General features: G+C 38.8%; 3 long non-coding RNA genes across 3 annotated transcripts; all 3 read right to left on the reverse strand.

Annotated features, from left to right (window-relative positions):
* Positions 1–1136: 1136 nt before the first annotated feature.
* On the reverse strand, positions 1137–10478 carry LOC123386338. The gene is made up of 5 exons (XR_006600120.1): positions 9646–10478; positions 5107–5172; positions 4736–4964; positions 2582–2716; positions 1137–1332 (listed from the first exon to the last, which is right to left on the reverse strand). It is a non-coding gene; the product is annotated as an uncharacterized LOC123386338 (long non-coding RNA).
* Positions 10479–17042: 6564 nt separating this feature from the next.
* LOC109501173 lies at positions 17043–29345 on the reverse strand. The gene is made up of 4 exons (XR_002743353.2): positions 29191–29345; positions 25643–25773; positions 23986–24092; positions 17043–17635 (listed from the first exon to the last, which is right to left on the reverse strand). It is a non-coding gene; the product is annotated as an uncharacterized LOC109501173 (long non-coding RNA).
* Positions 29346–33105: 3760 nt separating this feature from the next.
* LOC123386025 lies at positions 33106–58622 on the reverse strand. Its single transcript, XR_006599432.1, has 4 exons — positions 58415–58622; positions 41392–41617; positions 36793–36862; positions 33106–34057 (listed from the first exon to the last, which is right to left on the reverse strand). It is a non-coding gene; the product is annotated as an uncharacterized LOC123386025 (long non-coding RNA).
* Positions 58623–72089: the final 13467 nt, after the last annotated feature.

The raw sequence follows: 72089 nt of genomic DNA on the forward strand, positions 1-72089 counted from the left end.
CCACAGTGAAAGATAAAAGGCAAATAAAAGGTTTCTGTCAGGGGCTACATTTTGTGGGGACATAACTACATAGACATAGAAATGACTCAAACTCTTGGTAGAAATGAGTATGCAAATGGAGAAGAAAGAATATAGGGGCCACTTGGAATGTGGAATGAGGTAGGGGATAGTTATTGAATTAGCGGGGCGGAGACCCTGAAGATAATAAGAACAGCTAACAGTTAATAAGCTCTTAGTGTGTCAGCATTATTCTAAGCAATAATTCATGGATTAACTTTCCACTGCTTTTATGGATTAAACAATATTATAATCCCCACTTTATTCATGATGAGCTTGAAGCATCAAAGACTGAACAGTGTATCCCAAATCACAAAGGCAGGAAGTTTTCAAGTTAACATTTCAAATCCAGGTGGCCTGCCTCCAGCCCACGCCCTTGACCTCTGTGGTCTCCTCCCTCTGTAGAAGATGAGCTTTTGCCAGCTTCAGCATTCTGCCAAGAGCCAGTCCTAATAGGATTCCGTCTGATACATCCAAGGTTTCTACCCCTAATACAATATGAAGGCAAGTTCAACCTAACGATTGTTCCTTTACAGTTGTTCCTAATTATTCTATTTGTGTTTACTTGGAATGCCTGGGGGATTCAATAAAGGTATTCCAATACATGTGCACAATCCTGAAGAAATCAATAGATGGAATAAAAATGAAGTGAGATTTAAGCAAGCTTTCTGTATTGAAATCATATCATTCACTGGAGACTGTATCCTTCTGCTTCTTGAAAAGCAAGCAGCCCCATTCTTCTGTGTGTTTCAGAAAGCAGAAGTCCTGGGCTAGAAAGCTGTTCTAATCAACTAGTAGCTGCGAGCTATATTACTGAACTTTGTGTTACAAGCGATGGTGGATGCTGATATACCATAGTTTTCATCTCACGATCCCAATCTGCTTAGGGTATAATGGTTTCTCTCAACCTTTACCATTGTAAGCACCACTAAGAGATTGAATCATCACAGGGAGGCCAAATGGAATGCATGCAATGTGTTGTATCATGGGATGATTGCTTTTGTTGCATAACGTTAACAATCATTCCAAATGAAAAACGCTTGGGGTGTCTCTAAGGAGCCTATTTATATTGGAGCATCTATGTGGGCTGGGGTCACCGCAGGACAAACAGAGCAAGCGACTGCATGCGATCTATGAAATATTATTTAAGGCCTTTTCCCCCCGACTGCAAGAAACTCTCTTGCAACACTTACATATTTATTCTGTCAACAGGAATTCATTGAGCACGTGTTATGGGCCAGACACTTGACGTCGAGATGTAGAGTCGTCCTTGAGCTACAACATAATTATGATAAGGTGTGGTGAGAGACGTAAAGGGAGATGCAGTTTGTCCCAGGAACTCAGCATGGGATACAGCATCTTTACCTTCTCAATGCAACCGTTTTCGTCTTCCTCCTATTCTCCCAATTCAATCCACGGTTGGCCACATTGGAATTCTGGAGGTGCCACTGAAAGGCCACTGCTATTCACAATACCATGGTTTCTACAGAGATTTCTTCTAAGTTCAATCACACCCCCCATCTTCTCTGCCTGGTGAACTCTTACTTAACTTTTAAGGTTTATTTAGCTCAAACGCAATCTCCTTTTTGAAATCTTCCCTGATTTCTCCACCTTTTCCCCCTTCTCCCAACCCTTAGTCAATCTTTCCTTCTTTAAACTCCAGAATATTTTTCCCCTCTCTTATGGCATTTATTATTTTATATGACATTAGCAACTTAAAGACATTTTGGTTTTTTTACTCTTATTGGTTTGGTAAACTCTTTAGGGCAGAGATAATATACATATTTTTTTTCCCTCTCTAGCCCTTATTGGAAATTGCATAATGTTCAAATGCTTTCTGATTAACCCAGTGAATTAATGAAAAATAAATATCATTTGCTAAGGAGCTATTGTGAAATTTGCATATTTTACATCATTTAATTTTCAGAATAATCCTGCAAGATAAATATTACCATCACCATTTTACAAATGAGGAAATGAAACCTTTGATGGGTTAAATGAGTTGCTCAAAGCCATACAGCTCAAAAATGGTGAACTTGTCTGGTTTTAATGGTCATCTTCTATTTTACAATCCTGCAAAAAATCAATGGGAATGGCTTTGTAGTTGCAGGAAGGGTATCTTCCTTTCACATCCTTGCTACTCAAAATGTGATTGACAGATCAGAAACATTGGTACTGCATGGAAGCTTATAAGAAATGCAGAATCTTGGGCTCCCCCTTATGCCTGTGAAATCACAATTAGCGTTATTAACATTATCCCCAGATTCGTCTTTTTTTGAGAGAGAGAGAGGGAGTGAGAGAGTGCACATGAGTGGGGGCAGGGCAGAGAGAGAGAGAAACTTAAGCAGGCTTTATGCCCAGTGTTGAGCCAGACACAGGGCTTGATGCAGAGCTCAGTCTCACAAACTGTGAGATCATGATCTGAGTGGAAATCAAAAGTCAGACACTCAACCAACGGACCCACCCAGGTGCCCCATCTCCAGATTATTCTTATGGATAGTGAAGAATGAGAAGCACCAACTACCTTCACAGTTTTCCTGGGGTTTATCATGGTTCATGGCTTTTTGAAAACTCATCTCAGACATACAGAAAGATGATGCTCATTGTAACATGCAACCCGTAAGTAGATGAAAGTCTGCAGGTACCAGTTGGGCGTATCCTAGAAGAAAAACAAAACCATATCTAATTTTTTTTACCATTCTTTCCTTATTTCCCTACCTTCCTAATCATTCTTTGAGGGAAGAGATCTGGTTAAAAGTTTATCTTATTAGGCAAATGTGAAAACTGGGTGCTTCTCATTCAGATTATTTAATTGTGAGGAATAAGGTACCACTCAAGTTAGAGAGAAGGTCAGTTTAAGAATACACCTAGAATAGGGGGCCTGGGTGGCTCAGTCGGCTAAGCATCTGACTTCGGCTCAGGTCATGATCTCACAGTTCGTGAGTTTGAGCCCCACATCGGGCTCTGTGCTGACAGCTCAGAGCCTGGAGCCTGCTTCTGATTCTGTGTTTCCCTCTCTCTCTGCCCCTCCCCCACTCTCTCTCTCTCTCAAAAATAAACATTAAAAATTAAAAAAAAAAACAAACACATCTAGAATAGTTTCAGTAGTGGGCTCTCATAGTGGGTTCAATAATAGGATTAGTCCTCAGGGAGGTGCTTCTGAACTCAAGGTCCTTTAAGGATCTCTGCAGGAGGAGTTTGGGGGGTCTTCTCCTAGGATGTACCATTAATGAAGTTTGGCTACCCCATCCTTCAGTCCTTATCACTGTCAATACCATTGTTTGCCCCCCTCTGTCATTCCCTCTTCTTGCTGGAAAAAGATCTCTTTAACTTATTCCCATTTAAATTCTAAACATTGAGAATATGATTGGCTAATCTCATGAACCCAAGGGAGCCACATGTTTCCAGATCACAGGGTATATATTAGTATATGGAAAAAGTTCCTTGGTCAATTGCCCAGCTCCAGCTCCATTATCCACAGCTTGGGGTATAGAATGATTTCTTTTAGAAATAAACTTTGAACTTCTGCAGAGACTTGGGCAGTCCAGTTTCCTTTAGGAAGTGGTATGAATAGACTGCTCTACAAAAAAGGTCCAAGGCAAAAAGGAAAGAAATAAGTTAACTTTTTCCAGTGCAGTGTTTAAAGAGCTAGCTAGCTAGCCGATTATATACTCAGTAGATGTGACTAATTGCTAAGTTCTGCATTCTTCTGCAAGTCATGGTACTGTGGTAAGATAAAACAAGTAGTCCATTATCCCATTGAGCTAACTTTTAAAGGAGATATTAACTGAGCATCTACTACTAGTTAGACATTCTGTAATGTGGGGATTACAGAGATGCACAGAATACAGCTGATGCCTTCAGGGTGGTTATAATTTAGTGGTCACAGCTATATAAAGACATGTGTTCAGAATTTACATCGTAAGTGCAAAGGCCACAGGCCCAAGATGTAGCTTTTGTTTATGTGCGTGTATTCTCCTGTAGTTCAAATTCTCTCAGAATTTCTTTGTGGGGAAATTAACATTGATTTGCTGCTGAAGTAATGGTCTTCACTTATCCACGCAACATGAAAAGAAGCAGGAATGAGTATACCTACCTTGTGGCCGAATGACTTTAAAAAAAAAAAATTGGAAGATTAAGAGTTGAATGACATTTTGTTTGGTAGTATTATAGGGTCATCATAAAAGCAAGGTCTAAGGCATTGCTTATCCTTGGGTAAGGAGGGGACATAATAAATTAAGAACTGAAAGCACTGTGTTCCATCAGATCCCTGGAAGTATCCATTCTAAGCATGGTTTGAAGCATGCTTTTATTTTATTTTATTTTTTTTAATTTTTTTTTTCAACGTTTTATTTATTTTTGGGACAGAGAGAGACACAGCATGAACGGGGGAGGGGCAGAGAGAGAGGGAGACACAGAATGGGAAACAGGCTCCAGGCTCTGAGCCATCAGCCCAGAGCCCGACGCGGGGCTCGAACTCACGGACCACGAGATCGTGACCTGGCTGAAGTCGGACGCTTAACCGACTGCACCACCCAGGCGCCCCTGCTTTTATTTATAATGCATATTGGGCCACCTTATTCTGATAGATACAATCAGAAGACAACTTTATAACTCAGTGACCTGAGAGATACCAGATAGAAGATCACTGGTGTGTATCATGGAACTCAATTCTTACCTTGCCCAAGGCACCAGTTTCCAAAGGCTTATCACATGTCGAAGGTGGTGGTCCTCCATTTCTGTAGAGTGACCGAGATGAGCTGTTCTACTCAGTCAAAATCCACTTTCTAGCATAGCTAGAACTTGGTGAAGGTTGAATCATAGTGAATATAAAGATTATCATAGTGATTATACCCTTATCAGATTATTATGCTGCAGACATTTTCAGGGAAGGTATCAAAAGCACTCTAAAAAAAGAGTAAGCAGGAGAACTGGTTAATAGGTAGGAGGGAATGTCTAGAAAGATCTTTTCTAAGATTATTCTAGGTGTCCTCTAGCTTGGAGGAGAACTAAGCATGCACTAAATATATAGCAAAGAGTTATTCTTACTTTTGCTTTCTCTTTCATCCAGCTGATTAGGAACAATTACCAGCACAGAATATTCTCCACAGAACTCTGGAGAAGAACATAAGAAAAGCACTAGAGTCAGCTCTTGACTTCTTTTTCTGAACATTGGAATTGTTACTCTTTTTTTTTTCCTTCTTCTATCTGGTGGGTGGCTTTGTAAGGAAGAATTTTGGTCCTGATGGCACCTCAGCAGTGATGAGAAATTCATGTACTCGGTAGCTAGTTTTTAGTTTGTTCTTCCTTTCAGAGAAATCTTATGCAATATTTCTGCTCCTGTACCAACAGTAGCTGGTATATCTGTAGAAAATTTGCCCAACATGCTTACCACTTTCAGGGGAAAATACAAATGGCGATTCATCTTGGCAGATGGACTCAGATAAGTAAAATTTCTTTGGGAATTAGACTTAGTAGAACTAATTTAGATCCCATGGAGGAAATGTTAGCAAAGGCCCCTGTTACAGAGTAAATATTTTGTTTGCCTTGTTTTCATCAGGTAGTTTCCTTGGTCCACACTTGTTTTAGTAGGTTTCCCTTTTAAAAAAATGTTTATTCATTTATTTAGAGAGAGAGAGAGCAGGGGAGAGGGGAGAGGGAGAGCAAGAGAGAATCTTAGGCTGAGCGTGGAGCCTGACACAGGCTCACTATTCGAGAGACAAGCGTTGGAAGCTCAACCAACTAAGCCACGTAGGTTTCCCTGTCAAAGGAATATTCCTTCTTAAACCTATCTCATTTATGTCACTCTAAATATTACATGTCACAAGATATTAAAACAAACAATAAACTTCCAAAATGGTCACCAAACTAGTAGCAGATTTTAGAAGTGCCAAGGGGCTAGAGTGGGAGACTTCTATAGCCATCCATAATCTCCTCCAGGCCATCCATTGTTACCTCCGTAATCATGCAATCTTACACCCTAAGTAAAAACACTAGGATTGCAATTCCTCTGCCTTCTCTCCTAATCAGATTGCCAGCTATAATCCCCTCCAAAGCAGAAATTTTGGAAGTGCCATTGTTGCTATTCCATCAACAACATTAGCTCGGACTTTATTAATAGTTAATTATCATAAATACGTTTCTGGTAGTCTGCTATCCTTAGCTCTATTGCTCAGGAAAAAGAAAAAAAATAAATAAAAGGTCTCTGACAAGTCCTTATGGTTTGGAGACTTGGTCAAAGAGGTTTGTTTCTCTCTATCTCTCTCTTTTTATTTTTTGGGGGGGAGCATGTTATAGCTTTTTCCAGACATGAGAAAAAGCAATCATCAGTAGCTAGAAGAGTCTCCAGACTCAGGGATATTGTTATAATCGGGTCAGTTGAGCCTGCTTTCAGCTCATTCCACATCACAAAGCTGTCATAAGACCAGTGCTTTCTTTGGAGCAGGTACATTCAAATGCCACCAGGTTGCAAGCCTGGGGCTGCGAAAGGTAAACTAGTGTCAGTGAGCACATCATGTTGCAAAAGCATCATAATAATTGTATAGACAGCAAAGGATTGCATTTCGCTACCGGGAGCATCAAATACATAAGGCAAATGCAAACAAGCTATTGTCACCTACCAGGATTGGGAACCTGAGTGTAAAACTCCTAAGCTGTTCATTACCAGCTTAAATGAGCCCGTTAGGCTTACATTAGACTTAAGAGAAAAGAGAAAATAGTGCTAGTGAATTGCCAGGGATGCGAAATTTCCTAATGCAAGAGAAGAATCACCACAAATCCAAACGCTGAGTCTTATTGTATTATCTATCTCATATTCAATTTGGAAAATTCATAAGCCCAACATGGGTATAGCTTTTATGAAGTTGTTAAAAGAGATGATAGAAGAAATATCTTAGCATCATTTCCATATTTGTCTTTTTTTTTCCTCCCCTGTTAGGAGCACTGCTGAGACAAAATGGGATTTGGGAGAAACTTGTTTGTTTCTGGTGTATCTGGTATGGATCAAAAAGAATCAAACAGAAAAGCAACCTATGGTAAAATTTTGAAACCCAATTTTTATCAGAAGATGATTTTGATTTTATTATGTTTGATGCTAGTGAGGGATAAGACAGACATGAAAGGTTTTGAGTATAGATTTTAGAACTGAGTGATGAGCAAAACTGACAATTCATATTCTTATCAAATCCTTTTGAGTCTTACAAAATAGAAGTTTCCTTGAATTTTCTGACATCTTCACATCTCGCCCTGCTCGAAACTTGGAGACTCATAAAAGACAAACAACATAAAACTTGAAAAACACTGGCAAGAAGAAATTTTCAGCTGCAGACCGGTTTAAAGAAAAAGTCTTATTTGGTCGAGGCTGAAGGAGCTCTTCAATATAAGGTAGTTGGCTCCACAAGGGTATTTGACCTAAAATCTAACTATCATAAATAAGGAACTGAAGCAGAACGTAAATTACAATGCTGACACAGAGCTTTTCTTTGCTAGTTTCAGGTCAAAATACAAACTCAAATCAGGAGAAAGTATCTTTGTCGTCTGAGAGTTGTTGTTCTTTTGGGTATCAAGGTAATCTCAAAAAACTTTCCGGTGATCACTCTTCATTTATTTAAGACATGATACAGCGAAGGAATACCAAATAGTCTCTACATGCTCTGCACATGGCTCATGGTAGTACCGTGAGCTCTCTGGCTTGCTTCAAAAAACAAAAAAACAAAACAAAACAAAAAACAAGAAAAAACCCACAAAAAACAAAACCCTTTCAGTTCAAGGATGCCTTCTTCTTCATCATGTTATCACGTGGCCGTCATTACCACTATTATGACTACCACAATTATCTGAATACTTAATAAGTGGGCATCTAATGAGCAACGTTAGGCAGTGGAAGCATGAAAAACTTCTACCTCATTAGCCAGGGTAAGTTATCAGAGTTAATCAAGAAGTGATGGCTGCAGTTTGTTCCCATTCCTATTGCATCAGCTCCGTGGGCATCATATGAGTCAGGAAGACAACCTCCTGTTCAGAGAGAGCTCTAAGGATATTATGGCTTCCCGGAACCGGGCAGGTGTCCTGTCTCATGAAACTCTATGCTCCTTCTCTACAACATTCCATCTCTTCCAGAAAACAGTTAAACAGTGTATTAGTTGGGATCATGAGCCAACAGTGGAGGGGTTGCAGGTAACCAACAGGGCTGTTTTTTATACTGTATCGTCTGGTAGGGGACGGTAGCTCTAACCATATTCTTAATGCTAAGGACAGACTTAAAGAGCCTTCACGACACTAATGTCAGGTTTCTGACCTACCTTTTCGACACACCACACTATTTAGAGCACTATTTGAAACGCTACAGGAGAAAGTGTATGAAAAAAGAAGGCTGATGGAGTACCGGCTTTAATTTTAATTTCTTCGGAATTAGCACTCTAAAATCCCAAGTGTACACATTAGTCTACAAAGAGAAATAATTATTAAACTGCTCCAGTCACCACTGTGTATGGCCACACCGTTTGCTAGAAGCAAGGGTAGGTGACAGTGCAGAGAGGCAAGAACATTTTGTCCTGCATTAAGCCGTGCTTCCCTCAGCGGCTATGTGTCAGACGCCTGGTACCCTGGTTCTTTGGGCGGGGTGAGCCAATTAGCACATTCCCTAGTCTGGAACGGTAGTTGCTGTGTATGTGATCTGCATACTGATTCAGCTGAGATCTGACCTTCTGGGCGGAGAAAAACAAGAATCCCAGGTGAGAGAGAACATTGGCCTAGATTTTCCTATCCTCTCTCCTCTATTCTTTATTTGCAGGCATACTGGCCGAGTAGTTTTTTCTGACTAACTCAGAGACCAGAAACAGTTCTACTTCACTTGAAATTTAGATCAATGTATAGGATTAAAACTATGAAAAATCACGGCTTTTACTTCCTTTGGCTGATGTCAAAAATGGAAAGCAGGTAGCTCAATGTAATACTGACACTCTTGGCCCACATGGGGGCAGTACTAGGTAATCAAAAGCCTCTAGGAGCTGCCAGGGCAAGCAGGCTGGTAGGAGACGAACTCTGCATGCATAAAGCAGAATCAGGTTAGATTTTCATAAGCACAAGATTCCTTAAAGCCCGTCATTATAGTGTTCTAAATGTTCTTGCTGAAGGAATCAGGAAGGGAAGACGTCTACCGAATTTCCAACTGATGGTGCAATCACTGGCCAGGAGATGTTGGGGAAATTCTTGGATGGATTACTCCATTTAACACTAGAATGTCCTTTTAACAGACATAACATAAAATAGATAAACAAGCCAATTTTTTTTATCATATTATCAAATGATATTCTAGGTTTGTTTGAAATGGGGGAAGCATATCATAGGTGTAGATTTTCAGTTTCTTATTGTCTCATATGATGAGTGGCATTTTGATAAATTTTCAAATAAAGCATTCCTAGGGAAACTGGATAAGGAGGTGTGCATTCCATAGCCAGTGGAAGTTTACCAGGATATTTAGTACCTGGTGGTCATTCGTGGCTTGATGATTTTGAACAGGTCTCCTTCAGGTGGGTCTTTAAGTTATAAATGCTACACAAACAGACATTGGTGTAATGATACACTCACCTGATCTGAAGAGCTTTCAATGTTGAGGGAAGAAATCTTTTCTACCAAGACCTTCAAAATCAATTATTTTGGTTTCTTCTAAGACCCACCTTAGAGATTCCAGCCAAGAGCCATAAAGGTATGTTCAGTTGTATTCCCACAACCTACAGCGTTGAAAGACACAAAGTTACAAAGCCATCGTTTCTTTACTCAGAGGTGAGACTACTTCAAATACATAGTGTCTAGATAGTACTGTCCCATTCCAACCTTCAAAAAACAAACTTGGAATTAGCTGATGAGCTCTTACCTAGGTCACGGGAAAGCAGTGGCAAATCGCTCTTTATGACAGCGTGGAGCACAGAGCTGTGACATAAGCTAGACAGCTTCTCAGAGAGGAGTCAAAAGACTTTCATGGTGATAGTGTATACGCACTGGACAGAACAGAAGAATATCTACCCCTGATATCATTAACATGGGCTTTCATTCCCTCTTTCCTCCTTGTACTTCCTTCTTTTCTTTCTTTGTCTCTGATCTTCTGGAAAAACACTGAACAGTGAATTCTCTCCATCTTCGTCCTTAACTTTATCCCTCTCTCTGCTTATACACATACCAGAGCATCCGATCACACCCACGGAAACTGTTTTTCCCTTAGGGGATCATTTGGTACTCAAATGGCTACGGTTCCAGTGCCGGAGCAACAAGGTTATTAGAGAAAATTCAGTTTTGCCTTTATATTCGTTTTCAAATCTCATTAGTACAAAGGTTATTTCTCCCATTAAATGGCTACTTAGTATAAGGTATATTTAAAAAGCACATCTTTTTGCTTACTTTAAAATGGTAGCTTGGGGGCGCCTGGGTGGCTCAGTCGGTTAGGCGACCGACTTCAGCTCAGGTCACGATCTCGCGGTCCGGGAGTTCGAGCCCCGCGTCGGGCTCTGGGCTGATGGCTCAGAGCCTGGAGCCTGCTTCCGATTCTATGTCTCCCTCTCTCTCTGCCCCTCCCCCGTTCATGCTCTGTCTCTCTCTGTCCCAAAAATAAATAAACGTTAAAAAACATTAAAAAAAATAAAAATAAAAATAAAATGGTAGCTTGGGCTGGCATGATGGAAGCCGGCTCCCTGTCCCATGAATGTTTTGAACACGGAAGAAAGAATCTGCTTTGCCTCTGTCTGGGGTTTGGTAAAAAAAAAAAAAAAAAATTTCTCAGACTGATTTTTCTATTCCAGCTTAGAAAATGACTAAAACGGCTATGGATTTGAACCTTGCCACGATGTTACCTTAGTGTCACCTGGCAAGTTGTGATAAGCAACTGTTATGCAAAAATGGCTGGGCCTACCCCAATGCTTCTGGAAATCGGTATACAAGCCCAGTTAACACTTAAGCAATAGTATGCGATCACTTTGTCTGGGTGACTATACTATTTTAACGAGCACACAGGGAAGAGAATTGCGCAGAAGATCTAATGCTAAACAACAGATTAATCTTTTTAATAACTTGGGACTTTTGCTTGCTGGAATTTAATTTTCCCTTCTTCTAAAATACTAAGTAGAACGTGTAACATGGTAACGTGGTTTACCATTGCTTTGGGGGCGAAGAAGATGGGATTGAGCTTAACTTATCCCTTTCCCCCTGTCAGGCCCCTTAGGGCACCCACGTTACAGCACGTTCTCCTTTGTGCTTTCTGTTCTGCCAGCACCAGACCCCCACTCCTTCCAACCCCACTTGCTTCCTCTTGCTTGTTCTAACTCGATCATTAGCAAGAGAGAGAGGAATGAATAAGAAGAGAAAGACGAAAAGTAATTAATTCAGTGAAGTGCAGCTGCAAATGAATTTTTGAAATAAATTATTAATTTTCTCCTTAATATTTCTGTATTGACACCGCTCCGTATCTGGGGATTGGGAGTGAGAGCCGCTTCGCTCCACAGCAGCAACGCCCCGGGTGCAGGCCGCGGCGCCTTGCTGCAATGAGAACGCCTCGTGCTAACCTGCTGTTTCTCTCCTGCATCAGCAACATGCCTTCAGCCAACAGCGTTTCCAACAGGCGTGGGTTTTTAAGTTTCCGGCGGGTAGGGCGGGCAGGGCGGGCAGGAAGGATGGGAGCAGTTGCAATAAAAGAGGTCGAACGCCTTAGTTTCTGTATCTTCTGGGGTCAGCTCCCTGAGATACTGAAAGCAAGACAAAAGCCAAATGTCCACGATGAAAAGGAAAAAAAAAAAAAAAAAAAAGGAGAAAACACAAAAACACAAATCTAAAATCTTTTTGCTCCTGGAGGAGGGAGGAAAACAAGGCTGGGTGTGTTAAGTCGGGAGGACCAGGAGTCACCAGCATGGAAAGAGCTCTGAGTCTGTGTGCGTGGGGACCAAGATGGGCAGACATGAGGAACGGTGGGAGGGCGGCGGCACCCGGGCTGCCGGATGACCTCCGCCGGACTCACATCTTCTGGCAACTCGAAACCCGGGTCACAGAACGCACCTTCTATCGCCCCCTTCGCTCAAATCAGATGTTATCAGGAAATCTGCTCTTCTTGACCAGTGCGGCACGTGGTCGGAAGGTAAATAAGCATTCTAAGGAAGACACTATTTTTAGTAACAGAAAGCCACAGTGCCACCTCTGTGCGTTCAAAGATGTTGGCTCCAAATGGCAGAGGAATGATTGTTTCCACTTAAAGTGATTGATATGTCTACACACACTTGAGAGATAGAATTGCATTACCTATTCTTTCTGCGGGGACTGACTGACTACCGTTTCAAAGAAAAGAGTGAGCACATTCCTATAACAGAGGACCATTTTCTTCCATGAAATGGAGGGGGAAGAAAAGGCCGATACATACAGGGAGAAGTTGTGCTAAATAAACAGAACAAAGATCTGGAAAGAGTGAAGAAACTACCACCGCAGAAGAATGTTCAATCCGCACAGTAATTAGGCTTTTACTTTTCTGTTCAATGACAGTAAAATATTTCTATTGGTTCACTCACAGCAGTATTTATTTTCAAATTACCTGTAATGATTAAGCAGAGGGGAAAAAAAGGATTACAAAAGGCAACCTAACAGAATTCAATTTATTCCATAATAATACTTAAGAATTAATGCTTGCGCTTTATGCAGCACTTGAAGACTTGGAACCTCAAGTTACCCAATATCTTACAGATGATTTTAGAAGTGAAAATGAAGAAACCCAATCTCTAATTTGGGGTCACACATAAGGGAAAACAATTTAATGAGCTCTTACAACTGTAATGTTCTTTTATAAAATAAGAAATCCTTCTGCAACCTAAAAATCTGTTTCCTCTCAAATATTTTTCTCTAATGCTGTTTGGTTACCTCCTAAAGCCATTATTTCCAGCAGAGTCACAGAAATCCTCAGCTGTGTAGGCGGTCCCAGTAAATTTAGCAGCCAAGCCACATTTTGACATGTTAAGAATAGGCGTCCATAAATCTTCTCCAGCTTCTCCTGAGAAGATTAAATCTTTCTTTTCAAGAATTTGCTAAATTTCAGGAAATGCTGTAATGTAACAAATGGCCTGTAGACAAGGCTGAAGAAAGAGTAGAAGATAATGGAATCCCTTTGGTCAAGAACTGAAGCAGAAGCTGAGGAAAACTTCTGAAAGTTCTACTCGAGCTACTAGGGAAGAGCGAGGGGCTGGGGCAAATGAAATCGATCTGTGTGCAATAGCACAGGAGCAGTGGCACAATGAAACCTCCAAGGAGGCCGCTCAGTCGTAGAAAGGTTTCTGTTTCAGGACCCATCTCTTGAGAATAGAGATGGCCCATTGTAACCTTTCAATTATAGAGACCTTTAGGTAGTCCAAGTTTCACTGTTCTTTCTCACACAGAATCAGGGAGGGGGATGCAAAACCATTTCCTTTGTCTCCCAAGTCCACTTCCGAAGTATTTGGACAGACAGACAATTCTGGTTTCAAAAGTTAATCTTCATCTCTCTTAATAGCTCGTGATCCCCTGCCCTGTATCTTACTTTTCCTTTTTTTTTTTTTTAATTTTTATTTTTTTTATTTTTCAACGTTTATTTATTTTGGGGACAGAGAGAGACAGAGCATGAACGGGCGAGGGGCAGAGAGAGAGGGAGACACAGAATCGGAAGCAGGCTCCAGCCTCTGAGCCATCAGCCCAGAGCCCGACGCGGGGCTCGAACTCACAGACCGCGAGATCGTGACCTGGCTGAAGTCGGACGCTTAACCGACTGCGCCACCCAGGCGCCCCTCTTACTTTTCCTAAAATAGGTAGAATTGCCTTTGTAACGCACAGAAACTTAACCTCTATTCTATCTGATTGGACAGGTAGAGAAGATAAAGTCTGGTAAAGAGTGGGGATGTCCCAGCAGGTACATACTGGCCCTATCTACCATGTGAAATCATCTCTGCCAGACAGATCCATGCATTAAACACATATATCTAGACATAGCTCCCTATCCACTGAAAGATCCCCAAACCACAGGGTTATCCCTCTCCTGTACCTTTGAGAGTTTCTATGTTCTGACTACCTTAAAAGGTAGTCTTGCTATTTTAGATCATTCTATTACCAGGATGTCTATTTAACTGCAATCTATTGGTGCTACTCTTTGCTAAAAGTCCCCCAAAGTGTGGTTATATCGTGACCCTCAATATCTGCAGTTTCAAGATTAATTTTTCAGGATATCACTTTGGACAATAAATGCTTTTTCGCCTCTCCAGGAACTTCCAACACCATATGCCAAGCCTGACTCATAAAAAAAAAGGACTTGTAACCTGAAGAATTAGTCTTTGAGAAAATATATTTTCACCTAAGGAAAAATATATATCTCAGTTCTACTAGTCCTTCAGCTCCTTATTTATTTGTACATCCCTGGAGCACCTAATACGTGTTTAATACATATGCATTGAATAAATAACTGAATACCGAGTTAGTCAATGAGTAAATATTTACTTGTATCTGGCTACCAACTAAATCTCATCCAGAAATGCTTAGAGAAAAAAAGTCTAGACATTATCTCACTGAACCCTGCCATTTATTATAATCTTGGGTAGAGAGGCATGGAAAAGGAAAACGACTTATCCAAGTTCCAGATCCAATTAGTGGCAGGGCAGAATATCGAAGTGAGATGTTCTGACTTTAAATCCAGGACCTTTGCCATTATAATACCCAGGCAATTCACGGTAAGTTCTTAAAGCGTGGCGTTGTCCAGATATATGTGTTTTTAAATAGAAAACACTTGTAGAGCGAAAAGTAGGTGAGATCAAAGCGAAGCTGTTAGAGCACAAAAGAGGCAACCCTTGAGCCTGAGGTTTGGGCCAGAGACTACCTAACTACCATCTTAGCCTTGTAAATGGTCAGGATGAGATGATCTGTTTGTACAGAAGGAGAGAGGTCTTCAACACCCTCCATCCTGCCCATAAGCTTCACCATTCAGGCCCAGACTGATTTGGGGGAGAACTTCCTAGGGGTGGCTAGGAAAACATCAACCACTTATTTATGGACAAGTTTGACCAAGCCGTAGAACTTTAGAGCAACTTTCAGAGGAGGAGAATGACCTTCTTACAGCACTCGCCTCAGATTTTTTACCTCACTCAGAGATGACCAGCTACTGGTTTCTAAGTTGTAAGAACGAATGCATGGAGACCAGAGAGCCAACCCCGCGGCAGCCTTTGAAGTGCTCTGGCTCACCCTCACAGTAGGGCAGTATCTCATGTTCCGTACCTGCCCCACCTCCCCTCAATTAAAACGTCTTCTCTGGGCCCATTACAGGTAAGCAGCTGAAGACTCTTTAATTTAGGTTATATGCAGCTGACTCACAATTCTCTATTTCAGGACTGGACCTCATTCTTATGCTGTAGCCCCATATGTAATATATACTAAGAGACATCTCAAGCTCAATCAGTCTAAAATGGAATACTTTTTATAACCTGCTCCAAGCCAGAAATCTGGGCTTCACCCTAGACACCTCCTTCGAGGTCATCAACCATAGCCAGTTTGTTACTAAGTCTCACTGATTTATTCCATCTCTATAGTATTTCTCCAATTTTGTCATCATCTCCCTACCTTGTCTTGATCGCCTGCTGTTTGTTCTGGTGCAACGTCTTTCTAGCCAGCATCCCTATGTCCAGTCTAGCCTCTCTCCGACCCACCTTCCACGCTGCAGTAAAACCTTTCTAAGGTGTAAGTCTGATCCAGGCACTGTCTGGCCTCCATGATGCTCTACCATTTTGGCAGGGCCGTTTGGCCCTTCCATGCCCTTCCATCCAGGCAGGATCTTTCATCATCCCACTCTTTGCAGGGCCTTCCATAAGTGACCTTCTGGAACCATCGTGGACCATTCCCTCTGGAACAAACTACATCATGTCCCACTCCTCGGGACTTACCTACTCCACACTGTTTCATGTCTGTCTTTCTATATATAGACTTCCCATTGCCTGGAATGACCACCTAAACTCTGCCTTTGTCTCCCCTTGCCTTAAGTAACACTTTCTCTGTTTTTCCTGATTCCTCTAGCAGTTTTCTCCTCTACTACACCTGGCTATTTCTTAGTTGCATTGCTTATTATGCTACACTGCAATTCTTGCTATTGGTTTCATTTCTTTCTTTTTTCCCAAAGACTAGCACAATGCTTCCTATTTGAATAATCATTTACATAATAATGGGTGGTTTAAGATTAACTTGTTACCATCTCAAACAATATGCATTAAGCTGCAAGGACTTCCTGAAATAAGGCTCTCCTCTGAAAGCTTGGAGTTGTCACCATGGTAAGGCAAAGAGGAAGTATTTTGAGCCTGGCAGTAGTTTGGGCACTACACAAGTTCTTATAGATCAGAGATTGTCCAAGAAACCCATTTCTCATATCCCCCTTACCTAGAAACCCTATACCAGAGGCCAGGATTCATGACCAATACATGCATTTGGTCAACGATGGCCAAGTCCCTGCCGTGGGTCTGCTGCTTTGCTTTGAAGCTGGTGGTACTGTGTCCCTTCCCTGCAAGGCCACGCATGGTGTGGAGCAGCGGGCCCACTCATCAGCTCCATTCCATGCATGGTTTAACTGCAAGGTATGTTGCCTGAGATTAACCAGGATCAGACATTGAACAAATGGAATGTCACCTACGGGCTGGCAAACCTGCAGAGGAGTCAGGCCATCAGCTAAACTTGAGTTCAGAATCCTCAAAAAGTGGACAGATTTGGTTTCAGGAATTGGTTTCAATGGCAGGCCTTTTGCATTTGACTATGAAGGGGTTTCCTCAGGGTATGGGTACTGGGATGAGTAAGACAAAATGCTCTTCTGAAAAGAGATCTGGTGCAAACCAGCTCTAGCTCTGGAAATTTTCTCTGCCCAATTATTGACCTGTTCCCCTCTTCCTTTTAAACTACCCAGGATGGATTAGTTGAATTTTTTTTTTTCACTTTGAATGAATTTGCATGAGCAGTGTGGAGAAATGATTTTCATCAATTATTTAAGAGAGGAAAAAAATGTTTCTGTCCTCTGACCCTTTTTGGAATTAATCATGCTGTGCTGGTGTGAGATCACCAAGTCTACTAACACCAACAGGCAACATGAGATTCAGCCATCTGATCCGTGATGAGGAAGGGTTATTTTGAATCCTAAACCAACCTTTTTATCTTCACCAAACTCCAGGAGGTTAGAAATCATATCTGTTTAACTGCTTTATTTATAGTAACCACAACGCTATGGGCAAATGAAACATTAAAAATTCATTTTGGAGATTATATCTTGTTTTCATCTTAGAGAACAAGAGCAAAAAAATATATATATCTTTTTCTAAAATACCTAACTTACTACTGGCTTAATAAGATCCACTATTTTTACACCAGCTCTAAATTAAGAAAAATGACAAGTCAAATTACAATTGCGTACGCTGCCCATGAAGTGTGCTGTAATGCCTCCAGAAAGCCTGTGATCTTACCTGCCAATATGGAGAAAATGATATGAGTATGAATCTCAAGTCTGAATAGTCTAGTTGTTGCTTGGATATTCTTTGTTCTTATATTCACCTTGGAAAACGGGAGCCTGATAAAAAAAAAAAAAAGACATTCCTCAAAGAATTTTCATCAGGCCTGCAATTTAGAAAATATTTTCAAGGCGATTGTCAGTACCACTGTTGATACGAGAAACGATTCTAAACCCATTCTCGGCCCATGCAGCGAAAGTGTGTCACCACCATTTGAGCCTGATCTGGAAGGATCATTTTAAATCGGATCCATTCTTTGTCATTGAAACAGTTGTACGAAGCTCTCTTTCTTTCTCCTCATCTGCTAAATGAGATCATCTTCACCCACTTAAGACATCTTGATGAAGTGTTATGGCTTTTAAGGAAATTTAAATATAGGAAATATATTTTTAAGAACACTCTGAGAATGATTTTATGTTTTCTACCTAAAGATGTAAAATGATATTTAATTTTAGATTTGCATTTCCTCCAAAGAGTATTCATTTCCCAAAATAATATTTGCTGCCTAGAGGGGTGAGGTTATGGATGATTTAGCCCCTTTGCATTCTAAACTCTGTGATACTTTGTTGTTTTTAGAATTAAAAATGAAAAGCAGCAGAGTATCTATTCAACACATATGTATTGGACATCTTTTCTAAGGTAGGCTCTGAAATAGTTATAATGAATAATGAGTGAGAGAGAACAGACCAGTGAGAATGACACGTATAGAATGTGGAAAGTACAAGAAGTATATAGACAGAGGGATATGCTGTGCTAAAGGAAGAAAAGACTAAGCAGTATTATTGCAAACCTCGAATGAATCATTTGTTCATGCAGCTCTGCCTTCAACACCATGGTGATTAAAAGAGTTAATTTTTCTCACAAGAAGAAACCATTTATTCCCAGCAAGAGTTAACCCGACTTCCCAGACCGACCTAACTCCTAGGACTGAATGTCAAGGAACCGTTCTCAACAGTGGACATTTCCTCCTCGAATAAACACAGCTGTTTAGTGTATCTAGCCTTTTGGTTCATGCTCATCTTTGTCTAACCCCCTTACAGGACAGGCACTGCAGCGCTGGGGCCAGAATATAACTTTCAGCTCTATCTGTGTTCTCATCTACCTTTCTGTTACTAAGCTTCAAAGAGAGGTCTAATTTAAGACCTACGGTGTGTTCAAACCTGTAGTTCCAGATAAGGATTCTCCCTCTTACATAATGCATTTTAAAATGAGAGCAAAAAGCCCACATCAGTGTTGGATTTCTACTGTTTAGTGTGGAATATTCTTGAAGACTTAAAATTGAAGAAGGAGCCCAGGGTTTGTGAGCTACGGTAATTAGTGCTGGTGGCAGTAAGGCTTGTAGCAGAGTTGATGAAAAGAAACCATAATTTCTGTTCAACTCCTGAGGGTCTCCTTTCTGAAGGGAGACTTGCTATGTTTCTTTTTAAAGCTTGGATCAAATAACTTAAGCAGACGCTGTGACAATACCATTTGCAGGAAAGGAACCTATGGTATGACTCACTCACCCACTAAAATGACGCCCTATACACCTACTTGTTCCTTGCCTTTACTTTCTGAGTCCTCTGAGTCAAAGCATTTGAAGATCAGTCCGCACGTCAAATCCCCGTGAAAACCTACTTGCAGACCGACATCGTTCCTATTCATCCTTGTCCATTTCCCCTTGTTCGGCATAGGCAGAGTTATTAACAATTTACTTATTAACAAGGTCTACATGCCTACATGCAACAACTCATTTTTCCCTCCAAGTTAACATAGGTAATGTGATATGCTTCATTGCTCCATCATCCCACTCCCTAGAGGCTGAAAGAAGTTTTCTGTACTCTCTGAGTCTTAGAAATCCTCCAGTTCATCCCAACTTTTCTGAGAGCATCTGCCACTGAAGAGGCAAACGTGCAGACTGAGATCAGCAAACGGTTTGTTGCAGCTTTTACGCTAAGATCCCAAATCACCTGATTTCATTTGCCTTTGAGAGTATTGGGAGAATTGTAAATTGAATGGAGGTGCATTACTTTTAAAGAATTAAATTGGGTACTCATATCATATCCAAATACCCCTGCAAATAATAAATATACTGCCTGCCACGTAGTAGGTTTGCTGAATGAATACTTGAACAAATTGCAGAACTAATGTCTGGGATTATCTGGCTGTACATTATTTCATTCAGAGAGGTTTTATTGAACATTGTGGCAGGCATAGATGCAGTGTGCTGTGCACCATGACCTTGAATCCATCATCCTGCCTCCAGACTGAAGAGTAGTTTGGTCATTTTAGATAGATGGAAATTTATATTGCAGACATACTTCATCTTGCAAAGTATGTCTGATTCTTAAAAAAGTATAAAAATGTCCCTTTATTTTGTGATTCTAGATGCATTTATAAATCAGAGAGAAACTAACTCCTTAAACTTATCCGAGAAAGTAGTTAAATCAACAATCCCATTTACATGAGGAGACGGAAGACCAAACATGTATTTTATCTAAGGCAAAGGGAGCAGTTACAGAATAACCCCCCACCCCTTTTTTGGGGGGTAGTTACAACATAACTACTTTTGCTCTCTCATCTCAATGTTAGACTATCCCTGTGAATCCTTTCCTCTTATTCATACTCTTCTAATTAATCAAACAACTCCGTACATTTGTCATGTATTACTTAGGAATATTATTGTAACTATAGGTTTTCAACGATTCCATTGGCCTGAAATGGGAATATACCTGCTTTTCCATAAATCTCTGGGAATTCTCTCCCGGAAAAAGTTCTAGATTTTAACCATTATTATTAGGAGTTTTTTTCCCCTTACACATTACTTGATTCTGAACACATTTCACTGTGTCTTTCAGCAGAGGTGAAAACTAATAGGAAACCATAATTTATTGAATGAAAACAGTTCATTTATCTGAGGACAATTAACTAACCCCTTTTTAGTATTCTATTTTTTCCAGTTAATTTATCTCAATTACCTTGCTTCTTTATGAGATAACTTGTTGATACATTTTTTGACCCTGAGTGAAGGCTTATTAAACAGGATTAATATATTAGCATTATTTCTCTTTACCAAATATTTCCACGATATTTTTTCCCATGAATATTAACAGAGAATGACAGAATAGGACATTCACTGCCTGGTATGTATCAGGAACATATCAGTTATGTCATCATATTTAACCCTCGCACTATCACTGTGAAAATTGCTTCTGGAAGCTTTAAAAATTGAAACATGCGAACAGTAGGGACCAGCAAGGTTCAATAGCTTGTCCAATGTCATGTCCTTAAAGAGAGGTAGGGACAAGGTACAAGTCCAAGTTTGACAATAACAAAGCCTATTATGTTTTCAACACAATGCTCTGACTCACAAGCAAATGAGCCAGATAAGAGCCTCTCTGGAGATGAGATTTGGAGTCTGGAAAGGTTAAAAGATACTTAGCAAAGGGCCACTTTCAAGCCCTGGAGAGCCAAGTGCCATTCCTGTGTTCTGGACTTGAGGTCTGCCTTGAGTATGTCCTTACAGTCCAACCCTCTATAGGGAATGATGCTTTCCCATCTGTGCATGGGAGCTTAGCACTCAGGAAAGATTCCAGATTGACATCTGGCAATTTAAAGTTCCCCTAGAGTTATATAGGATGAGAATCTGGCTTATATTTTCTTTTCCCTACATAGCAGCTCATAATGATTCGTCTGTCACTGGCTGTTAAAGTGGTTGGCAGGCCTGGTGTGTGCAGGAAGTCAGGGTGACAGAGCCAGGATGTCTCAGTGGTTAAGGATACGAGGAGAGGGACAGAGCACAGTCTCTGATTCCAGCTCCTGCTCTGGGCAGTCACTTAACTTCTCTCTGCCCAGCCCTCCCATCTGTAAAATGGAAACAGAGAATACTGATGAACTTCTCAGAGAAGCTATGAGGCAGAACCCATGCACGATTGACACGTCGTGTTTGGGATATAGAAAGGGTAATGGAAAAGTTGAAAGCCATTTCAGTGTGGGATCATTTGGTAAAAATGTGATTAAAATTTTTACTATTTGGCAATCCTGGTGCAGCAAACCTTTAATACAGAGTTGGCTGTTCTATGTAACCAGCCTTTTAGGAACTACTGAAGCAATCACTGCCCTGTGAAAATTGTGTGGGACGAGAATGGAAATACGTCAAATGAAAAACGTGTCTGAGGTCCTCCATCCCCCAGGCTTCTTGAGGTCATATTCTATGTCTTCTTCATGGTGTGCATGTCCCCTAGTATGTACTTGAGGACCTCGTACCAAGGAAACCATCAGTCATGAGTCAGTGATCATGATATAGTTCAAGGCCAAGAGAAGCCATGAGGAAAGATCCCTAGGACTTGACTTTAATTTTTAGGTAGACTGGCTAAGGCTCTGATTTTCCTTATGTTACTTGGGCCTATTTCTTAAGTGCCAAATTAGTCAGAGCTTCCGTATTTCTACTTTCCAGTTTCTCTGGGCTCTCTAGAGATGCTATTTGTTACACAGGTGTACATCCAATACAGACCTACCTCACCTTCGAACTCATCAAACGTGACCATCCATATGCCCATTTAAATCTGAGTGGAGTTCTCTTATATAGCTTTTTTTCTCCCATCCATGAGACTTTTACTGTTGGAAAGATGTGGTTTTTATGTACTTCAGACCCTCTTTTTTTTTTTTTTTTTTTTAAAGAGAAGTCATAGTAACAAGGGGAAAACATGTAAAAAAGCCCTGCTATGGCCCAGGAAGGTGTTATGCCAGTACTTTGCTATTGAGGGTGGTGAGGGGTAGACCACCGGCAAAGATCTGACCTGGAAGCTGTAGACAGTTCCACCCAGGCCTTCAGAATCAGAATCCTCATTCTAACAAGAGCCTCAGGTAATTTGTATGTAGATTAAGAGAAGCAGTGGTCTAGGACCCAGGTTTCAGGATAATTAGAAAAGGTCAAGACTATAGTTAAAGGCCAAGAACACTTGCAGCGAGCAGTTAGTATTGGGTTCCACTATAATTGGGGCATAGTCTCATATAGAAAAAAATGTCCATTCTCACTCTGCAAGAAATTGTGAGGAGCCAAAAAAGTAATGAGGCCTAATGACTGGGTCTTCCCTCCTCTGCAGTTATGAAGACCATCCCCCGCACCCCCGCGCCAACTCTGTTTCTGCTTCGATACTTGAAACTTTCTCCATCCATACCTGATGCTATTGTTCTCCCTTCCTTCCTGGGTAACTAAGAGGCCAGAGTGTCTCCCTAGCCTTCGACATACTCTTCTGTCTTACCTGCACCAAACTGACAATTCTCTGAAGAGCTGAGACTAGTTTTCTTTATAAATAACCCTGAGTCCTTTAGACTTGTCATAAGAGGAGGGAGAAAGAAGCAATGAAACTCCCTAACTAGCTTACTTTGGCTCCTGGATGCCAAGGCAGATGTTACAAATGGCACGACATGTCTGCTCAGGGCCTCAGTGTGGAAATTACTCAGCAGAGCAGACATGGGCCTTTCTGTTTTACTGCCAGTTATGAGCTTGTGAATAGCACACCACACTGCCCTGATTAGTGGATGCTTTCACTCCCTCCTCATAATCACAGGGACTGGAGCAGAATGATAAGAAGGGATTCCATGATACTGTTGGTGATGTAGGGCCGCCCTCTCTCGTCTCCTCCTTTGTTGTGCTCTTCTTAATGCAGACAACCCTTTGAAGTGCGATTTTTTGGTTTTGACCGACTCACCTGAGCCATCAGAAGCTACACATTTCCCTCATCACTGTCCTGACTGAGGCTTGAAAACACCCATGGGAGAGCTTCAATGTTAGTGCACAGCTGTTGGGTTATACCATTCGCTGCCTGCCTACCAGGAGATGCGGATTCTCCTATTGTACTGCAATGAATAATCACCTTAATTTTTATTAGAGGTTCATCGCCAGACCTTGCCTAACTTTTCTGAAAAGCCTGAGGGAATTTGTCAGTTGATTAAGAGTCCAGTTAGTATTGCTAAGGGATTGCTTCTGGGGAGTTCATCCAAGACTTCAACTCTGTCCTTTTCTCTTGTGAGTATGCAGGCAAGGGCGGATGAGCGAGCAAGAGAGGATGTCTGGGCTGGAGCTCATAGTGTTCAGGTGTGTATGACTCATTTCTTTGGATCCCAGTGGTATATAGTTCTGAGTCTCACCTTCCTTCACTTACTGAAGGGCAAAGAAGGAAAACAAGTGGCAAGTGGCTGCATTTAGGTTCTGATAAGAGGGCACAGATGTTGTTTGGTAATGGAAAATTTACTCAGGCCGTGTACGTATCGAGCTACCTCTTACAACAGTGTCAGACTAAATTTTTACGACACAAGCATCTATGTCACCTTAAACATACCCAGAGCACAAATGTGATCTTTTAATATGTAAATCTTTCTAAAAGCAAAAATCGTACTGGAGTTGTTTACAATGATGAAGACTTACTTTAAACCAGAGAAGATAATTGCTTTCATCTTGAATTGTTAACTCTGATCAATTGGTAGTGGTGCTTGGAGTCCTGTGTTGAGAAGAATATTGAAGCAACCTCAGGGCTCGATGGAAAAGAAAACCATGATAAATTACATAGAAGGAAATGGAAGCATTTGTACTACATGCTTTCTCTATACCATTCATACATATTCCACTATAATTTATTACTCTTCGGAAGGAAAAGAAAACCTCCAATAGCTCAGAGAGAGCTAGCTCTGATCAACTCATAGGTGCTTTCCTATGTTAAGATCTAGCATTTACTGGATAAACCAAAGCAGCTTGCCTGGATAAATGCGACCAGTGTGTCCTAACTATACTATACAGTTCAAACAGATTAGGGCATACCTAGTTTTAAGAATACTAGGTACTTTTGTTTTTTGTTCTTTTTTTCAATTTCTCTGGATTTGGTGTTACAGGGTTTGGGTTAAAGCTCAGGCTAAAACTGCAGGACTACGGGCCAGATCCTCAACTTCTCTGGGCTTTCGTTTCTTCCTCTGAAGGCTGATAGAAAGAGCACATGAGAAAAGATGTCCATAAAATCATGGTAGGAGTCATGAGAGGTAAATAGTCTCAAAGGACTTACAAAATGGGAAAGGGGGAAAACTAGGCTAGAGTTAGCATGAGTATAACATAGATACTGAATAAATAAGAGTTATATTTGATTCCTACTAGTCTCCTTATAAAACTGAAACACTTTAACATCAAAATACATGGGAAGGCAAACAATTTTACTTGTAGAATGAGTATCAAATACTTAAAAAGATTATAGGAATTTATGTGTGGGCTAGGTGACTCTAATAATGGGAACAGACACACATAAACATTACTCTCTAATATTTGTAAGTAAACTTGTGACTCTCTCGAGTCACACAGAGCTTGATATGGTATGTCTTTTCTTGCAATGTGTAGTGACATAGCCTCTCCTCTAGTTTGTAGTGAACAGACACATAAATGTGTCTGTATTTTTTACATGGCTGGATGAGTTGGCACCGACTGGGGTAAAGTAAAAGATCATCTGCAAAGCAGATAACTAGGAAAGCCATAGCAACGGATATGGTTAGGTTTACTTGACCAAACTAAGACAAAATGAAAATGGTGAGAATTTAAAAATGGGTGTTTATAAAACAGATATTTCCTGCATTAAGATAGCTAAACCCCAGGGGCGCCTGGGTGGCTCAGTCGGTTAAGCGTCCAGCTTCAGCTCAGGTCATGATCTCATGGTTCATGAGTTTGAGCCCCATGTCGGGCTCTGTGCTGACAACTCGGAGCCTGGAGCCTGCTTCATATTCTGTGTCTCCCTCTCTCTCTGGCCCTTCCCCTCTCAAGCTCGCTCTCTCTCTCTCTCTCTCTCTCTCTCTCTCTCTCTCTCTCTCAAAAATAAGTAAACATTAAAAAAAAAAAAAACAGGTAACTACACCCTAGCTATGGTTGGGAGAGGTTGGTAGTGTCTATCCAGGCAGCCATAAGCTTGATAACTTTCCATACAGTTTTCCTGCTGATGGATCATCTCAGATGTCCTGGGCTTCAGTCCCTGGCTGATTGATGCCTCTTCCCAATACATGCTTTCCTTATTTCCAGAAAAAGATCTGAAGGACAATTCTTTGCCACTTACCAACTTTGTGGCCTTGGACAAGTATCTTAAACTCCATGTGCCTCACATCCTTCACTCATAAAATGGAGGTAACAATAGTGTGTTATATTATGCTCACACTCTGGTGAAGTTTGAATGAAATACATATAAAACTGAAAAAAAAAACACGAAAATGTTAGCCACTGTATTCATGTTAACATCACCATGAACTTCAGCCTAAACACCTTCATTGATGAACACTTGATTGATCTTACACTGATGGTACAAAACCAATCATGGGGAACTTCCAGTTTTTTGTTCTACATGTAAGGAGCTTAAAAGTCCTGGGGCGCCTGGGTGGCGCAGTCGGTTAAGTGTCCGACTTCGGCCAGGTCACGATCTCGCGGTCCGTGAGTTCGAGCCCCGCGTCGGGCTCTGGGCTGATGGCTTGGAGCCTGGAGCCTGTTTCCGATTCTGTGTCTCCCTCTCTCTCTGCCCCTCCCCTGTTCATGCTCTGTCTCTCTCTGTCCCAAAAATAAATAAACGTTGAAAAAAAAAATTTTAAAAGTCCTTCTGACAACAAGAAAGAAGATGAACAGACTGAGATATCCACTTTTCTTGGATCCATAAGAGAGGTCAAGACACAGGCCCAAAGATTGAAGAGGTAGACAGGCGAATACAGGTTTTTATGGAGCAGAGAATCAACACAGAACCTGTAACAGGAAGCAGGGCCGGAGCAGGAACACCTGGATTGTAAGGACAAATTGCTGAAGTTCAGTGTGGATAAGTCAGACTTTAAAACTCCAGGGGCCCCAGTCATTAAGGGGCCTCTACTACTAAGTACCTCTATAGTTTTGTGTTTTACCACTAGAACCTTGACTAGGTTCCCATAGTAAATTTCAGAGGAAAATCCTCTCATGCTTCCAGCAGCAGGAGGGGGAAATGAGCCATTTTGGAACAGGCGAGGATTGTGTGCTTCTTAACAAGGCCTGCTGTCAAGGGATAGTTAAGTGGGGTCTACCTTGGATCTTGCCCAAGATCACAACTGACCTGGGGGAAGGGAAATACCCAACTCCAGCCAACTCTATCCATCCTGACTCCCCTAAATGGGGAGCGAAAATGAAACTAAGAAACCCTCACGAAATTCGCAGTTCAGAAGACAGTGCAAAAAATTAGCAACTTTATTAAAGTTCAACCTATAAATAGACATCTGTTTAAACCCACGATTATGTGCCAATGAATCTTTGGCAAAGGAGGAATAAATACACAATGGGAAAAAGTTTCTTCAATAAAAAAGTATTTGGAAAACTGGACAGCAACGTGCAATAGAATGAAACTGGACCACTTTCTTACACCACACATAAAAATAAGCTCAACATAGATTAAAGACCCAAATGTGAGACCTCAATCCACAAAAATCCTTGAAGAGGGGCAGATGGCTCAGTCAGTTAAGCATCAGACTTGGGCTGAGGTCATGATCTCACAGCTTGTATGTTCAAGCCCTGCATTGGGCTCTGTGCTGACAGCTCAGAGCCTGGAGCCTGCTTTGGATTCTCTCTCTCTCCCTCTCTCTCTCTCCCTCTCCCTCTCTCTCTCTCTCTCTCTCTCTCTCTCTCTCTCTCTCTTTCTCTCTTTCTCTCTCTCTGCCCCTCCCCTGCTTCACTCTGTGTGTGTGTCTCTCTCTCAGGAAATGAATAAACATTAAAAAATTTTAAAAAATTCCCTTAAGAGAGCACAGGCACTAATCAATCTGACATCAGCTGAAGCAACATTTTTCTAGACATGTCTTCTAAGGCAAGGGAAATAAAAGCAAAAATAAACTACTGAGACTACATCAAAATAAAAAGTTTCTGCACCATGAAGGAAACAATCAAGCTACAAGGCAACTACTGAATGGGAGAAGATATTTGCAAATGACATATCCAAAAAACATTAGTATCTAAAATATACAAAGAACTTACATAACTCAATGCTCAAAAAACAAATAATCCAATTAAAAAATGGGCAGAAGACATGAACAGACATTTCTCCAAAGAACACACACAGATGGCTGATAGACACATGAAAAAGATGCTCAATATCACGCATCCTCAATGAAATGTAAATCAAAACCATAATTAGATATCACCTCACACCTCTCAGGATGGCTAAAATCAAAAACACAATAAACAAGTGTTGGTGAGGATGTGGAGAAAAAAGGGACCCTTATGCACTGTTGGTGGTGGGAATGCAAATTGGTATAGCCACTGTGGAAAACAGTATGGGGTTTCCTCAAAAAATTAAACATAGGATTACCCTATGGATCCAGGAATTGCACCACTGGGTATTTACCAAAAAAAAAAAAAAAAATATATATATATATATATATATATGTATATATACACACACACACACACACACACACACACACATATATGCATATATATATATATATATATATATATATATATATATATATACAAAAAAAAAAAACCACTAATTCAAAGGGATACATGCGCCCTTATGTTTATTGCAGCATTATTTATAATAGCCAAACTATGGAAGCAGCACAAGTGTCCATCAAAAGAGAAATGGATAAAGAAAATATGGTACACATATATATCAATGGAATATTACTCAGCCAAAGAAAAGAATGAAATCTGGCCATTTTCAACAACATGGGTAGTGCTAGAGAGCATAATGCTAAGCAAAATAAGTCAGAGAAAAACAAATACCATATGATCTCACTCAAATGTGGAATTTAAGAAACAAAAGAAATGAACAAAGAAAAAAAAAGAGGTGGGCAAACCAAGAAAAAGACTCTTACCTAAACAGAATAAACTGATGGTTATCAGAGGGAAGGTGGGGGAAACAGGGGATAGGGATTAAAGAGTACACTTATCATGATGAAAAAAATAAAATAAAATGGAAAAAAAGAACACATATATTAAATACTTGTCATAAATGAGAAATATTTCAAAAAGTACATTTACTGCATACTAACATACAGTGATTGCCTCAAGGAAAAGCATGGGCATAATTTTTGCTTGAGTTGCAAGCTGAACTAGCCACCATATTCATGAAATACTTTTTTTTTTTTTTGCATTTCAAAGAATGACTGACACACTCCATGATTAGCAGACTTACCTATTTCGTACTCATTTTTCTTAAAATGAAATAAGTGAGTTTGTTTCTGCAAGAAAAAAATGACTAACAGTGTTTGTTGCAGGCTGTGAAGTTCTTGCTTTCACGTAAAATTACAATCGTAATGTTACAAATATACAATATTACCATATTATGATTGTGGAAGAAATTTTATCCACCGTCATGAACTTTGCATCTTCCCAACACAATGAGACTTTTCTGATAAGGCTAGTAAGTGAAATTAATAAGTGTAATATGATTGTTTGATGTTGTACAGTAAAAAGGTATCAACATTTGGAAGGTCTATATAACTAAAGAATGAGATTTTACAAATAAGAAATGCTTGCCATTACCAAATTATGCATGGGTAAAAGGTCCACACAAAGTGCAAATAGATTAATGGAGTTTAAGGTAACAGAGTACAAAAGGATTATTAACATAGTTTCAGATTTCACATTGCAACTAACCTTTAAGAACAGCCATTTGTGTTTCAGTGTACAAAGAGCAGAATCCACAAATACATGAAAAGGTTATAGAAACACTCTTCTCCTGTCCAATTACATGTTTCTTTCAGGTGAAATTTTCTTCAAATGTTTCAACAAAAGCAACATGTTCCATCAAATTGAATACAGTAGTGTGGGAATTCAAAGGTCTTCTGTTAAGCTAGACAGTGGGATGCGCAAAAATGAAAAACAAGGCCAATCTCACATTTTTTTTGTTTTGGAAAAATATTGATTTCCAAATTAATTCATCAACTGAATTCATTAATTGACTATATCCTATAATGGTTTATTATTGCTATTTTAGGTGAATTAGTAAATATCTTTAAAAATTTATCAGTACTCATTTCTGATTCAGCAAATAGTGATAGATATAGCTCACATGGACAAAAGTTCTTTGGTGTCCTCAATGATTTTTAAAAATAAAAAGGGCTCATGAGAGAAAGACATGGGAGAACGATTAGGCTATTTTCTAGGTTAATGTTTCTCAAAATGTATTCTTCAGCAGGCTTCTTAAACATCTGGATTTCTTTTTAAAACCTTAATTTCTCCAACCCAAGACTATTGGATCAGAATCACTGGATGGGGCCAGTAAATATGAATTTCAAATAAGCTCTGCTGGATGAATGTCATGTTAATAAAGTATGCCATCTTGTACTATCAATAGGAGAATGTGCATGCTTTCTGAGATACATCAATTAATTTAACAATAATCTCAGCTCATTGTGCGTATTCTTCTCCCCACATCTCTACTTTGTAATCCCACTTCTTTCCCCATAGGTAAATGGTAAATTTTATTTTATCATAGCTTGTATGCCAAAGCCTGCATTCATTCATTCATTCATTCATTCATTCATTCATTTTTAAGTAGACTTCATGCCCAGTGTAAAGCCCAACAGCAGAGACCAAATGATGGATGCTTAACCAACTGAGCCACCCAGATGTCCCGGAAAAAGCCTCCATTTAAAAATTGGATTCTAATCTTTTCTCCTTCACTCAAAGCACACCCTCAGTGTGCCCATATAAATGTCCCTGTGTCCATGAATACTCTCAGAAGTGACACTGTCTAGGACAAAAGGGGAAGACTTAAGAGGAACTGGTAACCAGGTCTTTAGAAAAATGTTTTTATTTTGAATAAACTGACCAAATTATTGACACTGCCCTGGGGGATGAATCTGGTCACTCAGAGTGAGAATATCTGAGTTTTTTTTTTTCTTTGAAACTTTTTTATTGTGGTAAAATATACAAAACAAAATTTACCATTTTAGCCATTTTCAACCATACGGTTACATCAAAGTGATTGGTATAAAGACCTCCCTCCCACGGTAAATGCATAGTTATCTCCTTTTTAGAAGTAAATAAGAATTCAATAAAATCTCTTGTTACACATACTAAGTATATAAACTTGATGTTCCATCCAGACTTTCAATTGTCCAGATGCATTATGGATTATATGTTATATATATTATTATTATTGGCCAGGGAGGACTGTATTGTGTGTTCCTGAGCAAGATCTAGAATCGGAGTTATCAATCCAGATTTAGAAGGGGACTCAAAAGCTAACTAATTTAATTACCTATCTGACAATTGGATCCAGACATGAGAACTCACTACCCATAGAGTTCATCTTTAGACTTCCCAGATTTAAAAAAAAAAAAGAAAAAAAAGATAGATATAGATATAGATATATAGATACAAACATATATATATGAAATATATATGAAAATATCACCTGTGTAACTTCAAAACATCAGTCCTAATTCCACCTCTGAGGAAATAATGAAGAGAACTACCATGTTTTCCCTTGGTCTTTCTCCAGGCTAAATATCACTAGCTCCAGAAGATGTTCATCATGGGATAGGCTTTCATGCCTTCAGCATTCTCTTCACATCTCTGGAATAGACTTTGGTTTATCTGAGTTCCTTCCCCAGGAGATTCTGTATCAAGAGGTGTGGGTGATTCTTAAGATCAGAGAGGTGAGCTTGTTAAAAGATGTTTGACCAGCTAGCTCATAGCCAAACAGCACTATCTTTATTCAGTATACCATAATTATATAAATGCAGCCCAAGGCCATGTTTGCTCTTTTATCAGACACAATACATGGCAAGTTCGTATTGGTGTTGTTATAAAAATCTATAAAAATAAAATTCACATCTTTCCCAAGCTGTTATTTCACAGCTGTTTCTAATTTTTTTTTTTTTAATCTAAGATCAGGCCCTTGCATTTCTACTAAATTTTGTAGAAGATATTAACATCTGGGGAAAATAGCTTAACTTTAGCTATTTTCCCCAGATGTTAGTATCTTTTTGGAATCTGATTCTACTGTACAATGTATTTTCTATTCCTACAGCATATGTCACTTGAAAATTTGATAATTATGCATTCAATATTCTTATCCGAATAACTGACAAAATCTGTGAGTTGGACTGGGCTACTGAAATGGAGCTCTTTTATACTTCGTAGAACCCTTCTTCCAAATTAATGGAGATGATTTTATTCTGCCTACCCAAGATTTAATCAGCCAGATTTTGTTTCTCCATTTTATCTGTAATGTATCATGGACACTGTCAATTGCTTCGATAAGGCTAGTTGATATCTCTGGGTTTTATTTGCCCCCAGCAATTTTAATTTTTAATAGAAATTTAAAATGTATAACCTCTCAGGAACAAGGTAAGTATTTATGAGGTAAGGTCAATTGGATATTTTAAGTTCCTTGGGGAAAAATGGGCTATATACTTATGATTATTAAGAATAACAAAATAGTTTACCTTGGAAAATGCTAATCCTTCTGTAACCATTCTAATCTACTAGGGGAATGACTACATAAGATAGGGAGACTAAGCTAATACAACTCTGAAACTCATATTGCGACCAGTAGACTTTGAATTTGAGGTGTTTTTTTCAAGATAAAGGATATTTCTTTAAGAAAAAGAAGACAATGAGGACCCACACTAATTCCTCATTATTGTCTCATTCCTCCTTCTCTTGTCATTTATGCACACTTCGATCAATTGTTGCTAGTATATCTTCATGGAAGGGGGAGAAAAACAAAACAGAAAAGCCCTGATTTTCAGGCTCAAGTGACTCATCTAAAGACTGGGAAAGCAGGCCTTATAGCAGAGAGCTTGACAGATCCTTTAACTATTGGAGTGTGCTCTAGATTTGAAGGCCGAAGTTCTTATGAATTTTTCCTGGTCCACTTAACTGCATCATCTAAACTTGATAAAAATGACCTTACAATGGTAGTCATTTTCTCCAAAATATTAGGATGTGCTGGAAAGCTACCGAGAATAAAAGGAAGTGAGGATTTAACGGGCTGGACTATTATAAAGACTATGTGTTTGTTGAGGGGGGAGTGCTCTGCTGTACAGGATCTGAATCAATTACAAACAAACTCCCTCCTTCCAGGTCTAGGAGCCCAGAAACCCCTTCACACCAGACTAAGGATGCCAGGAAAAATCAATAAGCTATTGAATTGGGTTCTCTGGGGGAGAACACAGTGTATTTTGTAATTTCAAAATAGCTCTTTTATTAGAGAGCTGAAGAGGGCATAGCAGACATTACATTTCTATGAAATATAAGCCAGGCAACATTCAGATCTGTTTTAAAATTAATAGAGCTTCAATCTTTTTTATTTTGTCAATAGATTGAGTTGTGATGCCTGCTAACTCTGTCTTCATTCTGATTTAGTAAGCATTTATTAAGAACAGTTTTATATTTCTCTAACTGCGTCACCAAAGCCTCTCTCTTTCCCCTGGACATTAAATTAAGTACAAAATGAATTGCTGCAAAGCTAAATAAATAGATTCTTAATTTTCCCAAGCAACATACACATGTAGAAAAAAATAAATGTTATGGTGTTGGGCTTTGGGACTAGAGAAAAGGTGGTTTGTGTGTAGGTTTAGTTATCAAAATCCACAGCATATAGGCTGACAGCTTTTGAAATACATAAACTGTTTCTCTCTCTCCTGTTTCCATAGCAACAGAGTGCACAAAGCCTTAGTTTTTGCACATAGAGAGAAAAAAATTGGGAATGGAGTCCGGAATTGTCTGGAACAAAAGAAAAATGTAGAAAGTGGAAAATTAAGCATCTCTAGTCCTCCAGAGCCTCATACTTGCTCATGGCCCCTTGATGTTATTACCCAAAACATGGATTGAAATGCAATGTTGGGGTAGCTTTGAAGAGTTTGGTTGGGACCTGAATGCTGAGAGCATGTCCACCTCACTACTGCAAGCCAGAAGTCTGTGCAGATAACTCATCGCCACCTTTGTCTTGGGGATTATGACTCCTTCCTTTAAGGCATTCTCGGGAGAGTTTTGTCGACCTGTTTCTGTCTCCTAACCACACTTCAGGTGAATGTTAAGATATCTACATTTTCCTTTTTATGCCTCAGTTCATTAACTTGAAAGGGTCAATGACAATGCATGAAATTCAAAAAGTAATGGGAGGCTGTCCCATGTCTTTTAAGGAAAGGTGTCACCAAACAAGATGGAGACCAACAAAGCAACCCAATCCTTAGGAGTATCTCACCTGGGATCCCCCAGTTGGGCTGGGGTTTAAGGGTGTGCATCAACCCTGAATGGGTCCATTTCATTTACTTACCGATGCATACCTGCATGTGTTTATCAGTCTCCTTCTTATGAATTCATAACCATTTCTCTGAGTTTGCCTTAGATTTCTGCATATCTGTGTGCATTTGTTTATTAGTCTCCTTCTTATGGATTCATAACCATTTCTCTGAGTTTGCCTTAGATTTCACCTCCCACGGAATGATGATGGCTAGATGCCCATAAGGAAAAATGTAGCCAATAAATACTTTATCAAATCTTCTCCCTTTAGGTACAAGAAAAAAAGTCCAATAAGAAATACCAGTTTTCTTTGATAAAAAAAATGGAGCAATTTCTTTAACTTTATAATGAACAAAATAGAACTTAAAGAATCTCTTCTAAGAAACATGGTAGAGTTTAAATGGAAATGAGCATTCCAAATTCTAATATTTCCTTTTGGTCTGGGAACCTGAAAGCGGTGTACTTTATTATATACCCTGTACTAAGGTAGTGACAAATATGTATCATATTGTCCCTTGCTACCCCCTAATGACCAAAGACACCTACTATACCTTTCCAGTTGGGCACAGGTTCTGATGGTACAACAAGATAAGGTATTTGAATTGGTTTTGCTTGAATGATCCCGGAGCAAGAAATGAATTCTAGTCCTTGCTAGAAAAAAAAATGCATATCATACTGCAATCAGGAAATTTAATGAATGCTACCGTGACTGTTGGCACTCTGTACAGGGTTCTCATAGGGATTTTTCTAAATGCAGGACATGCCCTAAATAGATAATGACATGATGAACTGGATTAGCTCAGATGAAGTCATTACTGTCTATTTGTACATAATAAACCTTTTAAAGAAGCGTATGAATGAAAGCATATTTAACCAATAGACTACAATGGCTCCTCAGGGGCTTTTTGGTTTGATTGGGAAAATAAATAAAACATGCTTTCTAAAATTGCCAAAACATATATTGACCTGCTAGACCACAAGGAAAATTACGAGGTTCAGAAAACTTGTATTTAAAAATAAACAAAGGAAAAAAAGAAACGTAAACCTAAATGCAAATCCTCCTTAACCAGCAGCTCTTGGAAAAGGAGCTTTAGAAGTTTTCAAATTTTATAACACTGAAGACATGTTATCTTTTGACTTGCTGAATGGATTTTTGCTGGAGATGGCAGTAATCTATAGCAGCCTGTCCTCAAATAGTCAATGCCCCTCTCTTGCTGTTTCTCTTGCCATAAGTTAACGTGAGCCGACAAAGAACTCCTTATTTTTGCTAACCTCTCACTTTTTCGATTCTTGAAATAACGTTTTATCTCCTGTACTGAAAGCAAGACCAAAGGACTCCTCCATGTGAGTTGACATTGCCCCTCCCCCCAGCAACACACCTGGTCCTCCTTCTTTGAGGCATTTAGAAGAGGTGAGACTCACTTCATAGTCCTAGTTTTGTTGGAGGCTCTCAGACTAACCATGGTCCTGTGGCACTATCTATTAACCTTATGGCAGGCTGTCATGATCCTGTTCCTGGGAGGATGAGGTAAGTCTAAAATTCTACTGACTTTCATTTGGCCCAGATCCCACCTTGTCATGTCATGCCTGACTCTGGTCACAGCCTTCTCGTTCCTGGCTATATGAATATCATCTCTTCCCTTCAGTCAGCCTACAATGTTCAAATACCCTCTCCTTTTTTTAGCTCTCACATCAGACCTTCTAAAGTCTTCTCTGACTTTTCTTTGTATTCTTTAGTGATTTTAAAATTGCTCACCTGGATGGGCCCATATTATTCTTTTGTTGTCATGATACGCGCCTTCCGTTCTTCTCTCTTTCCCATTCTTTTTAACCTCTCTCACATTTTCAGTGAAGTGGCTGGAAATTACTTGTGCTGAGAATCCAGAAGGTAATACTGCACTGTGGGCTCATTTGCATGCAAGTCAGCGGGGAAATCTGAAAACTGTGTTATATGTTTCTCTCTGATTTTCACCACTGGATATATCATTCTCGTATAGACTTCCTTGGTATTTTTTTCTTTCTTTATTCCTATTTCAGTACCTTCTCCTAAAGCAGTCCTTGAACCTCCTGCAAAAAGTTAACTGCTTCTAAAAGTCCCTTACACTTCCTTCTTAAAAGTGATACTAACAGGTGCGCCTGGGTGGCTTAGTCCGTTAAGCATCTGACTCTTGATCTCAGCTCAAGTCATGATCTCACGGTTCCTGAGATTAAGCCCTGTCCTGATCTCTGTGCTGACAGTGTGGAGCTTGCTTCAGACTTTCTCTCTCTCTCTCTCTCTCTCTCTCGCTCTCGCTCTCGCTCTCGCTCTCTGCTCCTTCCCGCTTCTGCATTTTTCTCCCTCTCTCAAAATAAAAAAATAAACTTAAAAAAAAGTGATACTAAGATGCACTAATGTGGTTCTTGTACTTCTGTATCTGCTTTTGGCTGAATGCTTTCAAGGAGGCTAATGTTTAATATGACCCATTTGACACATTTTTTTTCCTCCTCTAGAAATACAACCCCATTTTCAAGAAAATTCTTCATGAAAACCAAATTCTGTAACCAATACATTGTTGAGGCTATGGCGGGGGCTGGAAACACCACCTTATTGGTCTCTTCACACCCTCATCGACAATGCTCCTTAGACATTGACACTGAGCCCTAGGTCTTCTAGAATAGTGTTTGAAAAATGCTGCTATGAACCATAAAATGACCGTGGATTAGTCCACTTGGAGTGTTACTCAAAATCTAGGATTAATGACGTAGAATTCTACCACCAGTCACTTCCTAACCCACTCCTGCTGCCATCTGCTCCCACTACTGTCCTGTGTCCAGGTTACTGATCCATGAGAACCCGGTCACAAGTCATTCATGGCGCACCAGCCACTGGTTCCTTCATTTGTATTCAACAAATGATATCTTAATAATTTGAAATACTGAATATAGTTTTTGGATTGCCACAGGGAATTTAGCTTTGGGAAAAAGTATCTCACCCGATTATAAATATAACCATAATCGTACCTCCTCACTGGATATCCGCTGTGATGTTACTCTTTCACTGAGTTCACCCAGTGAAGGGCCCAGAAGAGAACTACAGTAGAGAGAGGGAAATGGTATATTAAAGTCTAGGTATCTGTAGATACATTTATTTTCTGGCTTTATATTCTTATCGATCATTTTTTCTTGATTAATTTTATTTTTAATTCTCATACATCAAAATGACTTCCTGATGTACAGCGTTACAAATTTGTAACACATGCATACGTTTGTATAACCAACACCATGATCAGGGCATAGAACACTTCCATCATCCCGCAAAACTCCTCCATGCCCTGTCTTTACTTCACCTTTATTCCTGATCTAAAATTCTGAGTTGACAGTTCTTTTCTGCTAGCACTCTAAAAATATTTTGCCACTTCTTTTTCATCTCCATGGTTTCTGATAAGAAATCCGTTGTCATTTGAAAGTTATTCCCCTACAAATAATCCATCATTTTTCTCTGGATGTGTTCAAGATTGTTTTGTCTTTCAATGGTTTTCAAAGGTTTGATTATGATATATATACACATAGATTTCCTTGAATTTTTACTGAATGATGCTTGTTGAGCTACCCCAAACTGTAGATTTATATCTTGAAACAAACATGTTCAGTTTTTAGTCATTATTTATTCAAATATTTTTAAAGCACCATCCTCCTTCTCCTCTCCTTCTAAGACCCTAATGACATAAATATTAGACCTTTTATATTGTCCCATAGGTCCTAAAGGCTTAGCTTATATTTTTTTAAACCTCTTTTTCTCTGTGTTTTTCAGTCTAGATAATTTCTATTCATCATTCAAGCTTATTCAGGTTGAGATTCAATTTTGTTTTCAATCTGCTATTGAGCTCATCCAGTGAGATTTTTACTTATTGTATTTTGAGTTCTATGATTTCCATTTGATTCTTCTATATAACTCCTACTTCTTCATCATGAAAACTTTCTCTTTTTCCATTCATTTCAAGAGTGTTTGTGCTTGCTTATTGGAACATTTATAGAATAACTACTTCAAAGTATTTGTCAGATAATTCTGACATCTGTGTCTTCTTAGCAATGGTATCTATTGTTTCTCTTTTCCAGTTAGAGTTGGTGTTTTCCTTGTTTCTTCATATCTTGAATAATACTGGATAATGTCCTGGACATTTTGAATATTATGAAACTCTGGGCCTGTTTGCATTTGATGGAAAATCTTAATATTTTTGTTTTAATAGGTAATTGGCATGGTAAGAATCAGTCTGCAGGTTCCATCCAGCTTTGCTTCTGTGGGCTGTGGTTCCCATGGTTGTTCAGTGTGCAAAACCTTTGTAGTGTTGTTCATATCTGTGGGTAGCGATCTACCTGTTGTTTCAGTTCTCAAACTCTTTGCTATGTTGATTAGACCCGTATGTGCACAGCTGGAGTAAACCCAGGTGTTCACAAACAACTTAATGAAGTAGCTTTCTTGAGGTCGCCCTCTTGGCCATCTCTCTGTGACTTTCCTCTTCCCTGAGGCTCCCCTTTCTGGTCCTCCAGGCAGAAATGTGAGCCTATAATTCCCTTGTCCTACCACGTATGTCCATGACTGAATTAGGAGCCCAAAAACAGAAGGGCAGAGAGAGAGAAAACAAGCCACAGAGGTTCATTTCACTTTTTGGGGATCACAGCTCTGTCAACTGGAGAGGGAGGTTCCACTCCTTTTGGTTTCTGTGGCCTTTTCTTACATTGCAGACCAGGTGCAGTGTGCTTTCTCCATCATGTCCAAGGCATAGGAAATCCTGAAACAGAACCACCACACGTGACCGTACAGAATGACACCGTCTCTCTTGGTGAGGGCTTTTCTCACATGAACTGTGCTGTGAATGGCAACCTCTGGAATTGAGCAGTAGATGACTTGTAGCAACTACTAAGGCAATCTTACTTCTGTCCGTGTTCTCCTCTCTTTCTTTATGTGCCTTCCCTCAGTGGTGACATCAGTGCTTATAGCTTTATTCTGCCTTTGAATCTCAGAGGTACTATGTCTACACATTCCGTTCTAATCTCATATTTTCAATCACCTGATGAATGTTTCTATCTGTACACCTGTTTCCTTCACATACAACACATAGAACACAGATCCTGTCATCTTTCCCACAAAAGCTCTTCCTAGCTTCACTATTTCTGTCTGGAGTGTGGTCAGTTGTCTTCTGTTCACCAAACTGAAAATCAGCCTTGACTCATTCCCCCTCACTTTGCAAATACAACTAGTTGTCAAGTACTATCCATTCTTTCTCTGACATTTTTTATTCACTTGTTTATTTCCAGCCTCTGAATATTAGTCTAACCCCTTTATATCCGAAGTCAAAATAAGTAGTAGACATTACAACGAATATTACTGTGACTGTAGCTGTTCACTATCACCAGCACCATCACCCCCATCACCATTCATTGCACATCTATTACAAATCTCTTCTATAGACCCTGGGTGTGTGTCCTAATCACAATTCTAAAATGTAGGACTTGATATTGTCAAGTCACAGATAAGATAACCATGATTCCATGTCTGGTAAGTGGAGAGTGAGAGTTAAAACTCAACCCAAGTTACACTCAATATGTCCCCTTAACCCATCATATTGCAAAAATCTACTTGGAGACCCGGAGGAAGCTTTTTTCTTTGAACTGAAATACTGTCTGCTTCTTAAACAGTATAGTGTGCTCATGGGTTCCACCTACCCAATGGGGGTCCCTTTTCTAACTCACACAGAGGTATATTTATGCTGGTAGTAGACTAAATCTCAAAGGGAGAGGAGGATCTTTTCCAGGGCAACATAAATTGTGCATTTATTGAGATGGGTTTGGAATTCTGGCCCGTCTCTCTATGTGAACTCCCTAGCCCCAGTTTCCCACAAAACTCATCAGCACATTCACATCAGAATAATCTTCCTAAAGTATGGCTTTAATTGTGTAATCTTGCCGCTTAAAGACCTTCAATGATTTGCCATGACCCATAAGATGAAGGTTGATTTCTTGGCTTAAAACTTGATGATATGATCTCAATAAAACTGTCTCATATTTTCCCCTCACCTGTCCAGCGTTGCAATCCAAAAAGAAGAACGTAGTATTCCTAGATGTGGCATAACTTTATTTGTTCGTTGCCTTTGTTTTTATTATTTTCTGTATAACAAAGTCTTGTCTCTCCATTCTTGCCCACTGCATCTGTCTCATGCATTCTTTCCTCTACTTTCACTGGAATCATTTCATCATTGCTTCATCAGAATTTTCTCTCTGGTCTTCCAGTACATTTAGTGTGTGTGTGTGTGTGTGTGTGTGTGTGTGTGTGCGCGCGCGCGCACACGCGCGTGCACTTCTATCATTGCAGTCACACTGCATTATCTATAACTATAGTGTATTAGCTCTTTCCTAAGAGATCCAAATTCAGGTTGCATCCATATTTATCACTGAATTCCTATCATACCCAACAGAATACCGGATACATAGAGGTATCAATAAATATCTCTTGAGTAGTAGGCTGTATTCAAACTAAACTAGAATTCCAGAAACTGTGGCAAAGGTAGCACAAGGGCCCTGAAAATGCCACCTTGTGAATTTTAAAGAATGGTAGCTGAACCACATTTTTTCCCAAGTTGCTGTCGACTTAATAGAACCCCAGGGGTAGGCAAATTTTCTGAAGTCGCTTACTTCAATTGTGAAAATGGTAGACAGATTTCTAGAAGTCGTCCTGCTAAGGTCAAAAATATTAATATATATTTAAAGCATTTGAGATTCTACTACATACCACGGCTCTTTTGTTTCACATAATTTGCTCAGAAACACAGCTGTTTTGTTTTTATCTATTAAATTAAAACCTTAAAGTGCAAGCGTTCTGACCTCATGTTCCATGATATCGATACACCTTATTTGTTTAGCAGTGCTCCTATTTTTGGCCATGTAGGATCTTGCAAAAAGTTATTATGATGCTAATTCTGTAATGGACATTTTGATAAACTATTTTTTTAACCACACTTCTTTTTATGTCCCAAGACGGGTTTCTAGAAGTGAAGTTGCTAAGTTTAACAATAAATGCTTTCTTAAGGCCCTTAACACATACTTCCACAATGCTTTATAGAAACCAAGTATCAATTTACACTCTTCCTAGCAGTATATCACAGTGCCCGTCTTATTGCACCTTCCCCATCACTAACCATGGTACTGAGGAAAAATCCTTGTCAATGTAACAAGTTTATTCATCTTGTTATTTAATTATGAGCTTTTAGTAATTAGGGACGGGTCTCTTTCAAACATTCATTGCCCATATTTTACCTAAAATTTGATCATGTGATTTTAATAAATGGTAGTCACAGCCAAGTTTTTATTCTGCCAGTGGACTTTGGTCCTCATAGACCTGTGTTGTACTGAATTAGAAGAGGGTCTTGAATAATACATTAATAACTAACATTAATCATATAGCACTTTGTAATTTATGAAGCATTTCGATGCATTGTACCATTTGATTTTTCAACAATTCTAGGAGCAGCAAAAGTAAGACAATTCTCATTTATAGGCAAGGACGTTCGTATAAAGTTGTTCAGGCTGTTGGTGGTAGAACCACATCAGGACATTTGTACATACCTAGGACATAGACCCAAATCCAGATTTAATGACCCTTAAGCTGGTGTCCTTTCTTCAAACCACAGCAACAGCTGCACTCAGCATCGGAGGGACAGCATGGGCATCACCTGGGAGGTTTTCAGAGCTGTAATATCTCTGGTCTGGGAGCTGTCTGTGCACATTGGTGTTTGTGAGGTGCTGCTTTAGACCATGCTGACAACACATATGCAGTCAACACAGACAGTATCTGTATGTAAAAGCAACAAGGAGGAGGTAAATTTTGTGCCTGAATATTCTTTAAGCCATTCATAAACCAGTGATGGAACACTGAAGGAATAAATATTTCTCTTAATCTTTTTAAAGAAGAAAATTTCATTTATTTTTTTTTAAGTTTACTTATTTATTTTTGAGAGAGAGAGGGTGAGAGAGAGAGAGAGTGTGTGTGTGTGTGTGTGTGTGTGTGTGTATGTGTGTGTGCATGAGTAGGGGAGGGGCAGAGAGGGAGAGAGAGAATCCCAAGCAGGCTCCATGCTGCCAGCACAGAGCGTGACGTGGGGCTCAAACCCATGACTTTGAACCATGAGATCATGACCTGAGCTGAAATCAAGAGTCAGTCGCTTAACCTACTGAGCCACCCAGGCACCCCTAAAAAAGAAAATCTTAGATTAAAAAGACTTCCACAGTGTCCATTAAGTAGTGTTTTTCTCCAGAAAAATATAGGCATTAACCAAGAGTTCTGCCTACGCTTTGAAATTTTGATGAGCCCACATGAAATATTTTTCCTTCCATGTATAGGAATTATTGGTTGCATTTGTTTTTCAAAACACCAAGACAGCTTTTCTAGGCTTCCACTTTAATCTCCATCTGACCCCAAACACACACACACACGGAACACCTACAACTGCTGCGTCTCCAGTTTCACCGTCGGCAATACGGACTTGGGCTTAATGATTTAGCTGCTATTAATAAAAGCAATCCTAGGGGGAGGACATATTACATCTTCTCAGTCAAGAAAGGAGGAGTTCTATTTGAGAACCTGCTATGAAGGGTTTGAGTGATGTTGAGCAATTCAGCTAACATGCCAGATTCTCTTTCCTTATGATAAATAGTAGTGTGGAGACGAAGTCATAATAAGGCCATTTCCAAACCCAGTAGGCTGTTAGTTTTCCTTCTAAAGAAAGTGAACACCCAAGACGACTGGGCCTGTGATGGAAGAGATGAAGTAGCCAGTGGGGAAAAAGAATAGAAATGCAAGGCATGGACGAGAAAGATACATTTTGTCTGAGTTATCATTTTGCCTCGAACCAGACCTCTGTTATGGGCAATAGGTTATAATGTGTCATCACGCTGGGCACTAAACTTTAGGGTGAAGCTTGTCACTATTATATATGGTCATTTTAGGAGTCTCACTTTAATGTCCATTTGATGTTCCTCCAAATACAGAAATTAGTGGGTACTCACATCTCATACAGAAATGCTATAAATATGTATTTTTTTGCTTTTGATGGGCATTATTTATTTAAATGTGTCCTTTTTAGCACTGAGACAGAGTGCTTGATATTGTTGCATTCTGTGCCTACGAATCTAACTAACACGTCTCAAGAGGCCCGTGCGCAGGAATTTCTTGTCCGTAAAACAATGCCTCGTGCGATTCTGGTAGATTTATAGCTGTACAGTCGCCTGGTCAAATCTGGCTCATTGCTCTGAATCCATTTTTGTAATAATGATGCTGGTAATGCCATAATATATTATTTTAATAGGATAACATATTGAACTCTAATTTCTAAGGAATAAATACATTATTCAGCCGTGGCATCAACTAGTATATTATGCCCACAAGAAGAGGAAACCAAAAAGATGTCTCACTAGAATTATGTGTAATTGTCAATTATGGCAAAACGGATAAGAGGTGGTTGGAATATTTGTAATATTAAAGTGAGAAGCTGCCTAATTTTGATTTCTGATTCCCTCAGTATTATATTCACTGGCTTTAGAATCTGTATTTTAGCAAACCATAATGGACCAGAACAGCAGTGAGGCTAACTACAGGATCTACCATGCAGGATATACCTTCTCTATGTTTAAAAACTTCCTTTTTAGAGTAAATAAGTGTGTATCATGTGCAAAGAACTAGTCATAGTCATGAGATGCACAAATGTTCTGACAACTCCCCTTCTAAACTATTTCTAGTAAGTCTTGCCAGGCAAAATTCATCCAAACAAAAACCACTGTTTTTCTAAGACTCTGAGGGGTCTTAGACTTTATCTCTCTTTATCTCTGCAAAGCTAGAATGAATGGCGATTGTGTATGTGTGAATGAGTTGTGTGTGTTATCATTTTTAATTATAATTTGAGTAAAATTGCCAGCAGGCAAATGGTATACTACCTGTCTAGTTATCCTATGTTGAAAAGGTATTGGCTTTGAAAAGGTACTTGAACTTACTCTGTCTTTGATATGATTAAAATGTGTAAAATACAGCATGCTCTTTCATGCGATTTCACTCTATCAAGAATTAGATTCTATCTATTAAAATCCATGAGTACAAAACTGTATTCACAATGTTTTTAAAATTTTAGAAATCAAAGAAAAATTTAAAGAACAACTATCACCCGAATGTTGCTCTCAACCTCTGTAAAAGTCGAACTTGATCTTACCTCCATTTGAGATGCCTTGGATGGCAACAAAAACAAGTTAACACAAAATGAAATCTTATACAAAGATAAATTGGACACAGCCTCTATTTTCATATTTCTTTAGATGCAAAAAATTATCAATGTATTGATTCTCCATATAGAAATTTTGCCAAGAATGATCCATATAGACATTTTGCCAAGAATGAGGAAATATATTACAGATGCTTATGATGTGTCCTCGTCTTCTTTGTAATTTTTTTAGAGAAACGCCATTATATTCATCCGGAAAGAAAAATTTAGGTCAACTAAACTCAGTAAATATAAGGTTATTTCAGTAAATATAATTCAGTAAATATTAGGTTCAATAAAAGGCTTGGGTTTCATTCCCCATGTCCTTGGGGGTGTTTTCAGGCTTCCACTTGACAGTCATTTTCTTCCGTCTCTGCTCGGTGCCCTTGCCTCCCTGCCCAGCCATTATTCTCAATTAGCAGTAGCTATGGGCAGTCATTATCTATCGAACCCATTTAGAAACTTGGCCACAGACTTCATCAACTCCAACCTTTCAAGGGTACTGAATTTGCTGGCAAGAAGCATGGCCTTTGAATAAACAAGTCGGGTTTGCTCATAAGTATCACATTTTCAGTTCCAACCAGGATTCTTCTTTTCTCTGGGAGTTAGCACCTGATTAGAGCTGTTCTTTTTGCTAATTCAGCTCTCTGGATAATAAATATTTTATCTTATCAATAAACATGAATGTCTGTGATCCAAAGATATTTAGATCCTTAATGAGATAGTACATCTAAATTGGTTAATCAGAGTGTTTTCTGGCAGTTTCTGAGTCAAAGTTACACTTCATCTCTGGTTAGCCTTTGTAATATTCAAGCTGAACAACTTAAAATTCTTAGTTCAAACTACTTACAATCTGTGTTAATCAAAATGCTGTAATTAAATTGGGCATGGACTTATTCTGTAACCTTATCCACTTTGCATTTAAGTTGTCTCTACATGAATGTTTGACACTAGTACAGTCTTTAAATATTAATGCACAGGGGGAAAAAAAGAAGATGAAAGGAACGGTTGGAGCCAAGAGAAAGTAAAAGATAGCAAGGGGCAATTGTAATAAAAAAAAAACCTTAAGGAAGTTAGGAGAACATGCAAAGAAAAAATAAACTTGTCAAAGCAGTTAGTTACCGGCATAAAGTAGCACAATTTATACACAATCTAAAGCTCTAAGGAATGAGTAGCCATAACAAGCTTTCGTGCAATAAAGATTAGAATCTCTGTGAAGCAGTTTCCTGCGTTGGTTTTCTCTGCTTTTGAATTTTACTTTTAAATGGCTGCGAAGCTACCACAGGTTAAAAACGAAACAAAGCAAACAAACAAAAAACATATTCTTTTTTTCTTCCATGCATAGGAAAACAAAACACACCTGAGAGTCTGGCTTTGTACCTCTCACAACAGGCTCCCCAGGATTTGGGTAGAAAATAGTGTAACGGCAAACGACATCACCAAATAATGTCTATTTGTGTTCCACACACAATGGAAGACTTCTTAGCATAATCTGCAAAAGTTTCAAGTGGGTGCACTGCCAAATACTTGGGCTTTTCCTATGAAAAAGGAAGAAGGAGAGTGTACGAAGCTAAATGTATGGCTAGTGTCTCTCCTCGCACCAGATGGAGAAATTATATTTGTTGAGACACTGCACTGTTGAGAGTCGAGGAGAGAGTATGCCCTCAATTTCACTGCACTATGCTAGTGTTCATTCAACTGATGAAGTTCTCAACTCAAAGGGCAACATCCACTTTGTTCTAAGTTCCTGCTGGAATGGAAAAGCTGACAAGGGAAAACTTACACAAAGGATATTGTGCTGTTAAAGTTTGTTCAAAGCCACACTTGTCAGATCTCTTTGAAATGAAATTGAAAAGGAAAAACCAATTTTCTTTGAGGACAAAGTTCATCTCATTTGGTGTGCTGCACCTGTCTAATTTTCTTCTCTGAGAAAGAAATCTTGACGACGAAAATTTGAAAAAATAGTTTATACTTGCGCAGGTATGTATCATAATGTTTAATTCAGACTCGTGTTGCATTCTGAGAAAATAAATATAAGTGAATTACTGCCTGTTTGAAGCTGTGATAAATACCTAGGTTGGCTGAAATTATTAGACACATTATTCTGTCTCCAAAGTGTCTCTGAAGGGCAACAGTCTGAACTATCTGGAAATGAGAGCTCTCTAATGTTTTCCTTTGTTAGCGAGGTGTAGATGTGCAATGTGACGCTGAGTACATTATCAAATTGAAAAACCAAGACAGATCCCTCAAAGGTGTTCCAGGTAAATATATCACATGCTTCCAAATTTAGGTGGGGGGGGGGAAACAACATCTATTTTTAGGGTAGCGTGTTTGTGAATATTAAAATTCACAATTGATTTTTTTAAATGCCACCAAATAAGTTTGTATCAACGGCAAACAAGAGGACTTCGCAAGTTTGAAGTTATAATTTCCTGTAAATAGGAATGTTACGTGATTGTCGATCCACACAAAATAAAATATAAAATACGAGTGAATTTAAACTGGAAAGAAATATAGCTGTGACCTCAGACAAGGACTTGGACTCAACATTTAAATAACTAAAATGTTATTTCAGTCTACGGGAGAAAAAACAAAACAAATGTAATCCTCTCCTTTAATGCATCTTGTCTCCTATTTGCCTGTGGTTTTTGCTCATCTCTGTTTCTCTGTCAGCTTTCCTTGTTCAACCTTACCGATGTGATAGGCTAACATGTTTAAATATAAATCCCATATATTGAAAATAAATGTATGATAAAAAAATGAGGGACTAGGGGAGGGAAAGGAAAATTAGATCTTGTCTGTTAGATCATGGGAAATAGCTGATCTTGGCTATTGCCAAATTCTCCTCAGAAATTTATATTCCCTAGCTTCCGTCTTTGCGAATGTTTTCCATTTGGAACTACATTGCCAATGCCTTTTTATTTGCTCTGTGTCCCAATGTGGATCCAGCTGGGTTTCTGTGATTTTGTTTTTCTTCTGTTTGTATATCTCTAGAAGGTTGTTTCACATATCCACACCCTTTATGTAAAATTTAATACCTTTTAAATGCAGTGTTCACATGACCTTGAGAAACAAAGACCCAGTACTGAAACTTTTGGACAGCAGCTACCTTCCTTTTCTAATCAAAACTCAAACAACCAACATTCTGATAATCAAAGGAGAATCTTCCTAGTGTAGAAGTTATTCAACTAAATGAAAAGCAAGCTTACTGATTTTAGTTCCTCTTTTGTTTAATTTTTATTTCCTTTGTGCTCCATCTCTTAGAGAGTAAATGTGTTTCAATTTAGTGAAAACTTCTTCAGAAATTAACCGTTCCTCTTACAGCTTAAAAGTTGCATGTTATTTGCAGTCAATATTTGTCAGAAACATAATTTATTATGTGTTTGTGTATAAATTAATCCTCTGTGGTGTTGCCTTCCAAATCCACGCGTCGAAGGGAGTATCTTCTGGAGAAGAACTTCCCAACCTCACACAAGGCACACCTTCCCTCAGTGCTTATTTATATGCTCAGTAAATATTTGTTGAAAAATGAACGTGTGTGGCTTTCCCTCTTCCCCTTGAATGTCACTCTTTGGTTTCGCCCTTTATCACGCCCAGGACGCTGAAGTCCTGTCACAGGAAAGAGTGTTATTTCCTCCTTCACAGTCCACACGCTAATTAGATACTCCTCCTCCCCCAGGGGATAATGACATGAAGCACACTTTCTTCCTGGATTCTAATCCCTCCCCTATTCTGGGATACCGCGCCTAGGATTTCTAGCAGGAAGTGAACTGGCAGTAGCTATACTGTATTTCAGTTCCATAATGGAACTGGTCACCACCATGTCTGCATCTCATCCCCTTTCTTCTATGAAGATTCATGACATGGGATCAAAGTGTACGTTAACTGCATACAACATCGTATCAAAGCATTGGTACCAGAACCATTCTCCTGCCAAAACTCTTGTATGCAACCACTCATTCAACAGATATTTCTAGCCCCTACTGTGTGTTTGATACAGTACTGTGAGAACTACAGAGAGGCGTCAGCAAAATAGTCCCTCCACCCTTAAAAGCAGAGAGGATTTTGTGTTTTCTAGAGGACTTCCACATTAATTATCTCATTTGACTTCCTGCAACAGCCAAGAGAGGGAAGCGGGATAATCATTACTATACCCACTTGCCAAATGAGGAACCTGTAGCCTGGAACTTGAAGTCACCCTACCAGTCATGCCAGGACCTCACTAAAACACCTAGGGGTTTGATTATACCATTTAGTAACTCTCCCTTTCTACATCATAGAGAACTAAACATTTTCAGTGGTGAACTGCCTCTCAGGCTGTACAAGAATATTTATTCCAAATGTTTCTTCCTTATAGAATGTAAGGCAGGCCAATAATTAAGCGTACTTTGGACCTAAATGGAACCATTAAGTTCCCACGGGTTACAGTTTCTAAGCCAGCCCTGCTTCAAAGCACAATGTATTATTTGAGGATCAGCGATAGCCGTCCGCAAGGCTGTGGAGTTTGGAAGACAGCTGTGATACACATTTCCACTTCCATTGTCCCAGCCCAGATCATTATCCGCTTACTTCAATAAGCTTTTACATCTATCATCTGTCTTTCAGTCTCCCCTCCCACACACATTTACATGCTGTTGCCAGGTAAGTCTTCCTAGAGTACAATGATATTCCAGTAATTATGCATCCCAGAAAACATAGATGGCTTCATGCAGCCTACTGAGTTAAGTCCCACCTCTCAGCTGACCACACCTTCCCTTTCCATCTTTCACTTAACCATCAAGGAAAATACATAATTTATTGCTTCTGTACATATTCATTCCTCTTCTACTGTGGTGTGACTTTCTTGCTATTCCTCCTGCCTGGAATACTTACTTTCTTCCAGACCCTTCACTAACTTTTAACACAAATACCACTGAAGTCTTATTATAAGCCTTCCCCTGTGGCTCCAGCTGGGAACAAATACAACTTATTTTGAACGCATGCAAAACCTCTCTGGAGTCTCTTCCCAGGAACTTATGAAACAGCATGGGTTTTAGGGACAAACAGGCAGATGGAATTAGGCTTAATCCTGACCTGGTCAAACTTGGGCAAATTATTTAATGTCTCCAAGCATTCATTTCCTTAGGTGGAAAACCATTACATGTTTTTGGGGAGAATATTAGTGATTATCCATGCAAACGTGTTTGGTCATTTCTTAGCATATATTAACACTCAATAAATGGCAGCTTTTATTTTTAGATTTGGTTTAGCATGGTAGTTATGTCTGTACATATTATGTAAACGCCCATATGTTGTCTGCTTTCTGCAAGGCTGAGACCATAACTGTTCCTTTGTTTTTCATCTTTGTGACGACATAGGGCTTGACACACACACACAAAAAACTTCTTAGTGGTGATCATCTTCCCCATTGCACACCTACTTAATCATAACAGAATTACGGACACTATCCACATTTGTGACTCATGAGTCCCTTGTCACCCTAGCAATGCCATGGAATATACTGTTTTTTTTTTCTTTTTTCATCTTCAGGATATGATAAACAGTTGGCTCAGTTGATGAATCTTCTAATTATAGCTTCTTAGTTAAAATTTGGTCATGTAAGGAATGTAAGAAACCTTACATGCAATCAATATAGCCCAAGAAGTCAACCTCTCAATGTTGTGGCCTATAAAAATGGATCAGGGCTAGAAAATTATGTGCTATATTTCTTCAGAGTATCACTAGGTGTGCTTTTATGTCATCCAGGCTATGCCAACCAAGGAGAGCATGAAGTGGTAAACCACAAAGGTTATAAAGTTGACTGCACCCAAAGTAAATTGGAACAAGTTCCATCACAAATATGCCCTTTGTTGGATTGAAAACAAATGGGATGTCATGAAGACTTATGGAGGAGATTAGATGATGTAATTGTATCCCTCCCTGTGAAGAAACTAAGAGAATATCAATGATAACAACAACAACAACAACAATAATAATACGGTGCCATTAAAACAATATTGTCATTGTTGACTTATTCTTAACTTTAGAATTGATATACCTAACAGAAAAAAGTTATTGGTCTATTGGCATAAAGTGTTTAGGAAGTAAGAGTGCAGTATCTGGCACTGATTTCTAAGCGAGGACAAGTGTTTTATAATGTGGTGGGAAAAAACATTCTGATAGTTAATGGACACTTACATCTGGAATTTTTTTTACAAGCAAGTAAGTGAGAATTAAACTTTTCGATTTGGGGATGAGATTTCACAGGTAAAAACCTCTAAAACATAGGTAATCAGTCATTCTCAAATACTTACGGATCAATCTAATTGCAGTGTGAGTAGACTGGAGGTAGAAATCTGGAGGCAGACATACTTGGGAGGAAGCTGTTACGGTGATCCAGATGAGAAGTGTTGGTGGTCAGATGTGTGTAAGGGGCAGTGAATGGGACAAAAGTATGGACAATCTGGGCCATTTTACCTGACGATTTTACCTCAATCCTCAAAGAGTCTCAAATTTAGGCTGCTGTTTTGTGTTAGCCTTCCAAATTTGTGCAGGGAATCAGCGCCTCATGAACAACTGTATAACTAATTTGGAATTATTTAACACCTTTCTTCTAATCCTAGAGAAATAGAAAGTGACAGATACATATTTGATATATTTGATAGATATCAAAGAATGAGGGGCCTCAAGGTCTCCACATTTCCTGGGTCATATTAATACTTACATAGGCCTAAAATTAAAGCTAGAGAGAAGAGAGACTAGAGATTTATTCAGGTAGAAAAATCAAAGAGAGTTGATACTCTTTTGGACATGGGACAGGGAGGGAGGGAAAAAGCATAGTCTAAGAATTCATCAAGTTGCCGGCTTGGGCAACCATGTAGATGATGGCCCCATTTATTGAGAAGAAGAAGAGAAGAGGAAGAATAGATTTTGGAGTTGGTAAAGATGTTAAACCCGCTTTTGGACATGTTTGAAGTAGGGCAGGAAAATACACATGTCCTGAAGGCAGTTACAGTATTTAGTCTGAAATTCAGGAAAGAATTGTTTATTTTTTTTTATTTATTTTTGAGAGAGAGAGAGAAAAAAAAAAACAAACACAAGTAGGGGAGGGGCAGAGAGAGAGGGAGACAGAGAATCTGAAGCAGGCTCCAGGCCAGATCTGAGCTGTCAGCACAGAGCCCAAGGCGGGGCTTGAACCCATGAACCATAAGATCATGACCTGAGTCAAAGTCAAGACGCTTAACTGACTGAGCAACGCAGGCACCCCAGGAAAGAGTTTTTGCTGCATTCGGGATCATCAGTATATAATGTTAAATGAGATTCCACCGCAGAAAATTACATAACTCAAGAAAAGGACAGAACCCTCAGTAAAATAAACATTTGATCTTCAAGCAGCGAAATGAATGTCTATAAAATGAACAACCAGAGGTGTGGGGAATATGTGTCAGTGAAGTCAAAAGAAGAAAGCCTTTCAAAAAGGAGCCCAGCAAGTGTTCAATGTTACAATTTCAAGTAAGTTAAGTTCCGTAAGTTTCCATTTATTTTACTTAAGAAAAAAAAAAAAAGCCTGGATGACTTCAGCTTAAGAAGCTTTAGTGGTATGATGGGTCTGCAGGCCAGCTTTCTGTATAATACAAAGCATCTCATTAAATTTAATCTTCTATAATTAAGAAGTTTGTGCAGGGGAGGATAAAGGACTTGAAGGGTAAGAAAGTTTTTCAATTTCCTCTGTTTCCAATATAGTCTATGTCCTTGTATTTGTTTCACTAATAAAGGAATGGTTGCTTTGCACTGGCAAATAAGAACTTTTTTACACAGTTTTTTTTATACACGAACTTACAATAATTATAGTTCTGGGATTTTATACTAGGCCCCCCGTGACCACAAACAAAAAAGTTTTCACATAAATTCCTGTGTTTACTTCTTAAGATTAAAAAAAATCAAAACCCATACACAGTAAAACCTTGGATTGCAAGTAACTTATTCTGAGTGTTCCTTAAGACAAGCAAATGTTTCTAATAAATTTTAACCTGATAAACGAGTGATGTCTTGCAACATGAGTAATACATGATGCCAAACATCACGTGATCACCAGAGTTGACGGTTCTTGAAATCCACTTTGATATATATACAAAGTGCCTTGGATTGCAAGCATGTGTCCAGAACGAATTACGCCCGCAACCCAAGGGTTTACTGTCTTTTCCTTCCCTTTGCTATACTACACTCAGCAAACCTAGTCATTGAAATTTGCCTCCACATACCTGTGGGCGATGAAGAGATTCTTTAACATGTTTCTACGTTAAGGGTCATAGATATTTTATTACCTTCAGAAACTAAAAAGTGGGAAACACAAATGTTAGCAGTGAAAATTATAATGGTTTTAATTCAAATTTTTCAGTTTTTCCAAATATGTGTTGGACAAGATTTTTGGAAAATACTAGTGTATCATCCCTCACCTTTATAGAAACTTTTATGAGTCTGGATGATGAACTGTAAGAAATATGCTGCTTGAAGGAAAGAGATGTTTTCTTCTTCAGAGAATAAAGTGGGTTATCTCATCAATATGAAACACTATATAAAATTAAATTTTCAATTCTCAGGGTCTATAAGCTACAATTAGAATTACATGAAGTACTTTAGAAACTGCTTACTTTTTATATCATGAATAAAATATTACTTCAGAGGACCAAAAGTTTGGCTACAGCCCTCAATATAGTAATACCATATAAAGAAAAACTACTTTGGGGTGTCAGCTTTCACAATAATAGTATTTAATTTTTGTATAGGGCTTTACAATTTATGAAGAACTTAGAGATCTGATATCTCATGTAAGTCTCAGGATGATCTTGTGAATTAGGAAAGGCAAATAGAATTATTGTCACTTAAAAGGAAAGGCAAGTTCCACGTTATTATGCAGTTTGTCCAATTACACTAGGTTTAGTAAGTGACAAAGCTGGACTAGGAATCAGGTCTCCAAATTCCTAAGCCAATATTTTCCACTAGACACTAATAGTAACATCAAACACTGAGTTAAAAACAGTGAAAGAAATAAACTTTTCTCTTGAGATGGCTGAGAAGATCAGACATGTAAACGTGAGAGATCAATATAAACAATACGCAATCAAATGCTAAATATGCTTCAAATATAAATAGATCGATAGATAGATAGATAGATAGATAGATAGATAGATAGATAGGCAAGCTTCATTCTACAAACATCTGACTTCACTGGTGTCATTGTCTGTAAAATCTCTTCCTTAGAGGTGTTGTTAAGTAATGGCTCCTGTGATGTTTCATTTTATGTTTCAACTTAACTGGGCTACAGAATACTCAGCTGGTAAAAAAGAAATATTTTGGGATGTGTTTGTGAGGATGTCTCTGGAAGAGCTTAACATTTATATTGGGTAGTGAAGACTGAAAAAAGCAGATGGTTTCACCAATGTGGGTAGGCATCATTCAATTAGAACAAAAAGGTAGAGAAGGGTGAATTTTCTCTTTCTGCTTGAGTTGAGATATCCAACTTTTCACCCTTAGGTGTCAATTTCCCTGGTTTTCAGGTCTTCAGACTCAGGATGGATTATACTACCAACTTTCCTGGGTCTTCAGCTTGCAGACAGAAGATCCTGGAACATCTTGTCATCCATGATCACGTGAGCCAATTCCTATAATAAATCTCCTCTTATACCTATCTATCTGTCTACCTATTATCTCATTTTATTAGTGCTGTTTCTCTGAAGAACACTAATACAGCTCCCAGTGCCTTCCACTACCAAATATTACTTAAAACAAAACAAAACAAAACAGAAGGAGAGATTCAGGCATCATGAATCAGATTCTTTGAATTTCATTGCATTTGAAAACATATATCCTCTGCAAGAAGAGATCAAAATATGGATCTATAATGTCAAATGGAGAATTGAATTAGGGCATCTGTGTGTGTGTGTGTGTGTGTGTGTGTGTGTGTGTGTGTGTGTGTGTGTTCTCAAGGCCAGAGTGTTTGAAAAGTCTTAAAAATATGAAAAATAAACCTCATTCAATTGTATGTTGCTGTTGTTGTTTACCTACTAATCTATGATGTCTAAGGTGCTTCTTTATCCATTCTAGAAACATCTTATCATATCATAAAAGTTTATATTTGTTGATGGTTTAATCCAAATGGTATTCAGAATGACATGTCCATTGGATAACGTCTTAAGCTAACTCATGCTAACCATGTTTTAATAAGGCTTATCTCTTAATTAAATAGGATATTATAGAGCATGGTAACATGCTAGACATTTTAGGGGGTTGTGAGGAAGATGAGTTATGAAAAAAGTACAAGTCATTGCTATCAAGCGGGAAAGAAAACATGACTCAGCTAGAGATGCAGAGAAAGTAACTGTAACACAAGTACAGAGAAGAAACACAAAGTATACAGCTCCATCACTGAGTGATGGAGCAGCTAGAGAATGCCTCCTGGAGGAAGTAAGACATAATTTGAGTCCTAACACATGAATAGGGTTGACTTAAACACAGGTGAAGAAGGAAAGCATTCCAGTTACACAGAAACGAATGGATGAATCTTGAAGTGTGGAATAAATGTACTCTGTGGGAGGTCAGGTAGTAGAACTTTCTGAATAGAGAAAAACCCAGTAACAATAAACATTTTGACAATAATTATTTGAGCACCTGTAGCATGACAGAAGCTTTAGACACATCATTATAGACCCTCCCAAACCATAAAAACCGTTTTCTTTTTTTAATGCTTATTTATTTATTTTGAGAGAGAGAGAACATGCAGAGATGGAGCAGAGAGGCAGGTGAGAGAGAAAATCCCAAGCAGGCTCCACACTGTCAGCACAGAGCCTCATGCAGGGTTTGATCTCACAAACCATGAGATCATGGCCTGAGCTGAAATCAAGGATCGGATGCTTAACCAACTGAACCACCCAGGCACCCCTATTATACCTTTTTCTGTATGTATGTGTTTTTGCTATGAAGTATGCATGACCTAGAGAGGTTCAATAAACTAATCAACATCCTAACATAAGCGATACAACAAGGATTTGCGTCCAAGTCCCGGTGATGCCATGGTCTAGTTTGGTTCTTCCTGCTATATAATGCTGTGTCCCCCATTCCACAAAAAGAGTGCCCTAAGCTATTACAGAATTTCAGCAACTCTAGCCCTATAATTCAGAACCAGTAATATATTAACACAAAAGCAGGATAAAAGCTCAAGATAAATTCCCTTTTTGCTTTTGTTAAACGGGGCTTCAGTGGAAAGAGAAAGGCTAGGAATATAGATGCCTTATGGTTATACACTGAGCCAAAGCAAACATAATTCCAACTCCACTTGGGCCATCAGAAATCAAACTAGGAACATAATTAAGAATACCTGAATTTTATGAAGGTGCAAACCCTTTTTGTTTACCTGAATCACCTGACACACACATTATAGGGGGCTCTTGGTACGGTCACACAATTAAATGTCAGGAGACCACCCTCCCTGAACCTCATTAACCTTCACCATTTCCTATCTTCTACACATAGTAGATGTCTACATTAGTCATTTTTCGGATTTTCTGTTTCCAGACTTCATAAAAGAAGAATTTGCAAATAAGTTTTTATCATCATTAACAATACTATCGCTAAAGGGCATATGTGAAGTTTTATGATGGTTTAGCACATTAATATTTTACAATCAGGCTTTAACATGCTTTTATCGTTTTTACACAAGATTAATATCCTGCCTGAATTAGTTTTATTACATGCATTTTCAATTCTCACTAAGCTGATTTTCCTGCACAAGAATTTAAGATTTTTTCCTTATAACTTTTTTCTTTCTCATTTGCAGGATTTAATATGTTTTATCCATCTTAATTTTTTTGCCACAGTATTGCAAGGATTTTCCTGTTGTGCTGCCATGTGCAATGCAGTTCCATTAGCTAATCACACCGTTTGGTGTTACATCTTTCATTCTATGTAACATTTACAGTTTTGTTCACTCTGAAGCATATACAATGACTGTCATGGCTGCAAGTCTAAACAAGAATGTGGATTTAGTAAATAACTAATTTGATAAATACAGACGATATAATCAGGTGATTCAGTATCATATTTTTACTTTAGGGCAGATTAAGCCTTTTGTTGGAAGAGTATCGAAATTGGCACATTAGATCGTATTTGGAACTACCCTAAAATCCTAAGAAATATTTTTAAAATTAAAAGGTAATTAAAATTTAAAATTAGTGCTTCTCATTCTAAAGTCTTGTTTGGGCAATGTGACATCTCCCCAATGTCCATTTTATGGAATAGCAGAGGACAGACGAAGCCTCTCAGTCTGTTCTACAGTCTACACATCAGAATGTGGAAATCAATGTCTGGGGGCGGGGGTCCCAAAAGGGACTGAAAATTTACTCTTGGTTGAATCCTAGCTTAGTCTGGACAGAAACTAAGAAACGTTGACCAGACAGGAAGATTTAGCAAGAGTCAAATAAAATGGCAGGGAACAACAACTACAGTCATGGAGTTATAGCAATATGGATACAAAGTTGATTTTGAAAAAAATCAACCAGTATATTCATGCTCGTCTCCTCAGTGGTTGCTATGATCTTCTCTTATACTGACCTCTGAAGCAACGCTTCACAAAATATACCCCTCCACCAAAACCTTCCATATTCTGTCTTAGTATTACTGGATCACCTGCTGGATGGCTGGAGAGACAATATAATTAATATTCATGACTAAGGCTTTCATACTTGAAAATTACATCACACCCTCCACCCTCAAAGGGAAATGATTGCATCTCATTACCTTGATCCAAAGCATTAAGTCTTCATCATTTTTTTTTGGCTAGCCAATGAAGTTATTTTGACAAGGAACAAGAGTAATTTCACAAGACAAATTATGCACACGTAGACAAAGGGGTGAGTGAGGCTATAGGTCAGTTCCATAGACAGTGTTTCCTATTATCATCTCTGTTTGTTCTCCCCCCGCCCCAGCAATTAATTTACTAATTGGCCTTAGGTTAAACTTAGTTAATATCTTTTTTTTTTTCCTGGAGCTGTTCAAGCAGAACAACTAAAGAAATAGGATTTCAGTTAACAAAATCCTCACTCCTTGAAACCACTCTTCCCGCTGGCTAATGCTAAAATGAAACAAAAAACTGGTCCAAACAGTCAAGGTTGGAAAGAATTTAGATACTATAGGAATCATCTTTCATTATATACCCCCATCCAAAGGGAAAAAGGATGACAATCAGAGGCAGAATAATTTGATCGGCTGGAAAACCTGGGTTTATAATGTTCCCTTCTCTACGAAATGAAGCAAAGAAGTATACTGAAACAATACCAGAGTTGGCATAATTTTAAAGCAAGCATCCACTTTCAGATAGGATACCAGTAAGTATTCTGCAGGAACCATACGCAGTAGGTAGGATCCGTGAAGACACGCATAAAAGAGAAAACTTACCTATGGAAAGCCAAACACTTCTGGAGATGGAGTTGACAAGAATCAAGCCCCAAGATTTTCTCCCAGCTAAAGGAAGCAGGATCATCTATCTGAGTTACACAAAACAGAAACCTTTGTTCTTTTCAAGAAGCAGGAAAGGAAAGTCCCCTAAGGCAGTTGGTATCGCTAGAGAAATGAATGCCATTTTTATGAGGGATGGAATAACTACTTTCTGATCCCCATTAGGACAGCTGGATGCTACTCGATGCATACTAACTAATTTGCTCACAAACAAGATGGTGGATGAGAGGCATAATTAATATGGTGTGGACTGAGAGAAAACACTGTGGGGAGTTTTGAATCGTGGCAATGCAGATAAGGTAACTCCTAAGTGCCAATTCAATTACTATTAGAATTCATCTGAACTCTCCACTCCACTTCATATTTAATTATTTCAATAAAGAAGTGTGAGTGATTTTTATCATTTCCATTCAATTCCCCAATGCACTTATTTCTTCCCTGGACACATTTATTCTACTGTATTCTCGACTGCCTTAGTGTATAGATTTGGAAAATGAACTCAAAAGACCAGAAAGCAGAAGAGAGTCAGTATCATATGTCTTTCCCTATAGATTCAAAAAAAAAATGTTTTAGCAGTCATGGTTGCTTCTTTCAAAATGTAACTCTTTTAACTGGGCAAAGCAGCCTGGGCTTTTGTTTTTCAGCTCTTTGTCTGGAACCCTGTGCATTTGCTTTTGGAAAGTCAGCCTCTGCTTAGCAAAGGTTTCTCCCAGCTTCTGTTTTGGACACTGTGTATTAATGTTAGGCACCTCCATTTATTATTTTTCATGAAACAGAAAAATAAGAAATCAAACGTTCAGTAGCATCTTACCTCTTAAAGTCTGCACAGATTATCTGCTTATTCTCAGACTCACCATGATATGACGAGGCACAGATGTATTTGATTTCATGTTGATAAATCCATCCTTGACAAACAAGGAGTGAGTCCCTGCTCCTGAAGAAGTCTCCATCTGAATGCAGTGGTACCTGGAGGGAAAGGGGAAGGTACACGTAGTCCTGGTCCATATTTTTTAACTGACCCATAATCAACACAGAGTTATTAGTTTTCAAAATGGCCTCCTCTCTGAATTCTTGGTCTGTGAAATCAACAACAGTTTTAACTTTACAATATGTTCCACAGAGCATTAAGAAAATAGAGCGTCTTTTACCTCCTAGACTCAAGAGTCAGTGGTACCCAGTTTTCATCAGCACTGACTCCCTGTTAAATATCAAATGATCAATGAAATTCAAAGTCTTGAAAGACAGGATCCAAAGGCACCCCCTCCCCTAAAGCTGAAATTGCCATTAACATATTACAAATCAGGGCAATTGTTCTGGACCCCCTTTGAGTTGCTAGAGAGAGCAGATGGTGCTTTCCAAGTATAAGAACAGAACTCAAGGGTCAGACCACCTAGGGCCAAGTCATGGCTCCTACACTTACTGAGGGTACAAATATGAACTAAATGGACTAAGGGTTAATGTTCTAAAATACACCAGAGCATACAGAACAGTAACTGCATTGAGTAAGTGTTAAATAAACATTGACTGCTGCTATTGTTCACAGGATTTGCCTTTTGGTCACTTGTTTTTCCTTCACTGGCAGCTCTCTGTGCTCACTTTATTCTGTGAAATCCATTGAGTGTAGGGTAAAGGAGCACTGAATGGATGTACCTTGCATGTAACTTTCTACCTTCCATGGTTTATCCTGTCTAGTCCTCATTCATTGTTCTGATGGGGGACAAAAAAATGCAAGAAACAGGAATGCCTTCAAGATCTCTGGGTAAGAGGCACTTAGGGACCAAATCCAACTGGAGGAGGAAGTAGAAGAATTGCATTGACACTTTGTATACAAATACGTTTTTACTCAGTATGTTTATTTGGGGTCACTGAGGGGACATGGATGGAAATTACAGGGAGCTAAAAATTCCTCCAACCCAATCACCCTTTGGTGTTGCCAATAGTAGGAATGAGGATGAATACAAAGAGCTCTGGAAAGAGACATGCAACAGTGTTTTGGTGAATCAGTATTGCTACTTCTGCTGAGAAGTAATGAAATATGATAAAGTGTGCTAAGCCTCCAGAACCATATGAGTCTTCTTCACCTCTTCTTGTACTCCTGTGCATCCTCTTTGACTCCTCCTCTCCCTAAAAGGCCTTGTAAAGAACGGAAACCCACAGCGATTCTAGCCCTGTCTTGGCAACACTTAACTTTCCCGGGTGAGATGGGATTCTGCAAAACTGCCACTGGCAACTAGAGTTTGTATCGTACTCGTTAGGGTTGTTCAGCCAGTTCCAGTACATACATGCAATAGCTAAAAGATTCTGTAACTTGGCACTGCATAAAGATGACAAAAATAGGGGCGCCTGGGTGGCTCAGTCAGTTAAGCATCTGACTTCGGCTCAGGGCATGGTCTCACGGTTTGTGAGTTCGAGCCCCGCGTCGGGCTCTGTGCTGACAGCTCAGAGCCTGGAGCCTGCTTCGGATTCTGTGTCTCCTCTCTCTGCTCCTCCCCCACTTGTGCTCTGTCTCTCTCTGTCTCTCAAAAATAAATAAATGTAAAAAAAAAAAAAGATGATGAAAATAATCTCCCCACCCCCCAAATCACTTAATGATCAATCTTAAAGAAAAGTGTATAGGGGCGCCTGGGTGGCTCAGTCGGTTAAGCGGCCGAGTTCACCTCAGGTCATGATCTCACGGTCCGTGGGTTCGAGCCCCACGTCAGCTCTGTGCTGACAGCTCAGAGCCTGGAGACTGTTTCAGATTCTGTGTCTCCCTTCTCTGACACTCCCCCATTCATGCTCTGTCTCTCTCTGTCTCAAAAATAAATAAATGATAAAAAAAAATTTAAAAAAAGAAAAGAAAAGTGTATAGACTTAAACAGATACACCTGAATTAAACCAAATGTGAAAGATGTATAGTGTGTCCTTAAATGAAACCAAATTCTTCGCAGGAAGGAATGGTAACTTTTAAACAATGTGACTAAGAAAATAATGGTCCAAACTGAATCTTGTTTTCTGTAATATACACATTTGTGTTTTCCTACATTCTGAGCTGGTCTGGTCTGCCTTTGCTGCTTTGTGGTTTAAGGTCAACAATACGAAGCCATGATCTTTACTAAGGTATTTACTAAAGGCAGAGTTTTAAGGTCTGAATAATTATTAGCTGATTTCTACAAACACTTTTTTCCCATCCTTTAAACTCAGAAAGATTGTGTTCAATGTGACGCTCTATGAATGAAGGCACTTTTTTCCGTACATTCATCCTCTCTTTCTCCACAACTAAACTACGAATATCTTAAGGACAGGGACTCTCCATTGACTCTGTACCATCCTTCATTTCCTAGTGCCTGGCCCAGAGGGCTCACTAAGAATGTGTTAAATGAGTAAGTGAATAAAAACAATAGCAAATTTCCAACTTTCAGTATGTTTTTCCTGGTAGCCTACAACAGGCATATATAGAAGACCCTTCTCCAATTTCAATCCCAGACTTCTTTCTGAAGAAGCCTTTTGAACTAATTCGGCCTAAGATTCCCCCGCTATTATTGGTTTCTCTCTATCAAAAGGCACCTGACAATATACTAAAGAAGAAAACACTACATCGTCATTCTGGAAGAAAGAAGCTTGATCAAAATCAAAAGACCCATTTCTTCCCAGAGAGGCTATACAATGCTGGCACAGTGATCAAAAAGGGAAAATTTCCTAAAATACTTTCCGGTAACGAGCCACTAAAACTGTCTCAAATGACTGATAAAGGAATGAAAGTTTTAAAATCCTTACCCATGCATCAATCCTGCATTTTAGAGTGTCCCATTTTATTGTACTGATTAATCATATGCTCAGAGGAAGTTGGCAAAAGCTATCAAAAGCCAACCAGTATAACTTGAATGCCAACTTCAGAAAATAATCAGGGTCTGGTGGGATGTGTCATAAAATATGCCAAGATGGGTCATTCTAATGCACTCTTGAAAGAATTATACATATTCATCCTCCTCGTTTAGCACCTGAATGACAACAAGCAGGTGAAAGCATCAGAACCAATGTATCAAGCCAGACAGTTGCCATTATGAACAAAACATAAAAAGAGAGCGACGGTGTTGAAAAATGGTAAGAGTCTTCTACTCAGACCTTGCAGGCACTGCTCTCTTTTGATAGGGAAATGAAGCTTGCTGGGAGAGAGAGAGCCATGTCTTATTGTCGTCCCTGCTTACAGTGTATGGGAAATTTACATGAAATATACACTTCTTAACAGAATTCGCCATAACTTTTTACTTTGTTTGTTTTACAGACATTGTAAGGGTAGAAAGACTGTCAATCTGAACTAAATGCTTTCCTTAAATATCTAAGATCATCTCTGGGCAATGGAGGGCTCTATTAATCACTAGTGAACTCCTAAATGCCACCTTCAGCTGAAATAATGATGGGTAAAATTATACCATGACACACTGACTGACAAAAAACAGCCCCCTTAACCTAGTTTCATAGCGCGTTATTGGATCACAAGTCACTGTTTTAAAGGAATAAAATAAATAGCTACCGGGCTCCAGTGGAATCACTTGTATAGCGCTGTGTGTGTATGTATTTATACGTACAGGTGTGTGTTGGGGGTGGTTAGCACACTTCTGACAGAGTTGTCTATAATCCTTCAAGCCACTGTCACGAACTTCTACCTGCTATCCTGCCATGTCTCAATGAAGAGAGCCCTCTTTTCTGTAATTAAAACATCACCACTTATAACTAGAACTATGTAAAATCACAGATAAGCTAAGCAAAAATAATTACTCAAACTCTGCAAAGCATAATATTTCCACAGGCCTCCAAGTGTTCTTTTAATTGCTCTACATAGCTTTTGGGAATTGGACTGATTGAGAGAGAATCCAACTCCCCATTATGACTTTGGTATTATAAAATATATAGTGAAAGAGTGGGTTGCCCCTTGGAGCTGAATTGGAAAATGTTGCTCCTACACCTTCACAGAGTGCTGGTGTCTATAAATTAGGGAGAACGCTCTAGTTAGCTCTTGCTCCAGCCAGTTTTTGTTCTAAGAAGCCTTCACTTACTGCCAAGAGTAGTGTACCTCACGTATTTGACTTCTAGGATTCTGGTATCTCTTGTTGGCTCTTCTAGGAATGACTTCCTGGCCATGGACTCCAACATCTCTCTGCCCAAGAACTTGACTTGGTATTCAACTATTTCCTTTCAGACTCTTCTGTTTTGACCTAGCTCTGGTCCAGCAGGGATGTCTGACACTGTCCTCAAGGAGACACCACTAACCATGATAGTCACAGAAAAGAAACCAAGAAGCAGGCTAAATTGGAGAGCCCATGTAACATGACCATTGCACTTCAAAGGAGAACGTTCTCAAAGAAAAAACTGTGTGCTAGAGAGACTGGGAAAAGCTCTTTGGAGATATTTAACTTCAGCCATTTGTTTGTTTGTTTGTTTGCTTTCAGCATTTCTTTATGGTCTAACTACCTGTAACTAAAGCTAATCCTTTTCTTTCCCTCTTACTATTAATTTGAAGGTATTTAGAGCTGCAAGTAAAAGCTCTGAAGTTGAGAACCATTGCCTCTAAACCATCTGGGCTGCTTGGTTCCTCCCGGTGTTCCTCATCCCCCTTTTTTTTCTGCCTGCTTTTCCAGTTATTATGGCTCCTTTAAATAACATATAAGTTTTAAAACACAGGTACTATAAAATTACCTTGCCTGATGCCTGAGTTGAGACAGAAAGAGAGGAAAGTGGTTCATGTAACCCCCCCTCCCCTTGGTCCACTGCAAAGCCATAGAGGATTATAAGACAGGGTTTTTCTGCAACCCCTCACAAGAGGTTCAGAGATGAGCGCTATTTGAATGAGACAAGCTTTATCATGACACTTACTGGTTCTATCAGTCTCCTATTGAGGTTCAAACCAACCTAGTAACTCATTTTTTTCTTGCAGGCAGCCCATAATTGTGTAGCAGGTGCATAACCACAGGTGGCCTTCAACCATTTCTTCCTGTATTCAACTAGAAGTCTCATTATTGCGGGGGCAGCTGAGAGCAGTAGAGGGCAGCAAATAAGAGAACAAATCAAGTGAAGGCTTGGTCTATGAATCTGCGGCTTTTTCCTAGCTTCATCTTTTGCTGCCCTTCTGCCAACAAATATTTCCCCCCATACCTTTTCTTTTTTAGCTCCTTGCTTACAACTCTGGCCTTAAAAGCCGATCACACTGTATCTGCCTCTCAACAAGCTATTATTCAGTCATTCATTTCATGCCTATTTGTTGAGTATTACTATGTATCAGGTATTATTTTAGATATTGCAGAGGAACAATAAACAAAGTCCCTGTTCTTATGAAACATATGCGAGTGGTGGAAGATATTAAAATAAACAAAGATACATTTGTTGGATCTTCTATTACATCCATATATTGAGTTAATTATAGTTATTGCAATTTTCAATTCTATAATTTTCATTTGATTCCTTTTCATAGATTCCCCATCTTGTCATCTATATTCTTTTTTTAATATTTATTTTTTTTATTTTTGAGAGCGAGAGAGAGAGAGTACAAGAGGAGCAGAGAGTGGGGGGGATAGAGGATCTGAAGCAGGCTTTGTTGTGACAGCAGAGTCCGACACGGGGCTTGAACCCACAAACCACGAGATCATGACCTGAGCTGAAATCAGACACTTAACTGACTGAGCCACCCAGGCACCCCTCATCTACAGTCTTTTTTTTTTAATTTTTTTTTTTACTTTTTTAAAATTTACATCCAAGTTAGTTAGCATATAGTGCAACACTGATTTCAGGAGTAGATTCCTTAGTGCCCCTTACCCATTTAGCCCATCCCCCTCTCCCACAACCCCTCCCGTAACCCTCAGTTTGTTCTCCACATTTATGAGTCTCTCCTGTTTTGTCCCCCTCCCAGTCTTTATAATATTTTTGGTTCTCTTCCCTTATGTTCATCTATTTTATTTCTTAAAGTCCTCATATGATTTTTGCCTTTCTCTGACTAATTTCATTTAGCATAATACCCTCCAATTCCATCCACGTAGTTGCAAATGGCAAGATTTCATTCTTTTTGATTGCCGAGTAATACTCCATTGTGTGTGTGTGTGTGTATGTGTATACACACACACACACACACACACACATTTTCTTTATCCATTCATCCATCGATGGACATTGAGCTCTTTCCACACTTGTCATTGCTATTTAAAAGTCTGTGCTCAGAGGTGTCTGGGTGGCTCAGTTAAGCGTCTGACTCTTGATTTCGGCTTGGGTCATGATCTCATGGTTCGTGTGTTGGAGCCCCTAGTTGGGCTCTGCACTGACAGTGTGAACCCTGCTTGGGATTCCCTCTCTCCCTCTCTCTCTCTGCCCCTTCCTCTCCCTCCCTCCCTCTCTGTCTCTCTCCCTCTCTCCTTCAAAATAAATAAATTAATTTTTTTTTAAATCTGTGTTAAGTAGTTGTAAAATCGGTATCTCCTGTGGCTCTCTTCCTACTGTCACTTATATTCTTATAATTTTGTCACTTGGCAATGTCTCTTGGTAAGTACAGTAACTTTGCACCAAATGATAATAAGCATGTGAGAAAATTTGTAGAAGTATTTTGAGAGCCTGAAGGATTTGGTTCTCTTTTATCAAGGATTTTTTGTTGTTTTTTGTTTTTGTTTTTGACATGATTTTAGGCTAGGAATAAAATGGATCAACCCACTCTGTGATTGAGCTGATTCAAGCCTGGTTTTAATTTTAGGAAGACTGATATATTTTCTGATTTGCCCTTGTCTCATAAGATGTCACTCTTGCTCTCAGAAGAGATACTTTTAGAAATTCCAGTGACAGGCCCAGGGCATCCCATTTTGACAGCTCCTAACTCCAGTTTTTGTCTCCCAAGCTTTAGGAGACTGAAGTCTTAGCTTTTCATGGCTCGGCCATCATTTATGAATAAGTCAACATTTGGAAGGAAAAAGCAGAACTGAGTATTACGCTCACTTCTCAGTTATTCCCTTCTTCCCAGCATTTCTCTAAGATCTTGGCTTCTCTAGTCCTTGCTGAGTTTGTATTTTAGCCAATGCAGCCAAATTGATTTTCATTTTTCACTTTGTTTTATCCAGGCTTCCTAATTCTTATAGGTGGAAAGGCTAGTCTTTACAAATTAATCCACCAGAGCCAGAAATATGTCTCTTACTGCAAGAATTTTTAATATAGCCCATGTTCATTTTATCATCAGAAGGGACTGGTAGCTTTATCCTATTCTCTGGCCAAAGACTATAACTCTCCTCACAATCACTCATCTTATATATAAAAGCCATTATACTAAGGAACAACGAGTGAGACGATGTGGATGGATCATCTGTCTTCACTACTGAAATAAAAATGCAGAATACCTCCACTATTGAATAGGCATTGGTAACAACTTTTTATAAAGACAACCATTTGTTTTAGCTTTTAGGTCCCTACAAATATTTCCAGACTACCAAAATGGAGCATTTTGTTTTTAATACATCGGATGATTTTATGGCTTTTGAAAAATGACTATAGATAAGCAATGTAGTCACCAGAGGGATTTCAAATGCTGAAATATGTTCTGCTCTGCTTTACCTGACAGTAATGTACAAATAAGACTCGGGACAGCTTAGTAGACCTTTCACAGTGTTCTAGTACCTATGTAACTTAGCTGGGTTCATCTTGAGATGGAAGTTCGCTTGTCTTCTCTGGTATATATATGATTTTTCATTTTAAATCGCATACACGTATGCACACATATTCTTTTTTTTTTTTGGTTTCTGTTTGTTTCTAACTTTCAAATAGCCATTACATTTAGTGATCTTTTTTAATTTGTTTAAGCCAGGGGGATCCTAGTTGAACTATCAGCTAGGAGTACCTGTCCAACACAATCCATTAAAGTACAAAATTACTATTTCAATATTCAGAATACTCTCTTTTGGGTCATTCACTTTTCAGGGATGGATAATAATTATCAGAACTCTTTTCAGTAGCAGGACCCAGGAATTTGATTTGTATAACTACAGTAGATACTGTTGAGAGTTTTCAAAAGCCTGACAACTAACCCCCCGCTCCCTCCCACCACCTAATGAAAGAACTGGGTAAGGCGTATGTGATACAAGGTACCATAACATTAAATAATTTGATTAGTTAGCTACCTTTCTCTGGCTAAAATAAAATGTAGTATGGACAGTGAAATCTTACAGGATTACTGTGGGTTTATATTTCGCAGCACTTAGAGTATAGAATTAAACTACTCCCTGTACTCAAGAGTAGGTCCAACATAAGTACGGATATAGTACAGAGTGATGGATCAAGCCATACCCCTTTCTGATCTCTCTAAGTATTAATATACTATAGTGGTCACTAAGGCACCATGCTAAGTGCTAGGGTAGCAGCAGGGGGTAAATGAGAACCTCACAATCTACTGGTAAGACCAGACCAAATGAATTGAAAAGTAATTAAAAATTCAAGAAGTCAGTATAATCAGAGATGATCTTTCAAAATGCAGGGCATGGAAGAATTCAAAAAAAAGAATACTGCAGAAACTAGGAGAGGCAGTTAGAGAAGAAATAGAATGAAAAGGGTCAGGAAATGCTACACTAACAAAGAGAGATTTTAAACAATGTAAAAATCAGGAGGTTAGATATTATTTTTAAAAGCAGTTTTCAAATACTGCTTTCCATTATTGATTCCTAAAAAAGGCCTTAAGAGCAACAGAAAAGTTGGATGGACTAGGGGATGGGCACCTAGACCTCTTATCCTCCATTTCAATTATTGGATTGTTTTGTCCGTATTGCATTTTAAATTTTATAAGAGGGGCACCTGGGTGGCTCAGTCGGTTGGGCATCTGACTTCAGCTCAGGTCATGATCTCATGGTCCATGGGTTCAAGCCCCATATCGGGCTCTGTGCTGACGGCTCAGAGCCTGGAGCCTGCTTCGGATTCTGTGTCTCCCTCTCTTTCTCCTTGCCCCTCCCCCACTCATGTTTCTCTCTCTCTCTCTCTCTCTCTCTCTCTCTCTCTCTCTCTCTCTCTCAAAAATAAACACTAAATTTTTTTTTTAATTTATAAGATTGTGGGGGGTGGGGGAAGGGTTCCATGGCTTTTTTACTCTCACTCTCACTTTCCCTCTGTATGTATACATTTATACATAAAATCAGAATCTGAACTTTAGAACCCTAAAGCTCTGCCTTTCATGTCAGTTCTCTTCCCATCTCTCCCTTTAGTCATTTTTTAAGTTTATTTATTTATTTTGAGAGAGAGAGAGACAGAGAGACAGAGGCAGGAAGAGATGGAGAGAGAGAGAGAGAGAGAGAGAGAGAGAGAGAGAGAGAAAGAAAGAATCCCAAGCAGGTTCCCCAATGATAGTGTGGAGTCTGACGTGGGGCTCAAACTCATGAACTGAACTGTGAGATCGTGACCTGAGTCAAAATCAAATGCTTAACTGACTAAGCCACCCAGACGCCCCTCCCTTTAGTCATTCTGTGTATCACTCACTGCTAATCACCCTTTCTCAGAACCACCTGTTATGAAGGAAGATCTGTCACCTGTCCATCCATCTATCATCTGTCTATAAGAGCAAGCATGCTTTGAAATACATATATCTCTAACTTATGTTAGATTTACTAAAGATGAGAAACCACCAGCCTATTCTTTCTTCTCTATAGATGAACAAAAGGTCATCTTTCCAAGGTTATTTAGTTCATGAAAAGCCAAATCTGAACTTTCACTTTCTCCCGGTAGTCACCACAAGTAACACTCACTGTGACAAACTATTCTCATAGCCAACCCTTACAAGGGAAGACAGTGACGACTCTCCTATGGTTTCTAACCCCCAACTTCAGGAACTTTTCATTCATTCAGTACCCCTGCTTTTATTTACTAATCATTTCTAGAAGCTTCCTGAAGAAGGTGTTTGTCACTCACTGTATGAATTGATAGGTGACTTCAAAGTAACTGGATTAATACCTGTTTATTTTTAATTCAAACATCCATCTCAGTGGAATAGTGGGAACTTTCTAGTGATTAAAACACTGAAGCTTAATGAGAATAATAGATATTCTGACTAAAATTTATAACTATTTTGTTGAACCAAATATCTGACATAATTTAAATACAAAATGAATAAATACACTGTAAATTTAAAAATGAAAACACAGGGGCACCTGGGTGGCCGAGTCGGTTGGATGTCTGACTTCAGCTCAGGTCATGATTCACAGTTTGTGGGTTCAAGCCCCTCATCCAACTCTGTGCTAATAGCTCAGAACCTGGAGCCTGCTTCGGATTCTGTGTCTCCTTCTCTTTCCCCTTGCCCCTCCCTGACTCATGTTCTCTCTCTCTCTCTCTCTCTCTCTCTCTCTCTCTCTCTCTCTCATTTTGTCCCCCTCTCTCTCCCTCTCAAAAATAAATAAACATAAAAAAATTTTTAACAATGAAAACACAAGTGTAAAATATGTTAAAGTATGTTATCTTTCTGATATAATTTTTAGCCGATAAAATAATTAATGTATTCCCCAAAGGACAAGATTAGTACTATCTAAAATGAAGGGAATTTAATTAGTCATTATAATTGAAAATAAAATAATATTCTTTGATCTTTTTCTAAAGTGTGAGATTAAAAACGAAGTGAGGCAAACCTGTCATCATTCAATTAAGAGACTATTTTTGTGAAAAATTTTCTAGATGCTGATAAACCTCTTCCCTTACACTATTGGTGGTACGGTGAGGAGAATTATTCCTATAGTACAGAGGTCAGCAAAATATTTCTGTTAAGGGCCAGATAATATATATATTTAGCTTTGCAGGGCATAATGCTTAATTCTGCTATTATTATGTTTAAAAGGCAATATGTAAAGGCAGTCATAGGCAAAACGTAAGTGAATAGATGTAGCTCTGTTCCAATAAGACTTTATTTACAACACAGTCTATTGACAAGATTTGTTGTGTTGGCCATAGTTTCCCAACCAGTGCTCTAGTTCCAAATATTTTCTTTTGACTCCATCTTTAAATAATCTCTCTTGCTTTATAAGTTGAATGAAATATTTATGGAAAAAAATTTTTTAAATTCACAATGAACTCTACATTTTATTTAAGAAATCCATTTTTCTTCATTTTCTTCAGTTCTCTCTTATGTAGAGGGAATTCAATTTAAATACCAGTTTTGGAAGCCTTCAAATTCAAGAAAGAGTTACTGTCCTGATATAAGCTTTTAGTAATACAACTTTACAGGGATTGCTCTATCTAAACTTGTAATCTGTTCAAATGTGTGTTCTTTTGCATAATTCAAATGAGTCATGGATCTTTATTTTAAGATGTAAATAACTAAGTCAACAGATTTTTGCCTAAATACCTAAATACAGGGATTTGTGGCAGGACTAGCTAGCTGGGTACAGAAGATCTATGATCCTGCTTCAAGCTATAGATCACAGAGAAGCAGGTTCCTGGACAGACAGTACATTTCCTGGGCCCCTGAAACCTGAAGGGACTGTGTAACCAATTCTCAGTGCTTGTGTCAGTTCCAGGTAAGAGAATTCAAGAAGCATGTCTCCATGTCTCTCTTCGAATCAGCAGGCTTGATATCAAAGCCTACATTGAACTTAGAAGACAGTCCTACTGTCAAATAGGTTTTATCTGAGTAAGAAATAAACTTCTATTGAATTCAGTCACCTAGATTCAGGCTGTGTTAGTACTACCTAAACTAATAAAATATTAGACAACCACATATACAAGAAAATGTTCGATAGGTTTGGTGATATATTCCCCGAATTTTATGATTGAAAAATAGCACATTTGAAATATTAAAATACTGAGAATGGATGTTATAATCACTAAGCCTTTAAATGAATGTTTAACATAATATAATATAATAATGAATTGTGTCATTGCTTAATGAATGCAAAATGATTTCGATATTATAGTTGACCACATACATAGAATAACTTCATAAAATATCACTACTTTAGAATAGATAATTCCTCTATATTGACAGAATTAGGAGTGTCTCCAAATCCAGTAGCCTTCTTGTCCTTAAATGGAGCTAGCCAGATACACACTGACCAATTTAGTTTCTGTAAATGCCTTTCCTTAGGCTTGGTTTGAGTATTTAACCCATATACATAAACATGAATAGAGAAGCTTGGCATCTGTATTCTGAGTACCTAGAATTCTATGTCCATCCTGATTTTCACAATAAAAATTAGTATTTTAACAAAGAAAATTCTCTGGCTACAATACAAAAATGTCTGAGGGGGTAGGTGAGCAAAACCACAGAAATACATGTTTCTATGAATCCCATGACTACCTATGATACCATTTGGTACTGTGAGGGACATTAGTAATCCTAGAATTTTCTCTTGATTGAGCATAATAAGTAGCTGATTTTACTACCCTCTCCTCGCCTGCAGGCAATTTTCCTAGTAATTGCATCTCACAGTCATGTGATTGGACTGACCAGTGAATAAGTTTCTAGAATTCATTTTGCAAGATATATAGATGTATAGTATCTATAAATCTATATCTGAAATAAAGAAACAGATAAACAGTTACTTTTGACTTAGGTTGTGGCAAACATTAGAAGTAAATCCAAGTGGACTGGGGACAACAAAAAGATTAAATACTAAGGGCTGATCTAATGGAGATTGTTTAAAGACCGGGAATGGAGATACTCCCTTTTTTTCCTTAAACTCTGTTTTGTTAATATCACTTATGTCATTGTAAAGCCATCATTCCAATACATAGGACCACATTCTTCTCTTGTCACTATTTTTCTTACTTAATTATTACTACTTCCATTCTGCAAGCATCCAAAGTGGTTAAAAACAATACAGTCTTGGGGCACCTGGGTGGCTTAGTCAATTATGCATCTGACTTTTGATTTTGGCTCAGGTCATGATCTCACTGTTTCTGAATTGGAGTCCCGCATCAGGCTCTGTGCTGACAGTTTGGAGCCTGCTTTGGATTCTCTCTCTCCTATATCTCTGCACCCCCTCCCCTGTTTGTGCGCTCTCTCTCTCTCTCTCTCTCTCAAAATAAATAAACATTTAAAAGAAACACAATAGAATGATACTGGCACAAAAACAGACACTCAGATCAACAGAATAGAAAACCCAGAAATGGGCCCACAAATGTATGGACAGCTAAACTTTGACAAAGCAGGAAAGAATATCCAATGGAATAAAGACAAACTCTTCAGTAAACCATACTGGGAAAACTAGACAGCACCATGCAGAAAAATGAACCTGGATCATTTTCTTACCCCATGCCCAAAAATAAACTCAAAATGAATCTCTTTGACCTCAGCTGCAGCAACTTCTTACTCAACATGTCTCTGGAGACAAGGGAAACAAAAGCTATTGGGACCTCATCAAAATAAAAAGCTTCTGCACAGCGAAGGAAACCATCAGCAAAACTAAAAGTCAACTTACAGAGTGGGAGAAGATATTTGCAAATAACATCAGATACAGGGTTAGTATCCAAAGTCTATAAAGAACTTATCAAACTCAACAACCAAAAAAATAATAATAATAATAATCCAGCAAAGAAATGGACAAAAGACATGAATAG

The sequence above is a fragment of the Felis catus genome, chromosome B3 (assembly GCF_018350175.1).
Source record: "Felis catus isolate Fca126 chromosome B3, F.catus_Fca126_mat1.0, whole genome shotgun sequence".
NCBI lineage: Eukaryota > Metazoa > Chordata > Mammalia > Carnivora > Felidae > Felis > Felis catus.